This window comes from Lithobates pipiens, unplaced genomic scaffold, assembly GCF_037356315.1.
Source record: "Lithobates pipiens isolate NorthernLeopardFrog02 unplaced genomic scaffold, aLitPip1_a1.2 Scaffold_3, whole genome shotgun sequence".
NCBI lineage: Eukaryota > Metazoa > Chordata > Amphibia > Anura > Ranidae > Lithobates > Lithobates pipiens.
In genome coordinates, this window is record NW_027507790.1 from 73551204 (window position 1) to 73623292 (window position 72089).

Consider the following 72089-nt stretch of genomic DNA (forward strand, 5'->3'; position numbering starts at 1 on the left):
GCCACGAATGCGCGGCGGGTTCCCGCATCGCATGCCTCCCGGCGGCAGTTCACACTGCCCTATGCGAACTGCTGGGAGTGTCAGTGAAATGTTACTGACACCCCCAGATCAGTTCGCATATCGCAGTGCGATCTGCAAACTCGGATCGCATGGTGTGAACACCCATGCGATCCGATTCTGCTGCGGGCCAAAAAAAGGGTCCCGTGCGAATTTGCGGCGGGTGCGGCGGGTGCGGCGAATGGCTGAACTCGAATCGCACAGAGATCGGATGTGATTTGCACTGCAGTGCGGTGCGAATCACATCCGTTCTCATAAACCGCTGCAATGTGAACCCAGCCTTAGTGACACTGGCGACGGGGGGTGATCACGGGGTTAAACCTTTATTGGGGGGGTTAGGGGGGTACCTTAGAACTAAAGGGGGCTAACCCTAACTGCCCTAACAGTTATTAGTCACAAATGACACCCGCCGGGTGATCAGGGGGTTAAACCTTTATTAGGTAATAAATGGCGGGTGCCCTGAAACTATAAAAAAATAACTAACCAACCAGCGTCACCTGTAACAGTTATATGGTGATCACTGGTGAAAGGGTTAACTAGGGGGCAATCAGGGGGCTTTATGCGGTAGTATATGGGGGTCCCTGGCGCTATAAAAAGCTGCGGCGAACCTAAATACCTACCTGCCTAACTAGCGTCACCTGTGACACTAATACGGCGATCAGAAAAATGATCGCTTATTAGGCTGGGTTCACACTGGAGCGATGCGGAAACGCCGCGAATCCGCGGCGGGTTCCCGCATCGCATGCCTCCCGGCGGCAGTTCACACTGCCCTATGCGAACTGCTGGGAGTGTCAGTGAAATGTTACTGACACCCCCAGATCAGTTCGCATATCGCAGTGCGATCTGCAAACTCGGATCGCATGGTGTGAACACCCATGCGATCCGATTCTGCTGCGGGCCAAAAAAAGGATCCCGTGCGAATTTGCGGCGGGTGCGGCGGGTGCGGCGAATGGCTGAACTCGAATCGCACAGAGATCGGATGTGATTTGCACTGCAGTGCGGTGCGAATCACATTCGTTCTCATAAACCGCTGCAATGTGAACCCAGCCTTAGTGACACTGGCGACGGGGGGTGATCACGGGGTTAAACCTTTATTGGGGGGGTTAGGGGGGTACATTAGAACTAAAGGGGGCTAACTCTAACTGCCCTAACAGTTATTACAGTCACAAATGACACCAATGCAAAAAAAAAAAAAAAAAAAAAAAAAAAATGACATTGGTGTCACTGTGACTGGGGGGCAGGGGTAATTGGGGGGGTGATCGGGGGGTAAAGGGGGGGTGTGAGTGTGCCTGGCATGTTCTACTGTGTGTGTGAGTGTTGGTGCAACTTACTGATCCGCTCTCCTCCGTGTCGGAACGAAAAATACCGACACGGAGGAGAGAATACATCACTTCCTCTCCTGTGTTTACATTACAGGAGAGGAAGTGATGTCACCGGGGATTTCTATTCGTCGGGAGCGATCGCGAGGGGGTGGCCATGAATGAATGGCCGTCCCCTCGTCCGGGATCGCTCCCGAACGAATACCGACCGCCGCAGGCACCGGGCGGGGGCCCGATCGGGCCCCCGACCCGCGGGAGGCAAGGGACGTACATGTATGTCCTTATGCCTGCCCGTGCCATTGTACCGACGTACATCGGCGTGCGGCGGTCGGCAACTGGTTAAGCTACACAGTTTTGTTGCTCTTGTTTGAACTTGGAAGCTGGTAAGCAGACATTTCGTGCATTGCACTTTAGTGCTACGGATATTTATTTTGTGCTTTTAAAATGCTGCCATTGGTACCATTATTACGTCTGAGTTATTCAGTTAAACAGCTGAAGAATTATACCAGTTTTTTGGCTCCACCATGTATTGCGGTGATTAAAAAGCTGGGACTACTCCGCCGCCCACGTTATATCCATAGAAGCTCTCGGCGAAAGTTTGTCTGTTCACAGACTAATCATACCATCCCGACTCTTTGGTCAGCAATACGAACTGTTACTTCACGCATGCGTCAGCGGCGCGCTGGTGATCATCAGTTATGTGGTTTAAACATTTCTATGGCAACATCGCTTGCTGAGTTGAAGGAGAAACGTGGGGTGGATTTTAGTCTGTTGCGACCAGTGCGAAGATGTGTTGCGTTTTCAAGTAGCAAAATTGAACTTTTAAATGCACAATCTATTACAAACAAATCGTGTTTTATTCATGATCATATTCTGGATAAATGTTTGGATTTTATGTTCATTACAGAGACTTGGCATCAGCCAAATATTTTTTCTTCTTTAAACGAGAGCTGTCCTAAAGGGTATAGTTATCTTGAAATAGCCCGTAGCACAGGGCGAGGTGGGGGTCTGTTAGTTATCTACCGCAGCCATTTGGAGCTATCTTTGCAATTAGTACCAGATTTAGTGTCATTTGAATGTCTTGCTTTTAAATGTAAAATTCCTTTCCCTGTGTTGTTCATTCTTGTTTATAGGCCACCGAAAATTAGCTCATCATTTATTGCTGAGTTGTCAAATCTTTTAACAACCTTTTGTATATCAAATGTAAATGTTATTATTTTAGGAGATTTAAATATTCATGTTGATACCCCTTCGTGCCATCCCGCAGCGGAATTTCTTCAGCTGCTGGATTGTTTTAATTTAAAACAACTCGTTGATGTCCCCACACATACTAGGGGGCATACCTTGGATCTGGTCATTACGAATTTTGCTCCTTTGACTAATTTGCAGGTGTATGACCTAGGTGTGTCAGACCATATGGCTATTTCAATGGATTTGATATCATCATCCAGTTGTTATAAGCCCAAGCGGGACATTTGTTTTAGAAACTTAAAAAATATAAATCCTGAACTTTTGGCAATGGATTTTCAGCATCTATCTACACAATTTTGCTCTGTTGATGATGCGGTGGCTTATTATAATAGCCAGCTTAGCAGTCTGTTGGACTTTTATGCCCCACTTAAAACGAGAGCTGTTACTTTTACTCACTCAGCCCCGTGGTATACAGATGAGCTTCGTAAGATGAAGGCAGTGGGGCGGGTTCTTGAACGGCGTTTTCGAGCCTCTGGCCTCACTGTCCATAAACAAATTTACCGGGAGCATCAACATCTATATGCACAGTCCCTTAAGGAGGCTAGGTCGCAGTTCTATTCTAAAGTTATACGAAATAGTTCAGGAAATTCTAAGCAGCTCTTTTCAACTATAAATCAATTGCTTAAGCCAAATTCGCCATCGACTACTGCTATTTCGGAAGAGCGGTGTAATGAATTTATGGATTTTTTTAGATCCAAGATTGATCATATCCGTTCCTCTCTGTCTGGTCCTTTGGCTCAAACTGTCCATTTAAACTGTTTTGTGCCCCGACAAATGGATCATTTACCAGAGGTGTCGTTGGAAGAGGTACAGGGTATTGTTAAGCAAATGAAGCCCACAACCTGTTCCTTGGATCCTTTTCCAACTCCACTGGTAAAAACGTATGTTTCAGTTTTAAGTCCATTGATTACTGCTGTTGTTAATTACTCTTTTCGAACTGGCCATGTTCCTTCCATTTTAAAAAGTGCTGTTATTAGACCACTGCTTAAAAAATCCACTTTTGATCCGGAAGTCCTTTCTAATTATAGGCCTATTTCTAATCTTCCCTTTTTATCTAAGGTACTTGAGAAAGCAGTTGCAAGTCATCTTCAGGATCATCTCAAGCATAACAGCCTTTTTGAAAAATTTCAATCAGGCTTTCGTTTTGCTCATAGTACGGAGACCGCTCTTGTTCGGGTTACAAATGATCTTCTTATGTCATCTGATGCCGGTTCTCCGTCTTTACTTATTATGTTGGATTTGTCAGCTGCGTTCGACACTGTCGATCATGGCATTCTTTTAGATAGTCTTCGTTATAATGTTGGACTAAAAAATTTAGCCTTCAGTTGGTTCGAGTCATATCTTACAGATAGGATTGAACAAACTACATTGGGTCATTTTAAATCTAAACCGCATATGGTTACCTGCGGAGTTCCCCAAGGGTCAGTGCTTGGCCCGATTTTATTTATTCTATATCTTACTCCCTTGGGCCATATTATAAATCGTTATAATATTTCTTTCCATTGTTATGCTGATGATACACAGCTTTATGTAAAAGCTGCAGCTGAAACTCCTTCAGTGCAGTCACCCCTATCAGTCCTTACCGCCTGTCTGGAGGAGATAAAGGAGTGGATGGAACAACATTTCTTGCAACTAAATAGCTCCAAAACTGAGTTTATTATGATTGGAACATCTCACCAGATTAAATCATCGCTGATAACAAGTATTGCCTTTTCAGGCTCTAAAATTCCAGTTTCGTCTGTTGTCACTAATCTTGGTGTAAAAATGGATTCCCAACTCACTTTTGAAGCTCATATAAATCAAGTATGCAAGACTTCTTTCTACCACCTTCGTAATATCTCTAAACTTCGTCCTATCCTTTCTTTTTCCGATGCTGAAAGATTGATTCATGCCTTTGTCTCCTCCAGGCTGGATTATTGCAACGCACTTCTCATTGGGATTCCGAGAAAGAGCATGCAGAGGTTGCAATACGTTCAAAACTCTGCAGCGAGGATCCTAATGAGAGTGCGGAAGCATGAGCATATCACTCCAATTTTAAAATCTCTTCATTGGCTGCCGGTCTCTACAAGGATTGAGTATAAGGTCTCTCTTCTTGTGCATCAATGCATACATGGACAAGCTCCACCTTATCTTAAGGAACTTCTTAGATTGCAAAATCTACCGCGTTCTCTTCGCTCAACTAATTTGAATTGTTTAGAGGTTCCAAAAACGAGGTTGAAAACCATGGGAGATAGGGCCTTTTGTGCTGCTGCCCCACGTCTGTGGAATGCTTTGCCTGATAGTCTGAGGGTTTCTCAGTCTACTGAAAATTTTAAAAAGGGGTTGAAGACTTTTCTTTTTAGCAAATGTTTTGTAAATTAAGCGGTTTGTTTGTTTTTATTGTAATTATGTAGCACTTTGAGGTCTTTTGATGGAAAGTGCATTATAAATAAAATTTATTATTATTATTATTATTATTATTAATCGGCCCACCTTTTGGAAAGGACAGGTGGTGAATTAGCCTAAATTTATTCGGTTCTTTTTTCAGAACTACTCCCAACAAGGAAACCACCAGATCGGGAAATGGCACGGCCATGAAAGGGCCCCCCATGCATCCCAACTCTACTTCCTTACGCAGTTTCACTGAAACTACGTCCGAATGTAGCATGGCCAATTTCAAATTCCGTGATATAGGTGGAACAACCTCCAACTCTGGGTTCAACCTGGTATCTTGAAACCCTCCATAAATCCCATTTCTAACAATCGTGCCTCTTTTCTATCTGGATACCTACCGAGGAATGACCACATCCTTTCCACCCTCACCAGCGTCCTCCCTCTTGTGCGCAGAGTCTCCAGGATGACCAACATGTCCCCTTTTTCTTACTGGTAGATTGTCCGGGGGAAGAAGGTCCACCGCCTCCCCCTGAAGAAAAAGACTTGGGGCCCTCGCCGGTGTCATGAGCCACATCCCTTGTGGTCCCATCCCTTGTGGTCACCGATGTCATGAGCCATCATGTCCTTGTGGTGCCATCTCAGCAATGGACGTACCACCCTCATCTGGCGAAATGGCTCATCATATCCCAGCCATGCTGTGCCCCTGTATACTCGGTATGCTTCCCCTACTGAATCCATGTAACAAAAGAGAGCCAAACAATGTTCGGCATTCTCTTATCCAATCACACTTGCCATAATGACGAAAGCTTGCAGCCAATTGGCAAACGTCCTAGGAATCAACCTATACCTTCTCTTCTACTCGTCGTCCATTTTGGAACCGTCGGGCTTCACCCCATCGAGATTAAATTTCTCTAGTGGCAGTAGTGAACATTTTCCACATACTCACCCTTCTATATTTTTTCCCGCACTTCCGGTTTCAGGTGTGCCCCTAGCGGCCCCTCAAAACAAACATATACCTCACATTTAGTGGAATCTACCAAGCGGATAATATCTTGTTTGTTTGAGGACTCACCTGCACCCACAGCTTTAGTCACTGCCTGCTGTTCTGGCACCATAGTTCCCGCCACCAAGGGGCCAGCTGTTTCCATTGAGGTGCTCCCGGGGCCACCTCAGTCCTCCCGGATCTCTCCTGTTTTTCAAACCTGCCCACCAGTTCCTTGATGCCCGCCAGAAAACCCAATAGCCCTTTCTCAGACTGTGCTCTCTTCCTCCTCACCAGACAGCCCTCCAGGTGAAACGGCCCTGGATGCCGAGAGTAAAACAGCCATTCTCACCATTCGATGTGCTGCATACCCGCCCACCGATTTCCTTGCCGATTTTAATGGGCTGGTGCGGTCCACCTCAGCCCCGCTAGGAAAATCCTGCCTCGGCGTCCCTCTCCTCCTTTCCTCTTCCTCTGGCCTGGTGGCCCTGGCCGTAGGGGTAGGAGGACCAGCCATCGCCTCCTTGGTTCTACAACGCTAAGGCCCAGTCCCTGCAGGCAAACCGGAAGGGGTGTGGTCTGCATGTAACTGCTCCCGCCGTGTCCTGGGCCTAGCCGCCCTCCCAGAGCCTCCCCCTCGTCCGCTCCTCTGTCCCTGTCATAGGGGAGAATCGCTATCCTGCTGCCCTCCACTTCTCCTTGCATCTCTTTTTGCCGGGGGGCTCGACAGAGCCTGCCCTGGACTCCCTGAGTGCTATGCAGCCCTGGGGTTGTCCGGAGAGAAGTGCTCCGGAGGCCGGGACCTCTTGTGGGCCCGTGTGGCAGCCTCCGCTCATAGGTGCGCAAAAAGTTGTTCCTCTGCCGCCATGATGGCTCTCCCTAATCTTTACCTGGCATTCTGCTTCTGAGGGGGTGGGGTCTGCCCCCTACATTAACTTTAACCACTCCCCACTGCCTCCCTGGCCAATCCTACAGCTATCTAAAATCCACCAATGACTGCCACTGTTAACACAGTCATGGCAGCCCTCTGCTTACTTTCAACTCATTCAGTGCCGGGCTTTTCTGGAAGACATTGCTCAAAGTTGTTGCCTAAACAAGGCTCACCAGAAGTCTTTGCTCCCTCAAGAAGGCCACTACTGGACATAATATCCTGGGAAATGCCCAGAATTTGTGGAAAGGCCACAGTTTGCCAGATGAACTCGTAGTGAACTCAAACGGCCAAGCAAAGGTACTTGCAGAAACATGGGTGTCTAAGTGTGTATACAGTACACACACACACAAACACACACACTTGCTAGGCCTAAAGATCATCTACAATCTTAGCCTAGGTTTCCACTATTGCAGCCTAAAAAGTTGTTTGATTTTGATGCGACCTTTATGAGACTTGAAGCAATGCCTGTGTATTATTGAGGTCCATGGCCCCAAGTCACATCAAAGTGGGACAAAAGTAGTGCAGGGACTACTTTGAAGTCGCTGCAATTTGAAGTCTTACCACTATTAATGGTACTCCTTGGAAATAATGGGGAACGATTTGTGGAAGCCAAGCCTTACTGATGGCTGGAGAGATTGATTGCAATGATGTCATATGCGGTTTTGGATCCTAATCCTTCTGCTTGTTGACCAAGTCCTACTTTTGATTGAACATGCAGTCACAACCCTTGTGTTCTAATGCATCATGGAGGGAATGCAATGAGTTGGAGGAGAGGAATGAAAAATTCCAATGGCCTCCTTAATGCACAGGACCCACGGATCCTAAAGCTCAGATTTTATATAAAATTCTGTCAGCTGACCCTACTCGGCGACTTGGGTTTAGGTAGACAAATAAAGATGATTATTGATTCTTTGTTCTCCTCTATAGTTTTCCCAGGTTTAACCTGTCATCCAATCTTTGTTACATTGACTTTTGGCTATCTTCTGGTCATTGGTGATTAACACAAGGGATTACTCCCCCTTTTAGATATCACCGGATCCGACTTGAACAGTTAGTCACCACTCTGACTTAAAAGCGTTATGTGATACTTGTGGGATGAGCCAAAAGGATTAACTGACCACAACAGACTGCCAGAGAAACAACATACAGTCTTGTATCCACAGTGGCTGAACTGCATCACTGGCTACTTTATTTTCATGTTAGGATCCACCATCATATAGCGTTTATCACTGACCAGAGCCCTGCTTTCATCTCGTCCAGGGTCCTGACAGTCTGGTTACCGTGAGCTCCCCCGCAGGCCACCAAACACTACTTAATAGTAGTATGAACGCTCTTCATCTCCAAATACATTTTCTGTCCCAGGGACTCTGTAAAGGATATTGCTTTTCTTCTGGCAGAATGTCACCCCTGGCTAATCTTATAAAGCCTGTGTGACTGGCTGTTTCTGAGGCAGAGGTACATTTTAAACAACTTAGTTGATTAGCTTAGTACCTGAGCATTATTGCAATAGAGAGCCACACAGTCAGTTTGGACAGAGTTAAAACATCCACTTTTTGCTTTTGACATCTCAACTTGCCATAGCAATTTCCTAGAAACAAGCTAAGGCTGACCCATCTAGCCAGTCTGATAAAGACTCCCTGACCAAGTGCTTCTGAGGTAGAGTTTGCCTTTTAATAAACACAGCTGTTTGATTTGGGCTTGGCGTGGAATCAGTAGTGACTGTAGGCCTTCTTAGTCTCTGCCCATTTGCCACTGCCTCTGGCCTGCAACTTGGTTTTACATTTTGGCCGACATACCAGTTACCACCAGTCCACTATGATTTTTGTAAAGATTTCCTTGGTCTGCCTCTTATGGCAGTTAAATGTACTCTTTTATAATATAGAATATACCTACCTGCCCTCACCTTAATGAACGTTTTTGGTCTCTAGGAAGGCTGATTACTATTGGTCCATAGATGAGCTGAAAGACTGGAGCCAAGCCTGGGAGTATTTGTTTAAAAGTCTATCAGTAGTAACCACTACAAATGGCAAACCACATATCCCTCTGTGGTGTACCACGATTAACAGAAGCAATTACAAATTGCTAACAGGTAATGTAATTAAGCAGATCCTGATTTTCATTTCAGCATCAAGGTCAGCATGCAAATGCTTAGAGATAAACGCATAGCAGTCATAGTACTGTTGAGTCAATGTAATCACAGGCAAACAGTGCAGGTTAATAGTCATGAGACAATTAGCACTAGTAGGTTAAACTTGCCTTAGACACATGTACTGCAAAAAAAATGTCCCATACTACAATCAAGCATTAATAAACAGAAAACCCAGCCTGCAGGGCCAGGCCCTACATTGATAGGAAAGGCTCAGCACAACCTGAAATCAGCCTAAGCATTAGCAATACTGCAGACACAGATACAACCAGTGGAGCATTAGTAAACAGAATGGCACTATGAACAGCCAGTAAGATTCACATATATCATATACGCTTTCAGTGATGCTAGCTAACAGCATACCTGCAGACAATAAGTCAAGCCTGTAGGACCAGGCCTTGCTGAGTTAATAGGAAGGCTTCAGCACAGCACAGCACACCTGTTATCAGCATTAGCAGTATTGCAGACACAAACCACAACCTGTGAGGCAATAGTAAACCGACTGAAACTATGGACAGGTCAGAACATTGCATGTTTGACATATGCTTGCAACAGTAACTGAATACTATAGATTTGTGCACCATGTGATGCCTTACCACCTGCATGCTTCATGGTCCAACCGAAAGTCCAATGAGTGTCCATCCATTGAGTCATGATGAAGGAGCAATTTCTAGAGACCAGATACCATCGTCCCCCTTATCCTGGATCTTGAGGGGGGAGGTCTCCCCCATATAGGCATTTATGTCTGCCTGTGCAGCGGGGAGCTTCATCACAGGAGAGGCTTGAAACTATGCGGCTTGGCCAGATGAATCCAGCAAGGTGAGGGAAAAGAAAAACCCTGCTTTCAGCAGTAGCATAACCAGCTGTAGCAGTGAGGAAAAAAAAGAGAATGTGGCCTGCAGGGAGGAGACTTACTTTTATAGTATAACCGGTCATGGAATAGGGCAGGGGGCGGAGCCTACCCATACGTATGTGCTTGAGTGGAGTGGAACTTTAAAAGAAAAAGTGGATTGCATGTCTGAATTAAAACTGATTAACAATTTATTTCTACTCTTATTTTTTTATTTTTATATACAACTTGAATATTTAAAGAATGGAAACTATACATCTAAATGGTCTTTATTGCTATTTAGAAATAAAGGTTGTTAAAACACAATTTGTAGATCATATTCAAGAAGAATTGTCTTTTTTTCCCTTTATTACTAAATTTACATTTTACTAACTGAGAGCCAATTCAGTCAATATAACAATGACTAAGTATGGTCATTTTCGTTTTATAGTTACAGGATTCACTGGCTGCATATACTAAATGATGTGTGTCTTTCTCTAATAACATTGATTTAAGCTATTACTTGAATAGTAATAGTGGAAGCAACTTTAGCAGTCTGGATATGTTCAAGGTAAATGAATGCTGTGCTGATGAAAAATTAAACTATAGAGAGCCAAATTAATTAAAGGGGTTGTAAAGGTTCGTGTTTTTTCACCTTAAAGCGGAGTCCCACCCAAAAGACTCTTCTTCTCGCCCTAGGCGGCCCCTCCCTGCCAGCAATCTTCTGGGACATGACTCAGGTCCCAGAATATCGGCTGGCCAATAGGAGAGCGCAGTGCATCATGTGCAGTGCCCACCCAGCCGTGAAGCACCCACAGTTACCATGACGGAGCCGAGGAAAGGAGTGGGAGAGGAGCTAGTCTCTGGGCAGCCACATTGCTGGACCGTGGGGCAGATAAGTGTCTCTTTATTAAAAGTCAGCAGCTGTGCTTTTTGTAGCTGCTGACTTTTAATAAGCAAAAAAACAGGTGAAACTCCACTTTAGTGCATCCTATACATTAAGGTGAAAAAACACCTGGCAGTCATCGGCCCCCCAGCCCCCCGTTTTACTTACCTGAACCCCTTCATTCAGTCGGCAGGGACGCGCTGTCTCTCTCTCCACGGGCTCCTGCCTCTTGATTGGATAGATTGATAGCAGTGCAGTCATTGGCTCCAGCTGCTGTCAATCAAATCCAATGACGCGGGTGCCGGGGGGTGGGGCTGAGTTCTGCATTCAGCCTCTATAGACACCGAATGCTAGACTCAGGAGCACGCCCACATGATAATCCCCTGGGAGAAGTGATCTCCCAGGGGGTTATCTGATGCAGGGAGCAGCAGCAGAGAGCCACCGAGGGACCCCAGGAGAGCAGGCTCAGGGCCACTCTATATTTGTTATTTAAAAAAAAATACCCTTACAATCACTTTAAGATTTTTATTTTTTTTTATCTAATTCTGTTTGTAAAACACCTGGCAATTTCTTGATCCAAGACCACAATCATGCCCTAAATTTTGACTTTTTTGTTATGCCCATACCCTAAAAGAAGTAAGTGCATATCACATATGTTATGTTATGTTATGTTATATGATACCACAAGTAGAAAGAATAAAAAAAAATCTTCTTGTTTAAAAATACAACACAAATTGGCATGTTTCTCCTGTTTAATGGAAAATAAATGAAAATAAAAAATAAAAACCTTAAATAAATTGACTTGTCTATATCAGTGATTACAATCCTGTTGAAATTCACTAGGAAACATCTCAAAACAGACAAATATATCCGAGCAAAGGTTTAAAACATATGCCAGAGGACACGTTGGTGAAATGACAAATCACGGTAAATTATAACATATAGTCCAATTTACTCACCTTGGTTTAGAGAATTTGCATATGTGGATCTCGCCCCGAGAGTAATAAGAAGCATGACTCAAGAGGCTTCTTTCACTTAGGACTTGTTCATGAGTTTAGTATTGAGAATAACCTCTCTTTTCTTGGTCCCTGTCATTCTAGTTACTATGTTATTTATAAACTACCTGGGTTCGGTATCTGCCTCATCTGCTCACAAAGTGTGATGGATGAAGCTCAAAACACCTGCAAACATAGGCTGTCAGAGGTTCTCAACAGCATTCCCAGCTGTCATCCATCTTCTTTGTCCATGCCTGACCTTTAAGGCGCATCGTGCAATTTCAGCTTGCACAAAAAAAGGATAAATTAGCTAAATATCTATGTGTTGTGGTTTTATAACATTTACCTATTGAGACCAAGGTAAGCATGACATGTTTGATAAAAGTCTTTACCTTGTCAGGAGTGTATTTGTGCAGAAATATCCAGACATTATTAATAGTGAAATAATTCTTTTAAGTCTGATGTATGTCCGCACTGTGTATTTGTGACAGGGGGTGGAAGAGCTGCCATGATCTATTATGAGGATACTACTGGTTCTATCTATACACCTAATTAGTCTTGCAATAAAAGAGACTGTCTAGCGAAGACTATGTATTAGCACTCTGGATACAACATGTTATCAGACACACTTCTTAACGAAACATAATAAATTGTTTAATTATCCACTGGTCGTAGGAACCTTTTTAACTAATGGCTATACAGGAAGATCTATCTATACACCAGTGCTAAGCTTTATTTGTTTAATTTGCATTAGGTTACACAATTTATAAATTGGGGCTTCCAACATGTTGGTTTGGGTCTTTGTTTAGATTGTTTTTTTGTTTACAAACAATTTTTATTATTGTAAAAGGTCATCGTTTAGTACAATGTATAGCAGAAACATAGCTACATCCAATATATCAAGTATTTACCTAATATAAGGTGAATTCTACAGAACAATGATGGTGAGATTTAAGTATGAATTTTTCCTATCAAGTTAGGCTCCGTTCACACAGGGGGCGAGGCGAGGCGACGCGACTTGCCGTCCCGCGACCTGACAAGTCGCCCCCGTTCTGTACTACGGAACCGTTCTAAGAGGAGCGACTCGAGTCGCTCCGACTTAGAAAAAAGGTTCCTGTACTACTTTTGGGCGACCTCGGGGCGACTTGCATCGACTTCTATACAGAAGTCATTTGCAAGTCGCCGCTGAGGTCGCGGCGAGGCAAGTCGTGTCGCCTCGCATCGCCCCCTGTGTGAACCGAGCCTTATATAATTTATATCACAGTTTTGTTCTATCCTGTTTTTTTTATTTTTAGGGTACATTAGGTGATATTTAAGGAAGCAGTAAGTCCCACAAAGTACTTTCAAAGCAGAAAAGTTATATAGGTTGAACAGAGAAACATTAAAAACAAGACACATGCTAAAGGACCTTTTAAAGTAAGATGAACCCTCCCTAACATCCCCAACACCCATACTGAAAATTACACAAAAAGAGAAATAAGGCACACACCTTGAAGGGAATCTATATTGTGTGAGAAATGTCCAAACAAACTTAAGCTAGGTATACACTATAAGAAAATCGGGCGAACAACCGTCCAGTTTTCCTCAATGTTTCACAGCAAATCAAACCAGAGGATGGTACTAATTGTACAGAAATTATTGAAAGACAAAGGCTTTTTCTTTTTTACTTATTGTTGCTTATTGTTTCTGATCATGTACAGTCTTTCGTACCTGATTCTTCTCGTACAAAAACAGTACACATTAAACAAAAATCTTTAGTTCTGTTCTTGTACCAGAAACATTTTGGAGTTTGTCCCTTCGCAATTTTTTGTTTGGAAGGTCTGAATCAGATGTCAAAAGTTGTGTATACAACGCAACTTTTATGCTGATTCTCTCATAATGTATACCCTACTTTAAGCAGGGTATGAACGACTAATAACCAGTCTTATCTGTAGGCTTCATGTTGCTGATCTTTTTGCCTTTGTATGTTGTGCTGTATTTTCTTGTGGAGGAGGTTACTTTGGTAAAGGAGCAGAACTTTGCTCCTTCATGTAAAGCCTGCCCCCCTATGACCAGTGATCTGGTGAACTGATGATTAGAGGGTAATATAATCAAGAAGCAGCAGGAGAAGTGGCAAAAGCATTGATCTGAGGATGAAGGGACCACGAGTAAAGACATCCTTGCACTGATGGTCCTTTGGTAGAAACACTTCTCCTGCGACCCTCAAAAAACAATAAGCAGCAATGCAGTGACATCAATAGCTGTCAGTACAGTGCTTAGGAAGACAATCCAAGTCTGGTAATAAAAGCACACATTAGAGGCAGGAGTAGATGGGATATGCCTTGAATGTTGTCATGTCAGGAAGTGCACTACTTCTTTGCATGAGGAATAATTTAAGGTAAATAGTAGCAGGTAGCTATAGCTGCCGGCAGTTTTCATTGTATTCTGACAGCATGGAAACCTCCCACTGTCATTATATAATGGTACAACGGGAGGGATTCCCCCATCAACACTAACTATGTTGATGGGGGAATCAAGTAATTTTTTTCCTTCAACTTGTGGTTGAAAGAAAGAAAATTGCATAATGTATGGTCTGCCCTAGGTTGAAACAAGAAAAAATATTTTGTCATTCTTTATAAAAGGCCCTTATGCTTATATTTGATGTGAGCATATTAAAAGCATTTCTTATTTAGTATACAGAATTAGACATGCTTGTTCCAATTCTACACAAAAATATTTTAATGAAAAGCACAAAATAAAATGCATTGTGACATTGTACTCAGAAAAAAATGATGAATAGGAGAGAGATAAAAATATGCTACTTGGATAGAAAAGGAAATGTTAAGTGGCGTGAACAGGCTGACGAAACCAGACTGTTCTGCTTTATCTGAGCTCTGCCATAAGGTAACCAGGAGACCTTTGTGGAGCTGGCTTGTGTCCAAGTAGCAAATCACAGGTTGCAGCATATCATATGTCACAGAAGCTTCATTCTTGTGCCTAGGGAAAATATCCCGGCACATTTGGTATTCCATTGAAGAAAAAGTCATAAGTAGATGAATAATTGAGATATTAATTCATTGCAACAACACCTCACTTTTCCTTGATCAGTCAAGCAAAGACAGGGGAATTAAAAGCAGCTTATGGCCCAAAAGCAAATACTGAAGATAGTGGGTTTCCACATCAGCATCAAGAAAGAAGATGGTATTGTCGGGAAATGGGACTGAAGTGTATTTTATAGCAGGCTCTGCAAATCAGCAGCCATGTGTACAAGTGGCTGCTCTCAGTATATTTATTCTTCTCTATTATCTAACTGATGGATTGGATTGACATTAGTGACAATTCCAGTAGGATTTTCACTTACTGCTAGGTACTAAGTACCCAGGAAAAGCTTTATCAATTTTCAATGCTGTAGTACATAGCACATTTCTTTTTCTTTTTCCTTATGTAAAAAGTTATATGAACATACAGGGTAGACCAGTGGTTCTCAATTCTTGTCCTCGGGACCCACTAACAGGCCAGGTTTGCAAGATAAATCAAATACATCTCAGTGATTGCAGTATTCTATTCTGCATCTCCCCAAGGTAATACTTAAAATCTGGCCTGTTAGTGGGTCCTGAGGACAGGAGTTGAGAACCACTGGGTAGATCAAAAGCAATGGCTCTGTAATTGAAAATTGCTTGCAATTGTTGATATGTTTTTGAACCCTTTAGATCCATAATAAACACGTTTGGAAATCTCCCTCCAAGCAGTTTGGCAAGTATTGTGACACATCCTGATGCTCCCAAAGCTGTCATCTGAAATGTAAACAACTGATATCAGCCCCTATGCTTGCCCATGTGTTTAAATGGCTTGGGGATTCCTGGCAAGCAAATGAATATGGCCAGATGATATCACTGGTTGCTATAGATGTGACAGGCATCTGCGTCCACTGCTTCCTTTAAAACCATTGCCAAGGGAAGAAGGAAACTCTAAGCTCCTACTGAATGAGCTAAATGTTTGGTGATGGGGACCTTGGATTGTGGGCTCCTTGAGGGTAGGGACCAATGTGAGTGTGCAATGTACAGGCATAGGGAGAATTGTAGACACTCACTCAGGTTAAACTGGATGGACTGGTGTCTTTATTCAACCTTACTAACTATGTAACTATGTAACTACCTGGCGTACGTCTGAATAGGCAAGCTTATCCTTACTGCACTCCTAAGACTCAACAATAGGGATGAGCTTCGTGCTCAAGTCCAACCCATGTTAGACTGGAACATCGGCTGTTTCGTCCGTTCAGCGAATTACCAACATTATGGGCCGTTCGTGCCGAATTCGAGTGACTCGTCACGGCCCATAATTCACTGCGGCATCGCAGTGCATTGCTTACTAATGATTGGCCAAGCATGCACTATGACCCGCATGCTTTGGCCAATCACAGCACGGAAAAAACTGAGAGCCATAATTGGCCAAAGCCAGGGTGGCTTTGGCCAGTTATGACTCAGGGGGTTTAGTACACACCCTAAACTATATAAGGACGGCTGCGTGGCGGCCTTGTGTAGTGTGTTGCGGTGGCAAAGAGAGATAGACAGAGAGACAGTGTGATTTCATTTAATTTGAAGCTGTTGCAAATACAGTCGGTGTATTGTGCCATCTGCAAGGTGTATATAAAAGCTACCCCAATTACTGGTGTTCTGCTGATCCTATCCGCAGGCAGCTGTAGCAATTACAGTCGGTGTATTTTGCCATTTGCACAGTGTATGCCGGTAAATGGAAGTGCGGTGGTGCCTATTAGGGATAGGAATGCAGTGAAGGAGTGAGAGATTAAATTAAAAGACTGCATGTGATCTGGTGTATAAAAAGGCTCAAGTAACCATACCTCCTGGAGAGCCGCCCCCATGAGTACCACCACAAGTCGTCCCACCACCGTCACACCGCATGGCGGGGTGGGGGAGAAGGACTTCCGCCAGCCGGATAGTATGTATCTCTGGTCTGTCGGCTCCAAACTACCCCCATTATGCCAGAAGTGTGTAAAACTCAACTATGTGCCCTGCGTGGGTCACGTCCTTAACTTGGTTGTGCAGCGGTTTTTGGGCAGGTACCCGGGATACAGGCTGACTGACCTCCAAAAGGAATTTAACCTGCCCAAGAACTGCCTAATCTGTGACATGCCCACAAGGTGGAACTCAACGTTGGCCATGCTGCAGCAGCTGCACACGCAGCAGAGGGCCATCAATGAGTACATGTCTGACTATGGCACCAGGACAGGGTCAGGGGAGTTTTTTTCATGCATCAGTGACACTGTCCCTCTTTACCACCCGTTGGAGCACACGCTGCGTGGAATAATGGACAGGGCACTTGAGGCAGAACAGAGGCTGGAAGAGGAGGACTTCCTTACCTCTCAAGGCCCCCTTTATCCCGACAGTGGTCAGGCTGGCTCGCCGATCACTCAGGAAGAGGAGGAAGAGGAGGAGGATTGTGTCAGCATGGAGATGGAGCCTGTCACTCAGTATCAGCAGCAGTCTTTTAGGGAGGATTTACAGTCCCAAGAAACCCGTGGACTTGTACGTGGCTTGGAAACAGGTGGCTGTGGATCATGTCATCCTTAGTGATCCAGAGGACTCCGGACCGAATGCCTCAGTTAACCTATGCTGCATGGCCTCCCTGATCCTGCAAAGCCTGCAGAAGGATCCTCGTATTCGTTGTATCAAGGAGAGGGATCATTACTGGTTGGCAACTCTCCTTGATCCACGTTACAAGGGTAAGGTTGCGGACCTTATCTTGCCGTCGCAGAAGGAGCGGAGGACGAAACATCTTTGGGAGGCCTTGCAGAAAGGTCTGTGCAATGCATTCCCAGAGACTGTGAGGTTACAAATTCCTGGACCTGGACAACATGTTGCTGAGGCTTCGGTCAGTCACAGAAGGAGCGGTGGAGAAGGTGGCCGTCTGACCGTTGCGTTCAGACAATTTTTTAGTCCTCAGCCCCAAGCTATGATCGGTTCCAGCAACCATCGTGACCGTCTGATTTACATGGTGCCGGCATACTTAGGGGCACGATCAGACTTGAACACCTTTCCCACCGAAAATCCTGTGGGTTACTGGGTCTTGAGGATGGATCACTGGCCAGAGCTTGCACAGTATGCAACTGAGCTACTGGCCTGTCCTGCATCCAGCATTCTTTCAGAACGCACATTCAGTGCTGCTGGAGGCTTTGTAACCAATCACAGGGTGCGCCTGTCGACCGACTCGGTTGATCGACTGACCTTCATAAAAATGAATTGGTCTTGGATCACCACCAGCTACCAAGGACTTGATGCTGATGTAACCAAATATTTTTTTTGAAACGTCAGATCCCTTCAAGACTGCCTATGCTGATGCTGAGTGACTATCCTGTTATGCTAAGTGACTATCCTCTTCCTCCTCAATGATCATGCTGATAGCTTGTAAGAACATTTTTGGTTCTAGGCGCCACCACCAGTGGCTAAGGCCCAATTTTTCAGCCCCTGTTTAACAGGGGCATGTAATTACAATTTTTGATGCAATATTTTGCAGGTCCGTTGTTGCGCTCAACTACAATATTTGTGAGTGGCTGCAGTGTTGTGGCACCAGTACCTATGGCCCAATTTTTAAAATTTAAAAATGTTTACAATTTTTGATCCAATACTTTGCAGCAGGGCTCATTCCTGCTCTCCAACTAGAGTTTCTGTGAGGTGTTGCAGTGTTGTGGCACCACTTTTTGTGCCCCTGTTCAACAGGTGCATGTAATTACAATTCTTGATATAATATTTCACAGCGGGGTCCATTCCAGCGCCCACCAAGAGTACCTGTGAGGACTTACAGTGTTATGGCACCAGCACCACCACCGCCAAAGGCCCAATTTTTCTACCACTGTTCAACAATGGCATGTAATTACAATTCTTGATATAATAGTTCACAGCAGGGTGTTCCAGCACCCACCAAGAGTAACTTTGAGGGCTTACAGTGTTGTGGCAACACCAACACCTTAGGCCCAAATTTCTGCAGAGCATATAGGGCAGGCCCCTACTTTCAAACATCCAACTTAAAAATGTCTCCTACTTGCAAACGGAAGGAGACAACAGGAAGTGGGATGAAATCTACCCCTGGGAAGGGAAATTCTCTTCTGTGAGAGTTGATATGGGAAACACGTGTCTCCTCTCCACTGATGCTTTATCCCAATCCTTGTTTTACTAAAAACCCCAAATTTTCAAAAAACATTGGTCATTGAGACAGAAAGTGAGGTGAAATCTTCTGAAGAGGTGCACAGACAGCAATTTTTTTTTAAAGGGGTGATAACCCTTCCCATGTTTTCCAAAAAGCTTAAAAATAGATTTTTGGACTGGAGCTACACTTTAAAAATGTACCAGTTCAAAAGTACAAACAGATTCTACTTAACAACAAACCTACACAGTCCCTGTCTTGTTTGCTCTGCCTGTATACTGCTGTTCTGAGTATATAGGGCCTGGGGGCCCCACGCCTTTCCTTTTTTACGGGGGTACGGGGTTCCCCTTAATATCCATACAAGACCCAAAGGGGCTGGTAATGGGTGGGGGCTACCCATGCCATTTTTCTCACTGATTTTCATTCATATTGCCGTAACCAGACATTACATTAAAACCACAAGCAGTTTTAAATGACTTTTTTTTCCTTTACAAATGTCATTTTTTGCAGGGACTGTTCTAAACACGGGAAACACATGCCACTTCACAGGCATACTATAGACACCCCCCAGGCATGATATTTAAAGGAATATTTCGCTTTTTTTCACTTTTTTTTTAAAATAGATTTTATTAGAGTAAAGGTGGTACACGTAATCATTGAAGATGGTACATAAACAGATCCACTTGTTCGTCAGGGTGATGTACACATGCCAACAGTCAAGGCACTTAGAAAAATAACAATAAAACAATGTGTACATGAAACTAAGATACGTACAGAAGAAAGGTAGCTCAGAATATAACTGCCATGTCACCAAAACTGGATGGATCTAGAGTAAGGACCCTTGGAGGCTACAAGTGGTACCATAAAAAGAAAAGAAAACCACAGTAAAATAAAATAAAGTATAGGGGGGGGGGGTAAGTATTGTTCCAAAGTCTTTGAAGACACAAGTGTGAAGGGGTCAATGGTGAAACCGCTTTTCTTGCGTTCAGGTTAGGAGACCGCGATAGAGACAGGGACAGAGAAAGACTCGGGTAGCTTTGCCAAATGTACCAATGAAGCTGATGAGTTTGACAGAGGTGAGACAGGGTAAGTGAGATGAGGGAGGGCTTGGGCCTCACAGGCGACTAGATCCACAGTGGGAGGGTCGAGGATTGGGTCTTAAGCTTCCTCAGGAGGATGGGTAGTGGGAGCATAGTATGCGAAAGAGAAATTTTCGAAGTTGGAAGTTTCTGCACTGGGTAGGTTCAAACGCATGAAAGCCCACCATTTGGAATAGAAACGTTGTCTGGTTTTCGCATGTTTGAAGTCTGTGTTGAGTTTTTCCGTGTGGAGTAGATGCTTTTGAGATATGATACCAGTGGGCAGCAAGGGGATGTCCAGTGTTTTAAGATCAACCACCGGGCTAATAAAAGTGCAGTCAAGGCCCGGCTTTGTTACCGTGGGGAGATGAGGGGGACCACGGCAGCAGATGGTCATCCCAGTAGCCGAAGATGAGTAGAAGAGGGTCCTTGGGTAATGTCTGTAGAGTTACTTCGAAGATGAATTCAATGACCTGGTCCCAGAAGGCGGAGATAAAGGTGCAGCCCCAGAAACGGTGGGATAGAGAAGGCTTTGGCTGGTGACACATGGGGCAGGTAGAGGCTCCTGCAAGTTTTTTATCAGAGAGAAATGGTATGTAAGCTCGGTGCAGAATTTTTAATTGGGTTTCTCTCCATATCTCATTGGGGGTCAGCCGATGCGTTTTGTTGTAACCAGATAAAATTTTATCCACTAAGTCTGGGTCCGGGAAAGCTTTAGCCCAGTTTGCAGCTGATGATGAGGCAATAGAAGGGGTGGACTTCAGCAAGAGCGGTTTATAGACATCCGAAATTTTGTAGGTGGCATCTTGCAGTAGTTGATACAGAAAGGAGGACCGAAATCTTTTGCGTTCATCTCTGCAGGAGTCCCTTAAGAAACTGATACATTGGGCATGGTGGAATGCATGAGACGGAGGGAGGGAGAAGGTTTCTGCAACCGCTGAGAAAGAAAGGGGGTGACCTGATTCCAAGTTGCACAGAGAGGAGAAATTTTCGTAGGTCTTTTTGACGCCATTCAAAGAACTGTTTATGTTCCATCCCTGGCAGGAAGCTAGGGTGACCTTGTATTGGGAGATATTTGGATATGAAGGGAGACAAATTTGAGTCTTTTCCACGCTTCTCTCCAAGCAATGGCTGTGTCTCTGAGGAGCAGATTGTGTTGCAAGGGGGGGGGGAATAGATTTCCATTTGCAGTGGAGGAGGGCCACCATTGACGATTCCATAGAGTGATTTGAGTAGTGGGAGAGTTGTGAGATCCAGTCCAGGCTAATTCGCAATAGGCAAGAGAGGTTATAGGTTCTAATATTCGGTAGGCTAATCCCTCCCTCGCTCCGGGGAAGACATTTTGCAAGAGCAATGCGTGGTCTTTTGTTTTGCCAAAGAAATTTTGAGATGGCTTTATTTAAGAGTAAAGTATCTTTGTGTTTCAAAATCGAGGAATCGATTGGAGAGGGTACAGTAATCGAGCAAAACTGACCATCTTTACCAAGTGACATCTTCCCAGAAGCGAGACAGGTAGATCCATCCAGTTGCTTAATTCCTGTGTGATTTTTGTTATCAAAGGGGGGTAGTTTAAGTGATATCTAGACGAGGGCAGTTTCCCTATCTTAATGCCTAGGTAAGTTATATGGGAATTGGCCACTGAGAAAGGTGAGAGGTGAAGCCATGGAGGGGGAGATAAAGTGTCTATAGGGAGGATTTTGCTTTTGCTGTAGTTTATGCATAGGCCTGAACAGAGTCTGAATTAATCGAAGATAGTTTTAATGGTATGCATGTCAGATGTTGGGTCAGTTGTAAAGACAGAATGTCATCTGCGAAGAGGGATGTGCAAAGTTCCTGTGAGCCTAATTTTATTCCGTGGAGGGGGGCCTTTTGGATGAGGTAACGGGAGAGTGGTTCCAGCACAATGTTAAAGAGAAGGGGGGAAGGAGGGCAACCCTGTCTTGTACCTTTATAAAGACGGAATTCATCCGAGAGGAGGCCAGCCACCACCAATCTGGTCGCAGGGGACGCGTACATGGCTTTCACGAGGTGAGTGAAAGGGCCAGAGAAGCCCATTTTAGAAAGTGGCAAAGAGAGCTAGTCGAAGCTGACATTATGAAAAGCTTTTTCTGCATCCAAGGTGATGATGGCATGACCTCCCCCCAAATTTTTAGCATGTTCTAGGGCTGTCATAACCTTGCGTATGTTCATGGTGGCCATTCTGCCCTTAACAAAGCCGGATTGGGCTGGATGTATCAGGGAGGGGATGATGTCTGCTAGTCTGGAGGCTACGATTTTCGAGAGTAGTTTTACATCTAAGTTTAAGAGGGAGATGGGTCTGTAAGAGCCAGGTTCTTGGGGATCTTTGCCTTTTTTTAAAGTAATTTAATGATGGTCAGTTGGAAGATAAGGACCCCCAGCCCAGATACTATTGTAGACAGCATAAAAAGCCGGTTCAGTAATGGAGGATAGGGTCTTGTAGAATTCCCCCATGAAACCGTCCGGGCCCGGGCGGGACTTTAGAGGCAGCCAGACGTCTAATGGCTGTCGAAATTTTGGACAGGGAGATGGGAGCGTTGAGAGCTTCTAGTTGGGCGGGGGATATGTTAGGGATGGATAGTCCGTCCATAAAGGAGGCAGCTACGTTTCTGTCGATGGGGTCAGCAGCGTAGAGTGAGGAATAATAGTCGAGTATGACTTTGTTAATATACCGTTGGGAGGATTTTATGTTGCCCGACGAGTCTTTCAAGGAGGTGATATGCGTCGGACGAAAGGGGCCTTTGCACAGTCTGGCCAATAGTTTGCCGGATTTGTTCTCGAATTTATGGAGGGTGGCGTCCAAGCGAGACCTATATGCGCGCTCGAGAGCATCCGCCCAAGTGTCAAAGGACCGTTTCGCTACCTGCCATTTTTGTCTGTTCTCATGGGAGTCCATTTCGCAAAGGGAGCGCTGCGCAATGCGTAGGTCTTCACTAGCTGTCTTGTAATTTAACAAGGCATTCCTCTTAAGGGAGGCAGCGTAGGAGATAACTCGTCCTCTAAGGAAGGCCTTGCCTGTTTCCCAGAAAAGATTCGGGTTTTCCATATGGATAGAGTTAGCCGCGGAGTATTCCGACCAAGCTTCCTCCATATAGTTTTGATAGTCAGCATTGTTGTGAAGATAGGACGGGAAGCGGCAAATGTAGGGAGAGGAACACAGGTCAGGAGTGTCCAGTGAAGTGGTTATGGGCGCGTGGTCTGAGATAGCGATATCGTGAATATCAGCATCTGAGATCAGCGGTAAAAGGCTGTCGGTGAAAAAGAGGTAGTCAGTTCTAGTGAAGATGTTGTGAGGATTGGAGTAGAAGGTGTATTCTCGGTTAGTTGGGTGATGGATTCTCCAGACATCATGAAGGGAAAGAGAATCCATAGTGTGTGCAAAATGGGTATGCTCGGAGGGGGTAGGCGGTGACCGCTGTTGTTTGGGGTGGGATCTGTCTTCCAAGGGATGCATAGTTCTGTTAAAGTCTCCTCCCACTATATGCGGTAGGTGAGGGGTGCGGAGCAGCCAGGTAGACAGCTCATTAAGAAATTGTTTACCGGGGTTGTTTGGGGCATAGATATTGGACAATATCAATTCTCTAGTCCCTATTTTTAATTGGATGGAGATAAAACGGCCCTCGTGTCCATGTGAACCTTCAATACTTTGCAGGGAAGATTCTTGTGGATTAGAACGAGGACTCCAGCCCAGGACAGTGCCTACCCAAAGTTTTTTCATGCGATGGAAATCAGGGGGGGTGAGGTGGGTTTCCTGGAGTAATGCAATGTCAGTTTTAAGTCTCTTCAGGTGGCGGAGAATTTTTAGTCGCTTGACAGGGGACCTAAGCCCTTTGACATTCCAGGAGGTGACTTTCATAGTGGCAGTTTCGCACGAGTGAGATGTGGGGGTATGGGACACGCCTGTTGAGTGGACCCGAGGAGGAGTATGGAAATAGCTGCTTGAGGCAGGGTGAGCTGTCTGTCAAAGAGCGACGGGACCCGAGCGTCTGGTATTCGGAGTCTGTTGTGGTTGGGGGGGGGGATAGAGAAGGGGAGCAAAAGGGGGAAATGAGATCAAAAAAACACAACAAATACACAATAGCAAATTAACTTCACTTTTTTCCGCATAGAGTCTCTGCGCAAACCAGCTCACCCCAACTATCCAGACACAGGGGCAAGTGCGAGCCCTATTTAAACAGTGTCTTCAGCCATGACAGAGTGCCGCCATAGTTAGAGGATTGGGATGGAGTTGTGTACCCAGAGAAGCTATCGGTGAAATATCAACCCCTGGCGGGGAGGAAAATTGAGTAAAACAGGTACAAACATTATCGTAAACAAATGGTAAAGAACAAGAGGAGCGCCACCTAAGAGTGGGCCAAATACCTGAGATAGTGTCCGCAGTAGGCAAATGTGCTGCTAGCCTGCCATATCACTATGAATCGAGTGAGAGGCTCAGCGAGCCAGAATAGTCCGTGTCAGCGGTGCACAGAGCCAGATGATCTGAAACGCTTTGGGGAATCTTTCCTCGGGCTCCTTTGTTCCAGTTGGCGGTTGGTTGGAGAGGCTTTGTGAGGAGATTCCGTGTACTCGGCAGAGCGCATTGAGCGCAGGAAAGCTTCCGCTTCTGAGGCGTCTTGAAAGGCCAGCTGATCCCCATTGGGGGCTTTAAGACGGAGAGTCGCCGGAAAGGCCAGCGTAAATTTTATCTGACGCTGAAATAGTTCAGTACAGACTTGTTGGAAGGCTTTCCTCTTTTTTGAGACCTCCAGGGAATAGTCAGCGAATATCAGAATTTTGATACTGTCAATTTGACAAGATCTGGTATTCCTGAACTTTTGCAGGATGGTGGATTTGTGGTCGTAATTGAGGTACTTCACAATGATCCGGCGAGGTGATTTGCAGTCGGGGGCGGCGGCTCCCATGCGGTGAGCTCTTTCAACCTTGCAAGGTCCGGGAAGGCCCAGCGCTTCTGGAATGCGTCTGGCGCAGAAGTCCATTAGGTCGGGTGATTGTAAAGATTCTGGCACCCCCACAAATCTTAGATTGTTCCGTCTGGACCTATTTTCCAAGTGGTCCAGCTTTTGGAGTATATATTGGTTTGTTTTGTCTTGAGCCTGTTCGGTGGCTTGCGCCTGGTATATGTCTTCTTCCAGATTGGAGAGGTGATGTTCAACTTCATCTAATCTCGTGGAGTGCTCTCCTAGTTGGGCTGTGATCTGTCGCATTCCCGCATCCATGGCCTTTTCCACTGAGGCAGATATCATGGGTAACAAGAGGGCAGCCGCTGCCTGGGCTATACGCTCTGTATTGCTGTCTCCCATAGTTTGAGCGACAGGTGGGGGGAGAGAAGCCGGGAGCATGGAGGGGGACGGGATGTGGGAGCTTACCTCGATCTCCGGTAAGTCCGCTGTGGTGATGTGAGAGGCATTCCTGCACCATGGATTGCTACCTACTCAGGCCTGCATCCCCAGCCTCAAGTATTCAAGATGATGCGGCGAACCCATCAGAACACCACGCACCTGAGGCAAGTACCCTCTTTGATATACCCCGCATTTGAGCTCAGGGATCTCTCACCCCACTAACAGCAGAAGTGTTAGATGAAAAACTGCATTCTCTGCTCCAGAACCTCGCTCACAATATTGCACAAGAGGTGGGGAAACTTGCTAAGGAACTGACAGGGGAAATTGTACAATTGGGAGAATGTACTGACACCCTGGAGACAAAGTTTGATGAACTTATACACTATGTACAGGTCCTGGAAGATGAAAATGGTATATAGTATCCTATACGTGACATCCAGGAAAGTGATGCCTTCCTGCGCAACTTGGGCCTTCCATCCCTCCCCAAAGAAGATTCTGTACTGCTTCCTGCTATTCCTAAACCACCGTCAGTTCCAAGTAGCATTTGGATCCCAGTGTCACAGAAGCATCACAAATATACCTTCACACCTCAGAGTGTCCAGATTCCCAACCTGATAGACACCACTGCAAATTTGGGTTATGATCTCTGCTTTTTCCTGGCCCCCTGACATTTTTTTTATGTCGCCAGTGTCCCCATACCAGAGATATTTTCTCCCCATGGCCATGTGGTGCACCACTTGCTGTAACTATTCCATCCTGGTTATATGTTTAATCCTTTTTCTGTTTAATCACATCATTTTGTATTCCAGGCTCTCATATTCCAAAAGACAGTTAGGGATGCTCCCTCCCCATTTTTTTGGAGGTCCCCGTGTCCTTCTTCCTAGTCCAAGGATTTGGCCCTGGCTCCCTGGAGGCTCTCTACTCTCCAGATTTCTTGATGTGATTTTGATCCAAGAGACTCATTTACGCCCTCGGGGGGGTCCTTTAAATTTGCCAGGAAATGCTTCCCAACAGCTTTTATGGCCTCTGACCCTTCTGGGAAAGCAGTGATGGTGATTTTAATTAAATGTACGCTCATGCCCCCTGCAAATAAAATCTTCATATTTAGACCCCCATGGCAGATTTATTATCTTGGATTGCACATTCCTCACCAATTCTTATACTTTAGTTAATGTCTATGCTCCTAACTCTGGCCAAATTCAGTTCCTCTCTACCGTGTTTGACAACTTAGACAAATTCTCCCAACCCTTTCCGATCATAGGCGGAGATTTCAATATGACTATGTCCCCTTGCAAAGATAGACGTTTACGATTTCCCTCCACAGCGGCTTCTACAGTCAACCGCCTCTTGGCCACGTAATCTCCTAGATGTTTGGAGAATTAAGCACCCCACACATAAGCAGTATACATTCTACTCTCATCCCCATAAGCTTTACTCTAGACTGGACTACTTCTTTGTATCCTCCCCCTTTTTGGCGTCCTCAGAAATGAATCCCATAACCTGGTCTCATCACTCCATTGCCCTATCCTCCCCCTGCCATTGGCGTCTCAACAAATCCTTACTCTGTATTCCACAGACTAGAGAACACCTATCCAGCAGCCTGTCTGAGTTCTCCCAACTTAATGATAACACAGTCTCGGAGACCTGCACCTTGTAGGAATCACATAAGGCCATCTTCTGGGGTCAATGTATTTCTATGGGCTCCCGCTTAAAAAAAGATGCAGCGTTCCAACGCTCTTATATTCTGTTCAAACTACATAAAGCTGAGAGGCTGAGAGGCTCTTGGTGTCTTCCCCCACAGTGGTTAGGCTCCAAATTGTTATTTTTCTACAAAACCAGCTCTGATCCCTGGATATGAAGAGAATTGATAAATCTCTTTTGTGGTCCATACAGAAATTCTACAATTATTCTAACAAACCTCACAGAATGCTGGTGAATAAATTGAAACCTCGCCCCTTCCATTCATCCCCAGATTTTCTCATGTAAACTAATGATAACCCCGCTTACTGTCCTCTTACCATGTCCAAAGTATTTGGAGAATTTTATCACATTATAGAACTGTCTAAAAACAGACCCCAACTTTATGTTGCAGAGTGGTCATATCCCACTCTCAACAATCAAGAATACATAATCTCAAATATGCTACAGTAAAGCTATAATATTAGCAGCACTAAAACTTAAAACTAGAAAAATAGTGTCCAAATTTAAATTAATGAATCATAAGTCGATTGATATAGTTCATATGGAGTATGTGTCCAAATTGAATCCTGTCCCCACACCGCGTGTGAAAACTCCTCCCACTCTGCTATTCTTTCAAGGAGCAGTGTTCCCAGGTTGAGATGACAGCTGATCGAACAGCGTAGGTAGCTGTGTGGTCACACACTGACTCATTTCATCATCATTTCATCTGTAAAGTGGCACATTTTTCACGTGTTTAGAATAGTACCACAGCAAAATGACATTTCTAAAGGAAAAAAAATCATTTAAAACTGCTTACGGCTGTAAATTGATCATAGTTACATAGTTACATAATAGGTGAGGCCGAAAAAAGACACAAGTCCATCAAGTCCAACCTATGTGTGTATTTATATGTCAGTATTACATTGTATATCCCTGTATGTTGTGATCATTCAGGTGCTTATCTAATAGTTTCTTGAAACTACCAATGCCCCCCCACTGAGACCACCGCCTGTGGAAGGGAATTCCGCATCCTTGCCGTTCTTACAGTAAAGAACCCTCTACATAGTTTAAGGTTAAACCTCTTTTTCTTCTAATTTTAACGAGTGGCCATGAGTCTTGTTAAACTCCCTTCCATGAAAAAGTTTTATCCCTATTGTGGGGTCACCAGTAGGGATGAGCTTGGTGTTCGAGTCGAACATACATTCCACTTGAACATCTGCTGTTCGCACATTCGGTGAATAACGAACGTTATCGGCCATTTGCGCCAAATTCGTGTGGCGCTCACGGCCCACAATGCACTGCGCCATCGCAGTGCATTGCTGGCTCATGATTGGCCAAGCATGCACTGTGTCCCCGCATGCTTGGCCAATCACAGCGCCAGTAGCGAGGAGAGCCATGATTGCTCATTCCTGCACTACAAATAGAGTATATGGGAGAGGTTGCAGTGTCGTGGCACCAGCACCAGTGCCTAAGGCCCAATTTTCAGCCCCTGTTTAACAGGGGCGTTTAATTACAATTTTTGATGCAATGCTTTGCAGCAGGGCTCATTCCTGCACCACAACTAAAGTATATGGGAGAGGTTGCAGTGTCGTGGCACCAGCACCAGTGCCTAAAGCCCAATTTTTCTGCCCCTGTTTAACAGGGGCGTTTAATTACAATTTTTGATCCAATGCTTTGCAGCAGGGCTCATTCCTGCACTACAAATAGAATATATGGGAGAGGTTGCAGTGTCGTGGCACCAGCACCGGTGCCTAAGGCCCAATTTTTCAGCCCCTGTTTAACAGGGGCATGTAATTACAATTCTTGATATAATATTTCACAGCAAGAGTCACTTTGAGGGCTTACAATGTTGTTTCGCCATTACTGCAGAGCATATAGGGCAGGCCCCTACTTTCAAACATCCAACTTACAAACGTCTCCTACTTGCAAATGGAAGGAGACAACGGGAAGTGAGATGAAAAAAGACGGACGGCAAAACAAATTATACAGGGGTGATAACCCTTCCCTATGTTTTCCAAAAAGCTTAAAAATAGATTTTTTGACTGGAGCTACACTTTAAAAATGTACCAGTTGAAAATTACAAACAGATTCTACTTAACACAACAAACCTACAGAGTCCCTGTCTTGTTTGCACCACCTGTATACTGCTGTTCTGAGTATATAGGGCCTGGGGACCCCACGCCTTTCCTTTTTTTAATATGGATTGGGTACGGGGTTCCCCTTAATATCCGTACAAGACCCAAAGGGGCTAGTAATGGGCAGGGGGGCTACCCATGCCATTTTTCTCAATGATTTTCATTCATATTGCCGGAACCAGATATTACATTAAAACCGCAAGCAATTTTAAATTACTTTTTTTTCCGTTAAATGTCATTTTGTGCAGGGACTGTTCTAAACACGGGAAACACGTGGCACTTCACAGGCATACTATAGACACCCCCAGGCACGATATTTAAAGGAATATTTCACTTTTTTTTCACTTTAATCGTCATTAAAATCAGTGCTCCCGAAAAAACAGACGTTTTTTCAAAACATTTTAGGCATTGACCCATGTCCCCTGGGGCAGGAGCCAGGTCCCCAAACACTTTTTTTTTTTAATTTCAATAGTTTTTTATTAAATTTTCAAGAAAGTTTACATGAAACATACAAAGAACGAATGCTTTTCAGCAAATATTAGTACAGCCGACTGATAGACAGTAATCAGAACATATAAAACCTGAGGTTACACACAAAATCTTCTGTATGACAGTAACAGTAAAGGAGGAGAATCTTCGTAAGATAGTTCTGGGCTAAGCTCGAGGCGTCCGTGCACACCCCGAGCCATGCCTCTGTTAATCTCAGGCCTTATGGGTCCCCCGCCCCCGACCGCCCCAAAAGGGATCACACTGCAGCCGGAGGCCGAGGACCCGCCCTACAGCTCCTTACATAATTTCAAATAAGTGATGAAACATTTGACAGCAGCAGCAGATTTAACCTCTAACTTGCTTTAGCTAGACCCAAACTACCTCTTAGATAATACTTAAACACCCCAGTCGGATCTGTAATCATGAATGTGTATCAGTATCAATGTGCGAAATAACAAAGAAAAAGGAAAGGAAACAAGAAAAAATAGAGAGGGAGGAGAAAAAGAAGATAAAAGAGATCAAAGAGGTGTAGGTACCTAGGCCCCATTTGTTATTTCCAGTTACACGGTGTTGCGCCTATTACCATATTGTTTATGCCATTCCACCCAAGGCCTCCAGATTTGAATTCTAGAATGGAGTCTGTTCTGGGAAGCCAGAAACATAATTTCATACGTAACATGTAAGTTAATTGTCTCAATTACTTTCGCTACAATAGGAGGGTCTGGGTTCGCCCATTTCCTCGTTATCTCTAATCGTGCCCCTAGCAGGATCTGAGACAGGGCGTGTCTATGTGAGTGGGGGAATGAATCTATACCTAAAGATAAGAGTGCAAGACCCGGATCACCCCTCCTTTGCGTACTTAAGACGCCACTTATAATTTCAAAAACATCCTTCCAGAATTTTGTCAGTTTTGGGCAGGCCCATAGAATATGTAATAGGGATCCCCTTTGCCCGCACTGTCGCCAACAAAGTGGCGACCTGCCCGGGTCGAACCCAGCCAATCTTGTGGGCGTTAGATACCACCGCAACAAGATTTTCTGGTACAATTCCCATAGATTTACGCTTTTAGTGGCTTTATAAACAGACACTATAGCGGCCTGCCATTGCTCGATGGTCCAATGCTCTTGTAAGTCTAATTCCCAGGTTCTCATGGAGGGGGATTTAAGAAAGACCTTCTTCTGGTGTAGGGAACCATAGAATAGAGAGATACCTCAAATGGAAGTGTTTGAATTATGAAGGTAAGCATAAACTTGCTGAGGTATAGCAGTAGACATATCCCCAATGGTCTGCAATAAGTGCGCGATTTGGGTATATGCATAGTGATCCCTTGGCTGCAAAGCGTATTCAATCTGGAGAGTGCGAAAAGTTTTAAGGGCAGGCCCAATTTTCAAATCGTCCACTAAGGCGATTCCTCTGGACAGTGTGTAATGTGTAAATTCGGGATCAATACTTGTAGGCTCGTAATGGAGTGCTGTACGACCCTGACCGGGGCTGTGGTTAAGGAATCCTTAAGAAAGAGATTCCACGTCTGCAATGTTGCCTTCACAGTGGGTGGCAAGTGTGGCGGGAAGCGTTGCATGAATCTGCTAGACATAAGTAAGTCGCACAACCTTCCATTAGGAGATTGGTATGATTCCCCCAAACACTTTTTAGGACAATATCTTGCATATTAGCCATTAAAATTAGCACTTTTTATTTTGAACGTTCGAGCCCCATAGACTTCAATGGGGTTCTAAAGTTCGTACGAATTTTCGGTCCGTTCGAAAGTTCTGGTGTGAACCGAACTGGGGGGTGTTCGGCTCATCCCTAGTCACCAATATGGTATTTGCATATTGAAATCATATCCCCTCTCCAGCGTCTATTCTCCAGAGAGAATAAGTTCAGTGCTTGGAACCTTTCCTCAGAACTAATATCCTCCAGACCCTTTATTAGCTTTGTTGCCCTTCTTTGTCCTCACTCCATTTCCAGTACATCCTTCCTGAGGACTGGTGCCCAGAACTGGACAGCGTACTCCAGGTGCGGCCGGACCAGATTATTGTAGAGAGGGAGAATTATCATTTTATCTCTGGAATTAATCCCCTTTTTAATGCATGTCAATATTCTGTTTGCTTTGTTAGCAGCAGCTTGGCATTGCATGTCATTGCTGAACCTATCATCTACTAGGACCCTTAGGTCCTTTTTCATCCTAGATTCCCCCAGAGTTACTCCCTCCAGTGTATAGACTGCATTCATATTTTTGCCACCCAAATGCATTATTTTACATTTTTCTACATTGAACCTCATTTGCCATGTAGTTGCCCACCACATTAATTTGTTCAGGTCCTTTTGCAAGGTTTCCACATGCTGCAGATAATTATTGCACTGCCTGATGTACTAATGGCCTATCTCATTTCTTGAGGCCTAACATGCAAGGACAGCACAAATATCCTCAAAACGCCCATATAGACTAATTTATGTGTGGGTTATGGAGTCTAAGTCAAGGATAACCTAAGATAAGGTTTATAGCAGATGTTATCAAGTAGAAGCTGATTGTCTCCCTATGAAATTCCCCAGTGGTCAGAGTAATATGTACAGTGCAAAGGTGACCAGGCCCATGGATAAGGGAGAGTTATCAACAGCTAAGGCTGAAAAGGGTTTATGCACATTAGTCAAGGGAATCCTGCCACATTGTGCTAAGTCCCTATCAATGAAATTACTAACAGCACCCGAATTTTTGAATCCAGAGAGGTGATGAGAAAACTTGGCATCACTAAGCTGTGTAGGAACAACCAGTACTTAAATACTTGTGGCGGGAACTTGTCACTGCATAATCTGAAGAAGCAGCCCCCACCCGCACTAGACTCTTGGCATTATCTGGTTTATTAGGGCAGCTGGTGACAAAGTGGCTGTGGTTTCCACAATATAAGCAGAATCCCTGAGATCTTTTTCTAGCCTTTTCCCCAGAGGATAAATGGGTAGTGCCAATTTTCATGGGCTCCTTCTGGAGAGGTTGAGAGGGCTCAGGAAGGTCTGATGAAGAAGAAAAAGGCAGCGTAGTAGGGGCCAAGAAACAAACCTTTCAGCACACCTTTCCCGTATGCGCCTGTCTATACAGATGGTTACTTGCATGGCTTCATTCAATGACTTTGATTCAGGGTAGTACACTAAGTACCGTATATACTCGAGTATAGGCCGACCCGAATATAAGCCGAGGCCCCCAATTTACCCCCAAAAAAACTGGCAAACTTATTGACTCGTGTATAAGCCGAGGGTGAGACATGCCTGTCCATCCCTGTGTGTGTGTCCATCCCTGTGTGTGTGTCCATCCCTGTGTGTGTGTCCATCCCTGTGTGTCCGTCCATCCCTGTGTGTCCGTCCATCCCTGTGTGTGTGTGTGTCCATCCATCCATCCATCCCTGTGTGTGTGTGTCCATCCATCCATCCATCCATCCATCCCTGTGTGTGTGTGTGTCCATCCATCCATCCATCCCTGTGTGTGTGTGTGTGTCTCCATCCATCCATCCATCCCTGTGTGTGTGTGTGTGTGTCTCCATCCATCCATCCATCCCTGTGTGTGTGTGTGTGTCTCCATCCATCCATCCATCCCTGTGTGTGTGTGTCTCCATCCATCCATCCATCCCTGTGTGTGTGTGTGTGTCTCCATCCATCCATCCCTGTGTGTGTGTGTGTGTGTGTGTCCAGCCTACCTGTGTCCCGAGCCTGTGTCCCGAGCCTCCGTCCCGTGCCTTGCCTCCTTGCCTCCGTCCCGTGCCGTGCCTTGCCTCCTTGCCTCCGTCCCGTGCCGTGCCTTGCCTCCTTGCCTCCGTCCCGTGTCGTGCCTTGCCTCCGTCCCGTCCCGTGCCGTGCCTTGCCTTGCCTCCGTCCCGTGCCTTGCCAGGATCGCCGCTCTTCGTCGGCGCCTCGGCGGCCATTCTAAAATTCAAAAGCCCCGCCTCCGCCTCCGCCTGTGATAGGCGGAACACTGAATTTCCCAGCAGCCTGTGTTCCGCCTATCACGGACATCGTCTCATCCTCGTACTACGGACGAGGATGAGACGATGTCCGTGATAGGCGGAACACAGGCTGCTGGGAAATTCAGTGTTCCGCCTATCACAGGCGGAGGCGGAGGCGCGGCTTTCAAATTGTAGTATGTCCGCCGTCTGTCTGCTCGATACGCTGATCGAGCAGTCAGACGGCGATGACTCGAGTATAAGCCGAGGGGGGCACTTTCAGCCTCAAAAAAGAGGCTGAAAATCTCGGCTTATACTCGAGTATATACGGTAATCTTTGATAGAGTCTTATAAGCCTAAAGCCATAAGCCTATTGTTCCGCGTTGCGTTTACCCTGATGTAATGACCTAAGGATAAATTCTGCTGAGTGGATATGGTCAGGATCATCATAGAGTAAACATAGGGCCTTGAAAAAAGCTTCAACTGACCCTCTGGCTAGGTCATCTGTGAGGAGAATAAAAGCCCAAGACTGGGGGGTCTCCCTGCAACCATGTAATAATCAGGTTAGTCTTAAGCTTAAAATAAAGCATGAAATAATTTTTTAAGCTGCAAAATATATGAGGATATGGCTCAGCATTACTGCTGGAGGTACATTTTACATGCACAGACATTTCCTGGACTTGACTTGTCAGTTTTTTACATTCTCATCAGCAAATAATCTTGTGTAGAGTCCATCTTTACAGATTTTTCTTTGTTAAAGGGTTTTTACCCCAGCGTAGATAGTCAGACACTATAGCTGGTTACTGTGTTATTCACCTATAGCAGCCCCTTTCCCATAGTGCAAGCGAGTAATCAGTTGCACCCAGGACTTGCACACTGCTATAGTGCCTGGCTACTATGCCATAGCACAAGTGAACTGAGCAATGCAAACAGGTACTTGCGGTTGGGAGACAAGCAGAGTGGTTAAATGACAGTCCAGGTAAAAAGCAGGCAAAATTCAGAGAATAGTCATCATCCAATCCAAGGTTATATACAGGGAAATCCAATCTTGCAGAGCAGGGCAGACAGACAGGGAGCTTGATCAGGTTATACGCACATTATCACTCTCTAGCACAAGCATGAGACTGAAGGTTTGGCTGGCTTATGTCAGGTTTGGTTTCCACCCAGAGACTGACCACATTAATCAACTTGCAGGTGGACAGACAGACAAGGAGAAATCCATAGCCAAAATCAGGATGCTGGAATGAGGAGAAGGAGCACTAGTTGCTACTGACAGCGTAGAGTTGTTCCCTAAATACATAACAGACACTTTTAAGTTTGTATTAGGCCCATCCCCCTCATCCACCCCAGGTTTGTCCTGGGCGCTGGATGACTTTGTTCTGGCACTAGATGGACTGATGTCTCTTTTTAACTTTATCAACTATGTATCTATGTAGGATTAAGAACAAGAAAAGTTATTTGCAATAGGGACCGAGAGAAAACAGTTTTAGTACAGTGGAGATGGGTTAAAGCTCCTGAAAATGTTTTTACTGATGTTTGTGCCGTCCTTTTCTGGTGACATCCAATCCACCCAGGTCTTCTATGGATGTTCCAGAGACAGGAAATAAGTCAAAAACCTCCCCAGTGAAGCCACAGACAGAAATAGAAACCTGGCAGAGATGTTTACTTTTACACACTCTATACATAAAAAATAGCTTTAGCTAGGCTTCAACATTCCTTCAGATGCAAGTATAAGAACTATAAATGGGCCCCTATACAGGAGAAATAGTTTCTGCTCTATTGTGATGCACTGTAGCACTGCACTGCAATGCACCACAACACACCACAACATGTGCTATGGTAATGTATTTGTTCCCACAAAATAGTGATGTAAACAAGTTCTTAAAAACATTATTTTCCCATACAACTTTATTAAGTTCTGTAAGGTGCCAACATGGTCACTTTAAATTGCAAAATGGCTTCCAAAGCACCAATATATATATTTTTTTACTGTTTTTTAGAAAAAAATAGATTTCCCTTTTAACATTTAGATATTTCCTCTGCTATGAACCTAATCAGCCTTACAAACATAAATCAATAACCCTATATTAGTTACAAGGTTGCTGCAAATGCCAGTTAGCTTTGAAGCACTCTTTTTGTAGTATGTTTTTACTTTGGATATTTGTTATACAAAATTTTGTCTGAAAATAATCCTAGCTGAGAATCAAAAGCTCTGCAATCAAAGAGAAAAAATTAGAGAAATAAGAACCCAAAGCTAAACTTTAAGCCCTCGAAATCTTCCCTTCCGGCCTTTAAAACTTACAGCACATTCTCCATTGATTTTCCCACAAATATTCATATTCACTTCAGATTTTTTTTTAGTTCCAGCTAAGTCAGCAAATCCCCTAACTGCTACTCTCATCATCAACACCTCTATGTTCATTTTTTTTAATATGAAATAGGCTTTGTTGCATGGGAAAGCCCTTATAATGGTATAAAGTAAGATCTCTAGACACTAATAAATGCATTACTTTCACATTACTGTATGGAATACAGCTTCAATCTTCCATTTCTTCAGTGATACCTTTTAAATTGCCATATTGTCACGACATTTGTACTGATTCTGTATTGGATGTATTGTAATAATATTTTATTCACAGATGTACCCCAGTCATTCCAGCTAATTTTAGGTTTACTATTAAATACAAATTTTCCTAAAATTATGACAACCTACTTAGGAATTTAGTCTGAATTTAAAATGATCCAGGGTCAGCTTGGGTTGAAATTCAAGTATGTTTATATTACAGCCATTATACTGCCTACGTGCTTTAATTTAATATTATTATTCAAAAACTTTCTTTACAGGGATTTTACTTAGTTATTTTCCACAAAATCTGTCAAAGTTTCTATTAAAAACCAACTCCAGATTATGGGGATTATTTACTAAAGGCAAATCCACTTTGCACTACGAGTGCAAACTACAAGTGAAAAGTGCACTTGAAATTGCACTGAAAGTGCACTTGGAAGTGCAGTCGCTGTAAATATAAATACATTTAGTATTTAGCCTGAGCTGATTCTCCTAAGCTTAGCATGTTGCTTGCTTCTGCCTGTTACTGTTCAGGAGATTCTATTAATCAGTGTGGGGAGGACACTCTCTTATGAATATTTATGAATATTTGCATGACCCAACCAATTTCTAAAGTGTGTGTTCAGAGATATGTTTTCAGGAGATCATAAATATTTAGAGCACCTTTTCAGAGAGTTATCTTTACCTCCTAGCCTTCTCTCTGGAGAGGTGTGTCTGTCTATACTCTATATCTCTGCCTGGGCCTTGCCTCAGTCAGATACAATTCCTGGAGGCCAAGAACTTTAGCTGCTTGCTAGTGTGTATATATGGATTTATCCATCATTTATCAATCTAGATGTTCTTGACTGCTCTAAAAAGTCAAGGGCCAACTTTATTAGATTTATCACATTGTAACTCTGTAGCTGCTCTTACAGGATCATAAGTCTGCATGTGGCTGCTCCCACAGGGCTAGCAACTGTCGTGAGGTTGCTCTTGAACGGCTTACTACTATTTCAGATTACCTGAGCTATTTATGCTATTTATTTGTATCCTGCACCCATAAGGCCTCTCTCCTGTAATTGCATTTAGCAATAAAAGCTACAAGGTGACTGCAATCAACTTAGTAATACTTGGGGATCATCCTGCATCACCCCAAGAGTTGGTCAGGTGGTGGCACCAAACATAGGACTCATTGTCATTTTTGGCCTATAGTTACCCATAGAAACTGGCATAAAAGTGTGAATATTGTCCTGGTGCTGTGGGGAACACATTTCTGTGGACTGTCTTTTTGAGAAAATGCAAGAAAGATTGTTGCAAAGCTGTATTTTGTTGTGGGGAAGTATATTTTGCTGGATCAAAGGATTGCAAGCATATGTCACATTGAATGGTGATCTGAGGGTTAATTTCCCAGGAGGCTGTCCTAGATACTTCCTCACAGGAAGATTTCATGCCAGCATAGTAAGGAAAAAAGTTGGAGCTATTGGTCTCTCATCATACATGTGCATTCTGCAGAGAGAGACAACTCATGTGAAATTGTTCTGAAAAGATGGTGTTATACTGCTTTTATGGCTAATCCACTTTGCGCTACAAGTGCACTCCAAGTGAGCTTTCAGTGCAATTTCAAGTACACTTTGAACTTGTAATTTGCACTTGTAGTGGATATGCCTTTAGTAGATAACCCCCTAAGTCTCACTCCTCCTGATGCTGTATGTTGTATGTATTTATACTAAGTGATAGTTTTGTATGCTTATGTCCCTTCTCCATAGTTTTTTCTACATATCAACAGGACTCAACAGGACTCAAGTGTTATATTGCAGTTTCAGCCATTTTTCAGGTAGGTATTGTTTGTTTTCCTCACGGTTTTCAGGGGTGGTTATTTTCATTAGTCAATCCCTACTTGTTGGTACATATGCATTGTTTCTAAGTGGTAGTTTCGTGTCTTGTTTTCTTTCCATAGTGGTGTTACTACGGTTCAACATATTCAACATATTCTTTTGTTTTATTTTGTTTTGTTTTACCATTAGGCATGAAAAGAAAGGCAATGCTCTTCGTTGTGCAGTGAAAGAGCAATACAACTTTGACACTCTGTGAGCAGGGCCAGATTAAGAATATCATGGGCTTGGTGCTGAGGATTATGGTGGGGCTTTTTATTTAAAAAAATAAAAAAATAAAATTAAAAATACAATATTTTTTTGTTATAACTAATTAAATAGAGAGAGGGAGGATGAGAGAGAGAGAGAGAAAGGGGATGAGAGAAAGGTGAGGGGCAAGGGAGGGAGGATGAGAATAGAGGGGAGATTAGAGAGAGAGGATGCAAATGAGCATGTGTGGAAGTAACAACAACACAGCCTGGCCAAGGCAACTGACCGAAGGCAAAGAACCCAGAAGGATGACAGGGTGAAGATGGAACAAATGTGTGCCCATTCTAGAGCTGGTAACAATGAGAATATTCAATATCATTTTAAAGAACTGTTTTTGTGTGTAAGAGGCATAGGCGAGGAGTATGGATGGTATAAAAGTGGGAAGTATGTGCAGATGAGGAAGAAGAATGTGGAGGGTATGTCAGTGGGCAGTATGTATCGTAGAGGAGTACGGAAGGTATGATGGGGGCAGTATGTACAGGAGAGTAGCATGGAAGGTATTATGAGGGTGGTACATACAGGAGAGGAGTGTGGAGAGAAAGATAGTTGACAGTCTGTACAGGAGAGGAGTGTGGAGGGTAAGACAGTTGGCAGTATGGAGAGGATTGTGGAGGGTATCACAGTGGGTAGTATGTACAGGAGAGGAGTGTGGAAGGTATGATGGGGCAGTATGTACAGGAGAGTAGTGTGGAAGTTATTACGAGGGTGGTATATACAGGAGAGGAGTGTGGAGAGAAAGATAGTTGGCAGTATGTACTAGAGAGGAGTGTGGAGGGTATGACACCTGGCAGTATGGAGAGGAGTGTGGAGGGTATCACAGTGGTCAGTATGTACAGGAGAGGACTGTGGAGGGTATGACAGTGAGCAGTATGTACAGAAGAGGAGTGTGGAGGGTATGACAGTGGACACTATGTATAGGAGAGAAGTGTAGAGGGTATGAAAGTGGGCACTATGTACAGGTGAGGAGGATGTAGGAATTTGGGAAGGAAGAATGTAAAGGTTTGTGGAAGGATGTTTAGGGACTGCGTAGTGGTTAAGCAGGCCATGCATGAATTAAAATTAAGCCAATTAAGCAGACACCAGATATAGTCTATATATGGGCTAGCTGGTTGTACACAAGTCAATCTATTAATCAACTTGAGTACAGCCAGCCTGTCAGGTTTTTCCCAACAGTCAATGTTGCCAGCTATAGTTAGCAACACTGATCATTGTATTCTGTGGGTTGGAAAGGCTCTCCACTGGCAGAACATAATAACACTGCAGGATTGATTCCCCCATCCACAGGTCAGCAGGTGAGAGGGTGTGAGGTGACTGGCTGGGGTGAGAGGTATGTCAGCCGGAAGGGGATGTGAGGTGATCATGGAGGGATATCAATCAGCGGGTGGGGGTAGTAATTGGGAGTGATATCTTTTGGAGTAGGGTCTGTCATCTGCAGGTTGGGAAATGGTCACCTGTGAAATAAGTTGAAGGGAGGTGGCTAACATGGAAAGTGGCTGGGGAGTGACCTGGTTGGTGGTGAGTGTGAAATGAATGATGTGTTTCAAGTTTCTTTCACATTTGCAGTAATGCTTACTGCCCTCTGAAAAGTGATCTGTGGTGTATTGCTTTTCAACGAGTGGTATGGCAGCAGCTCACAGGCGTTCATGAGCTGCTACTGCCACCTCCTTTTTTTTTTTACATTACTGAATGCCAGTTTTACATTGTTGTACTATGCTGCTACTGCAAGCGAGTTTGACAGGTGGTGCTGCCTGTCAAACTCTGTAGGCTCAAGGCTGTCCATTGAGCTCAGTGCCTCCGACAAGAAGTGAGGAGAAGCACTGTGAGCTTATCCTCTCAGTCTGCTTCAGAGTGTGCTTGTATTTAAACTGGCCGTTCCGTATGTAGCTTCTGAGAGGCTGCACAAGGAGCCCCGTATCTCCAGGACCATAGGTGATAGGAGCCTCAAATTGTGACCAGTAGTTGGGTAAACCTTCAGCTACCTACCCCCTAAATGTGGGTTCTCTGTAACCCCTGGTCGCCGAGCCATGACCCTTAATGTCAATCTTTTTTTTTTTGTGAATTTTGTTTTTTTTTACACCTTAAGGTAAGGGGCCTGGAGCTGCAGCTCCAATAGCCGCTATGTTAATCCGGCCCTGTCTGTGGGCAGAATAGTTGTAGAAGAACATGTATGTTCCCAATCATGCAGCATTGCTAATAAAAAAATTATATTTTTTTACCTTTCATATGTTTCTAAGGAGAAGACAACTGATTCTATGAACTCCTGGGAGGCGAGTGTCTTTGTTCCCACACAAAGCGAGTTATGCCTCATTAACATAAAATTCACTTTTCTGACTTTTTACCCCTTTGTTCAGATCTAGTTTACAGCTGATAATGAGGAAGTAAGAGACAAACAAATGAAAGCCAAAATTCAGCTATCACCTTTTGCAGTTAAAGCAACCATTTTTTTTTTCTTTAAAAAAAAAAAAAAGTTAAACTATATGAATAAATATATGAATAAGCTGACAGTTATAAACAAGCCAGGCAGTGTTATACTCTTTGTTCTAATTCTTGAATCTGGGACTTTCTTTGGAGATTGGTCTGATAACCTCCCTGGCGGTATGATTATTTCAGATTTTAGGTGCTGAAAGCGGTACCATTATTTTGCATGGAAATTTGGCGTTTTATATTGTAGGCCTGCAATTCTTAGAAATAATTCACTTAAATCCGTCCAAACAAGAGTCTAATAGACATCCCGGGTATGATAAAATTTGAAATATGAAATCATAAATTATAATATAATATTATATATATATATATATATATATATATATATATATATATATATATTAAAATAAATAACTATAAATAATTATAACAAATAATAATATAATAATAATAAAAATTATTCAATAATGTAATGAAATCAAAAACACTGAAATATGCTGAGTTGCAGAATTGTCGCTGTCATTACTTTTAGTGTTTGATGACGAATTTCCCCACAAATTACTATCGCTCAATTCTGCAAGTGATTCTAATTTATTATCGTTGTTTTCTAGCTGGTCTATAACCACTTTTGATGTAAACGGACATTTTTTGGTTGCTATTGACAATCTCCAGTTTCCTGGCATAAAGAACAGTATTTATAATATAAAACTGCATGCAGGACACTGGACAGACCACTAGGGACAAAGGGGATGTGTAATTATTTGATACAGTACTGTAATCTGTAAGATTACAGTATACTGTATCTATACTGTGTATTTTACTTTTTGAATTAGGGAACGGAGACGGCACTGTCACAGATCAAGCGAGACATGGCGGCTCGCTGATCACAGCGGGGAGACATCGCTGGATCCAGGGGACAAGGTATGTAACCCCTACATGGATCCAGCGATGCGATCCCGAGTCTGGCTCGGGAATACCGCTTATGGTAATTAAATCTCACCCCGAGCCAGACTCGGGAATACCACCAGGGAGGTTAAAGGAAATTTAAAAATGATGGCTTTACTGGTAGGATCAACAGATTATAAAACGATGATACCGGGCATGCAGTAAAACAAAAACTGCTTATTTAACGTCATAGTAAAGGCTTTTTTTTTTTTTAATAACATGTCACAGGGCAGCCCCGAACCTCCTCTTCTCAGGTCCTCTGCTGGCAGTCTTGGTCCTTCCATCCTGCCGAGTGCCTCCAGAGCAAGCAGCTTGCAATTTTCACACAGAGCCGTGGCTTGGCCCCGCCCCTCTCTCTCCTCATTAGTTCACTGGCTGCGATTGTCAGCAGTGAGAGCCAATGACTCCCACTACTGTCTCAGACAATAAAGAGGGAGAACTGGGCTCAAGTAAGTATTAAGGGGGCTGGAGGGGCTGCTGCATAGAGGAGGTTTTTTACCTTCATGCATAGAATGCATGAAGGTAAAAAACCTTGAGCTTTTAGAACCACTTTAATGCTATTGACAGATTGCGTCATATATTTTTTATGTTTGCCTATATTTTTACTCCTTTTTGGACCTGTTCCCAGTTTGATTTTGGATCCTGTTCTCCAGCCAGGAAATGAAGAGGACAAAATGACACAGCTTATTTTAAAAATGATGTGGCACAGTTTTAGAAATTATAGTTGCCATGTTTCATTTTTACTAAATAAAGATATACAATAGTGATTTTACAAAGTAAGCTGATGCCAAGCAGGTGCTAACTAAGCAAATTGTATGAGTCATATAAAAATAAAAGTTGAGATATGCATAAATGCTCTTGTTTAGCCCTTGGAATGTTCCAACTCTTTTAGGGAATATCTTAGGCCGCGTACACACAGGCGGACTGTTCGCCCAACTTTGTCCGCTGAACAGTGTTTGGGCGGACAGTCCGCTCGTGTGTGGGCTTTCAGCGGACAGTTTCAGCGGACAGTTGGACGGACAAGGTTTTTCGGAATTTCCGAAAAACTGTCCGCTGAAACCTTGTTTGAGCGAACAGTCCGCCCGTGTGTAGGCTTGTTCGTCAAACAAAGTTGCGCGCATGCTCAGAAAGGATTTTCACGCCGAAAGCTATAATGCAGTGTATAGGACGTCGTATTTTTCGTCCCGTCGTACGTGCCGTTCACGTCATCGCGCACGGTTTCAGCAAACTGTTCGTCCGTCGTGTATGGCCATGTCCGTCCATGCTAAGTTTGAGCGGACTGTTTGCCGAAACTGTTTGACGGACAAAGTTGGGCGAACAGTCCGCGCGTGTGTACGCGGCCTAAGTGACTATCAGTAAAGGCCATGCACGTGCCAACCACACACTAGGTTTAAAATGAGCTTCCCTTAAAGGCATTTCAAGATCAAGGCCAGATGGTGCTAAACATGCAGTGTCTGGCAATGAAAAGATAGTAATTGATCAGTTTTGTTTTAATACCCCATTGTTCTCCACCATCATGGGGAATCCTGCCTGTAGAGTCTTTAAAGAATGAGAAAATCTGATTTACTTATCTGGAACACTTACCTTAATTTTTTTTTATCGTTTCAGAAAAAGAAGAATTCCCTAAAGGAGCACATCTGAACTGTTCCTTATGTCGTTTTTTTTTAACAAGATATGTATGTTTAATTGATGCCAACTACCACATGAGGAAGAGATAAAAAACAAAGCAATATATCACATGTTTCATGAAATATGGAGTGGCTCTGTTACATTAGTAATTGTCTCTTCCTTTTGTTTCTTGTCAGATCTTATTATACCCCATGAAGACTTTGATCAAATTATTTAATTAGATCAACCTTTCTCAGCGTGTAACACAAACTCTCAGGCACCTCCAGTCAGCAGATACCATAGTTAATTTAAGCAATCTTATTGATCTAAAAGTCTTCTTTTAAGTATTCATGATACATTAAAAATAGATGTTGTTGCATGGTGTTGTAATAAACAAAGGGCTATGGGGTTGATTTACGAAAGGCAAATCCACTGTGCACTACAAGTACACTTGGAAGTGCAGTTGCTGCAGATCTGAGAGGAAGATCTGAAATGAGTGGAAGCTCTGTTGATTTTATCATCCAATCATGTGCAAGCTAAAATGCTGTTTTTTATTTTCCTTGCATGTCCCCCTCAGATCTACAGCGACTGCACTTCCAAATGCAATTTTAGAGCACTTTTAAGTGCACTTGCAGTGCAAAGTGGATTTGCCTTTAGTAAGTAACCCTCTATTCCTTTTAATCAGAAAATTTAACCTGATTATACAAAGATTTTTACAGGGTAAAAGCCTTTTTGAACTGCTGTGTAATAAATATACTTGGGGTCATTTACTATAGCGCCAATAAATGATCCTGCAATCCTGGAAAATAGCACCCAATTAAGGCCAACTTCAACTTTCAGAAACTGGGTGCAAAAGCAAATGGAAAGCAGTGCTATTGCTGGCGAACGTGCCTGTCATATCACATATGCGGGAATAGCGGAAGTCAATGGAGCTCGAACCTGCAAAATTAAAAATTCTCATTGAAGGCTTATATGCAAGTTCTTTGCCATAAAAAGTGTATGGGGACCTGGGTCCTGCCCCTGGAGATATGTATCAATTGGAAGTTTTTCTTTTAAAACTGACGTTTTTTCAGGAGCGGTGATTGTAACTACTTGCCGATTACTGAACGCCGATATACGTGGGCACAATGGCAGCGGTGGGCAAATGGGCATACCTGTGCATCCCCTTTAATTGGGGCTAGCGGGTGCACTGCATACAGCACTACTGTGCCCGCAGGACCCCAGGACTCAACGTCCGCTGGTCTCTCAGCAATCGTGCCACGGAGCTGCATAACGGGTAAACAAGGCATTTCCCTGTTCTGCCTTGTGACATGACAGAGATCACTGCTCTCTGTCATAGGGAGTAGTGATCACTGTCATATGAGTGGAAGCCATTCCCCCCAGAGTAAGAATCACTCCCTAGGACACACTTAACCCCTTGATTGCCCCCTAGTGTTTAACCCCTTCCCTGCCAGTGCCATTTACACAGTAATCAGTGCATTTTTATAGCAATGACCGCCGTATAAATGACAATGGTCCCAAAATAGAGTCAAAAGTGTCCGATGTGTCCGCCATAATGTTGCGGTCACAATAAAAATCGCAGATTGCCACCATTATTAATGAAAAAAATTAACAATAAAAATGCCATAAAACTATCCCCTATATTGTAGACGCTATAACTTTTGCGCAAACCAATCAATTTATGCTTATTGCGATTTTTTTTTAACAAAAAATATGTAGAAAAATACATATCGGCCTAAACTGAGGAAAAAATTATATATATTTTGGGGGTTATTTATTAAAGTAAAAAAATATTACTTTTTTTTCAAAATTGCCACTTTTTTTGTTCATAGCGCAAAAAATAAAAACCACAGAGGTGATCAAATATCACCAAAAGAAAGCTCTATTTGTGTGAAAAAAAAGACGTCAATTTTGTTTGGGTGCAACAATTTTCAGTTAAACCGATGCTGTGCCGAATCGCAAAAAGTGTTCTGTCAGGAAGGGGGTAAAATCTTCCAGGGCTGAAGTGGTTAATAATGCTTAAAGTGAAACAATAAAAATGAAAAATTATTTATATATCGTGCCGGGGGTGTCCTTAGTATACCTGTAAAGTAACGCATCTTTCCCGTGTTTATTACTGTACCACAGCAAAATTATGTTTCTACAGGAAAAAAACTAAATTTAAAATTGCTCATAGCTGTAATGTATTGTCGATTCTCTGCAATATAGAGTAAAAATCTTTGAAAAAAACAGCATAGGTTCCCCCTACCAGGCCCTTTGAGTCTGGTATGGATATTAAGGGGAATTCCACTCCAAAATTAAAAAAAATGGCGTAGGAGTCCCCCCAAAATCCAATCCCGTTGTGTCTTTTCTTTGCAAAATCCATACCAGACTTTTATCCAAGCACACAACCTGGCAGGCCAGGAAGGGGGGCAAGCAAGCGCCCCCCCTCCTGAACCATACCAGACCACATGCCCTCAACATGGGAAGGGTACTTTGGGGTCCCCCCCCCAAAACACCTTGTCCCCATGTTGATAGAGACAAGGGCCTCATCCCCACAACCCTTGCAAGGGTCTGTGGGCAGAGGGCTTATCAGAATCGGAAAGCCCCCTTTAACAAGGGGACTCCCAGATACTGCACCCCCCCATCTGAATCGGTATCGAATACATTGTACCTCTACACATTCACCAAAAAAAGCAGTGAATTGTGACAAAAGACAATAGCCAGTTTTTGACAATTCCTTTATTAAAAATGTCTTCTTTTTCCCCCCCACGATCACCAAGTATGCCACCAGTGATGCTTATCAATGTCATCCATAAGTACCCATCAGTGAAGGAGAAAACTTATTGACAAAATTTTACAGACAAAAAGAAAAACTTTTTTAAAACATTTTTTAGGTCTTTTTTTATTTGTTTAGCAAAAAATAAAAACCACACAGGTGATCAAATACCACCAAAATAAAGCTATGTTTGTGGGAACAAAATGATAAAAATGTTGTTTGTGTACAGTGTAGCATGACTGCACAATTGTCATTTAAACAGTGACATCGCTGAAAATTGGCTTGGGCAGGAAGGGGGTGTAAGTGCCCTTTTTTGAAGTAGTTAATAGAAAGGAGCTCTCATTTATATTTGCATAGTCCTTAGTAATTTACATCAGCAGAACAAATGCAGCAAGTGATGTGTGCACATGGGCCAGAAGAAAATGTGTGGTGATGCCAAACAAATCAATGAACCACACCAACTCTAACTACCACATCTACCCCCACACTGAGTAAGCACAAGTACATATCCTACACTTAACCATCAAATAAGCAGCACCTCCGCTTTGCTAAAGAGACATTGCCACGTCCACCTAGCTGGAGATCCTGACCAGCACAGGAACTTCCAGGTGATTACAGTGACTCGTTTCCAGGTCAGAAGGTCAAACCATGCTCTTTTGATCGCAACCACAATTACAATCTTTTTATTTTCATTTATTTGCAGATATGCAAATCTGTATTTGTACATATAACGATATTTGCAGGTAAACTTAAGGGAGTTTGATAAGAAATGGAGTCCATGGGATAGCAGCAGGTGAATTACAAAGATAAAGGCCCAATTTGAGTCCTGGTTCACACGGACAGCGGGAGCAAATCATGCAGGTTAGGCTGAACTCACACGATTTAATTCCTGCATGTCAATCCCAACTGTGGGGAGAATTTCAGAGGCATATGTGCAGGTCTAGTCAAAGAAAAAAAAAAAATTGCACCTCAAAGTACAGAAACGACTTTTGGAAATTGCAGCACTGCACCGATTAGATTGCTGCCGACATGTCAAATCGCACCAATGTGAACCAGGGGTGACACATACAACACTGCCTATCCACCTGACTTCATTACCTGCAATTCTCCACAGCTGTTATATCTAAAGATTCCACTTTTATCATTTACTTGCAGGTGTGCTCAAGAGATTCGTTTTTTGGTGCACAAATACACATAGAAATAAGATATAACAAAGATATTGCACTTACCCAAAACCACTACCCCCAAAATTAATTAAAAAGATGAGAGAAAAGAGAACAAGCTCAAAAATGTACTTTTATTTTTCCGGCAGAAACAAAATTATGTACATTTACTAGCATTAAAAATATATTCTATACTTCAGCATATATGGTGCTACATTTAGCAAAACAGTTAACAATTGGGTTTTAAATGCTCTGCTCATAGGAGAGCGTACAATCTAAAATTTGCCTAAAGAGTACACATAGCTTTACTTTCAGTGTAGAACGGGTAGCATTTCATAGTACAACTACTCGCCCCCCATCCCACATCTTTATGTGCAAGATTATAGAAACCTACTTAACAGTCATTCTTACAAAGCATTCCAACATATTTAAAAAGGGACATATTCAAACTATAACACCCACCACCAGCCCACACATACATACATTGGTGCGCATGTTCTGCTGGAAGCCTTATTTGTGTACAAGATTAAGCAATGAGATCAAAGGGTAGAAGGTCAGCAGATGCTCCCAAACGATGAATGCATGGTTGGACTGGAACAATACACAAACAACATTGACAGCATGGCCACAAACCCACTTTTGATGGAAAAAAATTCACAAGAATTTCAGCAAACAGCCCTAGTTGGGTGTTTGGCAATATGCATAATATCATTCCTTCTCCCTCCCCGACAGATCACAGCAAAAAACTGGCCTCTGCACAGACCAAACGAACCCCCCTACTGCAGCCCTTTATATAAGATACATTGTATTAGCACACTGACACACACCCAATAGAAGTACACTCCCACCAGTATCTTTCAATCTGTCTCTTCCTGTATGTCTAAAGTGATTGCACCTGATGAGCAAGAACACATAATACTATTTGCAACTGTGTTAGCACTTGGCTATGTGCATCAAATCTCCAACTACAGGCCAAAGATCAAAGTCCATTTGCACACACAAAAACAAAGCAACAGTTTTCTAAGCATATTTACTTGTGCAGTGTAAACCCTATAGTTTTAACCTCCCTGGCAGTATGATTATGTCAGATTTTTGATGCTGACAGCGGTACAATTATTTTGCATGAAAATTTGTCGTTTTATATTGTAAGTCTGTAATTCTTAGGACTAACTCAATTAAATCTGTCCAAACCAGAGTCTAGTAGACATCCCGGGTATGATAAAGTTTGAAACACAAAATCACAAATTATAATATAATAAATAATTATAACAAATAATAATTTAATAATAATAAAAAATATTCAATAATGTAATCAAATCAAAAACACTGAAATTTGTTCAGTTGCAGAATTGTCACTGTCGTCACTTTCAGAGTTTGATGACGGATTTCCCCACAAATCACTATAACTGAATTCTGCAAGTGACTCTAATTTATCGTTGTTTTCTAGCTTTATAATATAAAACTGCATTCAGGGCACTGGACAAACCACTATGGACAAAAGGGAGGTAAAATAAATTGATACAGTAATGTAATCTGTAAGATTACAGGGTACTGTATGTGTATTGTGTTTTTTACTTTTTGAATTTGGTGCCATTCTCTGCCCCCCATGTGTCGCAACACTCTCAGGGAACGGAGCTCGGCACTGTAATAGATCCAGCGGAGGACAGCTCACACACAGAGCGGGGAGGACATCACAAGATCCTGGGGACAAGGTAAGTAACCTCTTCCTGGATACTGTGATGTGATCCCGAGTGTGGCACGGAGTTACCGCTTTTGGTACTGAAAATCCACCCCGAGCCACACTCTGGAATACCATCAGGGAGGTTAAATGTCCAAGTCCCTGGGCATGATTAGTGCTAACAAACATTAACATCAGTCCCTGGCTGCAATGAGCTTCCAATCTAAAGTCCTATTCCAACATGACTGCACACCAGTGCACAAAGCAAGGTCCATAAAGACAAGGATGAGTGAGTTTGGGGTGGAGAAATTTGACTCGCCTGCACAGAGTCCTGACCTCAACTCGATAGAACACCTTTTGGCTGAATTAGAGCAGAGACTGCGAGCCAGGCCTTCTCATCCAACATCAGTGCCTGGCCTCACAAATGCACTTTTGGAAGCATGGTCAAACATTTCCATAGACACACTAAACCTCATGGACAGCCTTCCTAGCCTTCCCAGAAGCTGTTCTAGCTGCAAAGGGTGGGCCAAATCATATTTTAGCCCTACGGATTAAGACTGGGCTGCCATTAAAGTTCATGTGTGTGTAAAGGCAGGTGTCCCAATATTTTTGGCTTGATAGTGAATCTGGCAAAATTTACAATGGTGGTGGAACCCTGCTACACATAAATATTACATTTAGACATAGCTTTAGGACCTGGGAGATTAGACAACTTTTCTGCAGCTGAAGAGGCATGTTTGGGATTGCAAACCCAGACACTCAGGGATTCTAAGTATAAGTCCTAACCTCTAAGCCACAAAGCCACCACATGTGAAAACCTCCTACACATAAATACTGTAATTCTTTAGACATACAGGTGGTGGAATTACATTAATCAAGAATAGTGATATTATTCTCAAATTTTTGGGAATTACATTTTGATTTCTGATGTTGGCATACATATCACATTTTTTGGGCTCAAATTATGATTATTTGGAAATAATAAAAAGCACAAAAAAATTGTGACTAATTTTAAATTTGCATCAGCAATGGTATTGTTTGTGGTTTGTAAAGACACCTGTGTGAGTTTGGGTAAAGATTACTGTGAGGTGGACACGAGACGCAGTTAAACGCGCGTTCAGATGCAGTTGGACAGTTTTTTCAACTGCCCCTGAACTCATTCAATGTTATCCTATGTGTCCATGCACACAGTCTCGTTTTTTTCCGTTTTTATGCAGTTGCGTTTAGTCTCGTTTTTCCAGAAGCAAAAAAATGCGTTCAGAAACAAAAATTTCCACGTTTCAGACGCAAAACGCGGCAAAACGCGGTAAAACGCGGCAAAACGCCGCTACCGCGTTTAGCCGCGTTTGCGTTTATATGCGTTTTTAAAGGTGACCTTTTTTTTTACATTAAAAATCTCAAAAATGATTGCAAATGATGAAAAACCATTAGAAAAATATTTTAAACAATTGCAATTGCAAGTGGACAATCCACAACTTGTGGCAAGTGACATGGCAGGTGGCAAGTGACGTGGCAAGTGGACAATCCACAACTTGTGGCAAGTGACATGGCAGGTGGCAAGTGATGTGGCAAGTGGACAATCCACAACTTGTGGCAAGTGATGTGGCAGGTGAAGTGGCAAGTGACGTGGAAAGTGGACAATCCACAACTTGTGGCAGGTGACGTGGCAAGTGACCTGGCAGGTGACGCGGCAAGTGACCTGGCAGGTGACGTGGCAAGTGGAAAATCAACAACTTGTGGCAGGTGACTGGCATGTGACGTGGCAAGTGGACAATCCATAACTTGTGGCAGGTGACGTGGCAAGTGACGTGGCAAGTGGACAATCCACTTGTGGCAGGGGACATGGCAAGTGACGTGGCAAGTGGACAATCCACTTGTGGCAGGGGATGTGGCAAGTGACGTGGCGAGTGGACAATCCCCAACTTGTGTCAGGTGACGTGGCAAGTGGACAATCCACAACTTGTGGCAGGTGATGTGGCAAGTGATGTGGCAAGTGGACAATCCACTTGTGGCAGGTGACGTGGCAGGGGACGTGGCAAGGGACGTGGCAAGTGGACAATCCACAACTTGTGGCAGGTGATGTGGCAAGTGATGTGGCAAGTGGACAATCCACTTGTGGCAGGTGACGTGGCAGGGGACATGGCAAGGGACGTGGCAAGTGGACAATCCACAACTTGTGGCAGGTGACGTGGCAGGTGATGTGGCAAGTGATGTGGCAGGTGATGTGACAAGTGGACAATCCACATCTTGTGGCAAGTGACGTGGCAGCTGACGTGGCAAGTGACGTGGCAAGTGGACAATCCAAAACTTGTGGCAGGTGACGTGGCAAGTGACGTGGCAGGTGACGTGGCAAGTGACGTGGCAAGTGGACAATCCACATCTCGTGGCAAGTGACGTGGCAGGTGATGTGGCAAGTGACGTGGCAAGTGGACAATCCACAACTTGTGGCAGGTGACGTGGCAGGTGATGTGGCAAGTGATGTGGCAGGTGATGTGACAAGTGGACAATTCACATCTTGTGGCAAGTGACGTGGCAGCTGACGTGGCAAGTGACGTGGCAAGTGGACAATCCAAAACTTGTGGCAAGTGACGTGACAGGTGACGTGGCAAGTGGACAATCCACAGCTTGTGGCAAGTGACATGGCAGGTGGCAAGTGATGTGGAAAGTGGACAATCCACAACTTGTGACAGGTGACGTGGCAGGTGATGTGGCAAGTGGACAATCCACAACTTGTGGCAGGTGACGTGGCAAGTGACGTGGCAGGTGATGTGGCAAGTCACGTGGCAAGTGGACAATCCACAACTTGTGGCAGGTGATGTGGCTGGTGACGTGGCAAGTGGACAATCCACAACTTGTGGCAGGTGGCATGGCAGGTGACATGGAAAGTGGACAATCCACATCTTGTGGCAAGTGACGTGGCAGGTGATGTGGCAAGTGACGTGGCAAGTGGACAATCCACAACTTGTGGCAGGTGATGTGGCAAGTGACGTGGCAGGTGATGTGGACAATCCCCAACTTGTGGCAGGTGACATGGCAAGTGACGTGGCAAGTGGACAATCCACAACTTGTGGCAGGTGACGTGGCAAGTGGACAATCCACAACTTGTGGCAGGTGACGTGGCAAGTGACGTGGCAGGTGATGTGGCAAGTGACGTGGCAAGTAGACAATCCACAACTTGTGGCAAGTGACGTGGCAGGGGATGTGGCAAGTCACGTGGCAAGTGGACAATCCACAACTTGTGGCAGGTGATGTGGCTGGTGACGTGGCAAGTGGACAATCCACAACTTGTGGCAGGTGGCATGGCAGGTGACATGGAAAGTGGACAATCCACATCTTGTGGCAAGTGACGTGGCAGGTGATGTGGCAAGTGACGTGGCAAGTGGACAATCCACAACTTGTGGCAGGTGATGTGGCAAGTGACGTGGCAGGTGATGTGGACAATCCCCAACTTGTGGCAGGTGACATGGCAAGTGACGTGGCAAGTGGACAATCCACAACTTGTGGCAGGTGACGTGGCAAGTGGGCAATCCACAACTTGTGGCAGGTGACGTGGCAAGTGACGTGGCAGGTGATGTGGCAAGTGACGTGGCAAGTAGACAATCCACAACTTGTGGCAGGTGATGTGGCAAGTGACGTGGCAGGTGATGTGGCAAGTCACGTGGCAAGTGGACAATCCACAACTTGTGGCAGGTGATGTGGCTGGTGACGTGGCAAGTGGACAATCCACAGCTTGTGGCAGGTGGCATGGCAGATGACGTGGAAAGTGGACAATCCACATCTCGTGGCAAGTGACGTGGCAGGTGATGTGGCAAGTGACGTGGCAAGTGGACAATCCACAACTTGTGGCAGGTGATGTGGCAAGTGGACAATCCCCAACTTGTGGCAAGTGACGTGGCAAGTGACGTGGCAAGTGGACAATCCAAAACTTGTGGCAGGTGACGTGGCAAGTGACGTGGCAGGTGATGTGGCAAGTCACGTGGCAAGTGGACAATCCACAACTTGTGGCAGGTGACGTGGCAAGTGACGTGGCAGGTGATGTGGCAAGTGACGTGGCAAGTAGACAATCCACAACTTGTGGCAGGGGATGTGGCAAGTGACGTGGCAGGTGATGTGGCAAGTCACGTGGCAAGTGGACAATCCACAACTTGTGGCAGGTGATGTGGCTGGTGACATGGCAAGTGGACAATCCACAGCTTGTGGCAGGTGGCATGGCAGATGACGTGGAAAGTGGACAATCCACATCTCGTGGCAAGTGACGTGGCAAGTGGACAATCCACAACTTGTGGCAGGTGATGTGGCAAGTGGACAATCCCCAACCTGTGGTAAGTGACGTGGCAAGTGACGTGGCAAGTGGACAGTCCAAAATTTGTGGCAGGTGACGTGGCAAGTGACGTGGCAGGTGATGTGGCAAGTCACGTGGCAAGTGGACAATCCACAACTTGTGGCAGGTGACGTGGCAGGTGATGTGGCAAGTGACGTGGCAAGTAGACAATCCACAACTTGTGGCAGGTGATGTGGCAAGTGACGTGGCAGGTGATGTGGCAAGTCACGTGGCAAGTGGACAATCCACAACTTGTGGCAGGTGATGTGGCTGGTGACATGGCAAGTGGACAATCCACAGCTTGTGGCAGGTGGCATGGCAGATGACGTGGAAAGTGGACAATCCACATATCGTGGCAAGTGACGTGGCAGGTGATGTGGCAAGTCACGTGGCAAGTGGACAATCCACAACTTGTGGCAGGTGATGTGGCAAGTGGACAATCCCCAACTTGTGGCAAGTGACGTGGCAAGTGACGTGGCAAGTGGACAATCCAAAACTTGTGGCAGGTGACGTGGCAAGTGACGTGGCAGGTGATGTGGCAAGTCACGTGGCAAGTGGACAATCCACAACTTGTGGCAGGTGACGTGGCAGTTGGACAATCCACAACTTGTGGCAGATGACATGGCAAGTGACGTGGCAGGTGATGTGGCAAGTCACGTGGCAAGTGGACAATCCACAACTTGTGGCAGGTGCCGTGGCAAGTGACACGCTAAATACAAGTACACTGCAGCTCTCACAGCTGCTGCTACTCACTCTGGTCTCACAAAATTGCTGAAATAGTTAATTTTTGAGCTGGGGAGGGTCTATGATGTTAGCTTAACTAAACGCTTCTAGACGCAAACGCGGTAAAACGCGGTAAAACGCCGCTAAATCGCGGTAAAAATCGCGGCAAAACGCGCGTTTCTAAACGCCGGTTTCAACATGTGTCCAGCAGCGTTTGCATCTGCGTCTCGTGTGCATGAAGCCTAACAAGTGAAAGTGACAGAGAAAAATATAATTTACCAAAACATTCCACATTCTAGCATTCTTAAAAACAAAAGTAGAAGCAACAATGTTGCAAAGGAAAATTTATTTCAGAGAAAGATACATTTCATCTCAAAATTAAAGTGGTTGTACACCCTGTACAACCACTTTTACCTGCAGGTACGCCTATATTAAGTCTTACCTGTAGGTGCTGGAAATATCTCCTAAACCTCAACGGTTTAGGAGGTATTTACAATAAAGCTGTGCGCCGATGTCTTGGTGCATGCACACTTTAGAAAGGGAAGATCGTGCCGTGCTTGGCGGCTCCCATGTGCATGCATCACGCGACTCCGGCCAGCCACAGAGCCCGAGTTCACAGCACCGGAAGGAAGAGGGGTGAAGATGGACGCTCGCTGCTAGTGGGGACATCAATGACATTGCAGGCTTCCTTTTCAGGTAAGTGACACAGCCACTTGGAAAAAAAAAAAAAAACTGACACCTGCAAGACAAAAGCATAATGAGCTAGTATACATAGCATACATACTTACGTTATATAATACTCACCTGAGATGGAAACCCTTGCTGTGGTGCCCATACACACCCCCGGCTGGCGACATCACTCCCGGGGGTTACTTGCAGGTATTGCAGCTCCGGCACTGTGATTGGCCGCAGCCACAATGAGGTCACTCCCGCACATGCACGCGGGAGCTTCCTGTAACGCACACTCACTGAAGCAAAGGGCACATACGTGCCTTGTGCATCAGTGTGCATGTACCAATGATTGATGTCAGCATATGCAAATACAGGGGATATCTCCTAAACTGTGCAGGTTTAGGAGATATCCTGGGTAGCTACAGGTAAGCCTTATTATAGGCTTACCTGTAGCAAAAGGTGGTCTGTAAGGGTTCACAACCACTTTAAAACGATTGATTTTGGGAAATTACAATTGCACCATTAGAATCAATGGCTTGCATTGGCAGGTTTTCACTCCCAAAAAACGCTCTTTAACACAGCACTCATTTTGGTATTTATTATAGCCCCCTGTAAAAAAGACATTGGAACTAAAATGAGAGCTATTTGCAGGTCTGGGCATGATCAGTTGTGTTTGACACCTAGTTTTAGCCGTTGTACACATGGTCGGACATTCCGACAAAATCCGAGGGATTTTTTCTGATGGATTTTGTCCAAAAACTGGTGTTGCATACACACGGTCGGACAAAGTTATCAGAAAATCCGATCGTTCGGAACATGATGACGTTTCTACGTTATGACGGGACTACGCTCAGGCTAGTAGCCAATAGCTTTGGTCTTTTGGCACTTTGTCTGATCAGAATTCTCTACAAACGATCGGACAAAGTCCTATCAGATCATGTTGTCGGAAAATTTTATATCCAGCTCTCAAACTTTGTTGGTCGGAAATTCAGACGGAAAATGTCCGATGGAGCCCAAACATTATCCGACAACACGGTCCGATCGGACATTTTCGGACGGAATTTCCGACCGTGTGTACAAGGGCTTAAAAAGACAGGGAATTTATCTCTTCTCAGACTTTTAAAGATATTTTAGTGTAAAAATCACTTTTTCACACAGTTTAAAAGCAGATTATCTTTAAAAAATGACAAAAGGAGGGTGTCCCCCAAGTGGACTTTAAAGGCACTAACGTATTTGATAGAAAAAGAATGATTAAACACGATAAACAAGATAAAAACACATTGGAATGATTACGATACAAGATCACCACGAAGATTGACTGTAAATTTCTTGTAATTCACCCGATGCATTTCAGAATAGCAAAGGCTGTTTCATCAGGGGTGTTATGAGGAGGTCAATTATATATCTACAATATAGTGGTTACAAAACGTAATTTTGCTGGGGACACTAGTATAGATCTGATCAGATCAAATATCGATCCGTTCAGACACTATACTACTAAGGGAGGTGTATGCTGCGTGCATGGGTGTTAGCGCTACTGGCACTAATCTGACCACTAATCTGACGCTGCTTGGGGTGACGCAGACCCTTACTGACGCTAAAAGCAAATTGATATCACCTGCCAGGTGATCAGGGGGCTAAATAAATAAGTGAACTCCGTGCCAAAAATCATAAAACAACAAATAAATCACAAATAGTTGAGCTGCTCCCAATTGCACAATGTGGTCAATATGACATAATAATAGATAGAGGGCACTTGTGTATAAAATAGTAATACTAGCAATGGTGGATAATGATAAATAAGTGTTAACAATTGCATATACCAAACAAATATATAAAAGATGCTGACCACGGAGGTGGTCTACGGCTTACATGTTCAGCACAATACTGACAAGCCTACCGGCACTAAGGAAAAATTTCAGGAGGTTGTGTTTTAGGGATTTGACAGTGCCAGGTAGTATGGAGAGGAGGGCAATGGAAAGGGAGGGAATAAGGGGTTTGTCATATATTTCAGAGTAGATTTGGAAGATCTGAGTCCAGAATGGTCAGATCTCGTCCCAATCCCACCAGATGTGTTTGTATGTACCCTTTGCAGAGCTACATCTCCAGCAGATGTCGGTGACCGAGGGAAACATGATCCTCAGATTGGTTGGCACTCGGTATGTTTACATATTTAACTACTTAAGCCCGGACCAATTTTCAGCCAAAGGACCAAGCCCCTTTTTGCGATTTGGCACTGCGTCGCTTTAACAGACAATTGCATGGTTGTGCGACATGGCTCCCAAACAAAATTGGCGTCCTTTTTTTCCCACAAATAGAGCTTTTTTTGGTGGTATTTGATCACCTCTGCGGTTTTTATTTTTTGCGCTATAAACAAAAATAGAGCGACAATTTTGAAAAAATGTCAATATTTTTCCTCAGTTTAGGCCTATACGTATTCTTCTACATATTTTTGGTAAAAAAAATCGCAATTAGCGATTACTGATTGGTTTGCACAAAAGTTATAGTGTTTACAAAATAGGAGATAGTTTTATAGCATTTTTATTAATATATTTTTTTTACTAGTAATGGCAGTGATCAGCGATTTTTATTGTGACTTGCGACATTATGGCGAACATATTGGACATTTTTGACACATTTTTGGGACCATTGTCATTTATACAGCAATCAGTGCTATTTAAATGCACTGATTCCTGTGTAAATGACACTGGCAGTGAAGGAGTTAACCACTAGGGGGCAGTGTAGGTTTTATGTATGACGTTATATGTTTTTTTTATTGTAGCAGGTGTGGCCTGGCATGTGACGTCACTGATCGTCTTTCCCTATATCAGGGAACAGGCGATCGGTGACAGCCACAGTAGCACGCACTGGGAGAGGTTTGTTTACACAGACCTCTCCTCATTCTTCAGCACTGTGACCCGATCACGGGACACCAGCAGCAATCGGGTCCGCTGGTCCCGCGGCCACGGTCACGGAGCTCAGGACCGGGTCGGGAGCGCACCGCCGGTGGCGTGCTCCCGACCCATGGCTGGGCAATTAAAGAGCAACGTACATGTACATGATTGTGCCCATGATTGTGCCCATGGCTGGGCACTTAAAGAGCAATGTACAGGTACATGATTGTGCCCAGCCGTGCCATTCTGCCGACGTACAACGGTGTGAGGCGGTCCTTAAATGGTTAATGTATATTCATTAAGGCATAATCTCAACTGTGTGAATTTTCAGTGGAGTGAAGAACAAAAACAAGGTCAATGCAAGTTTCATATAAAGGCCATTTCCACCTTCAGGAAGCAGCTCTTTGTAAGTCCCAATTAAGTTACTAAACTCTTGAAGGAAACATATATGAGCTTATAGCATTATAGTAAACCTTCCCCCTTGTTTGCTATGGGGATACATCTTGAATACAGGCTAGTATGTCTGTAAAATGAAAGGAAACAAAGCAAGCAGACTATATCCAGCAGATCAGCCATCAGATTGTTAATTTGTAAATTGTTTGGACTTTGATATCATTTGTTTATACACATGCTAACATGCACTATTTTAGCCTAAATTATTCTTATAGCCTTCAAAATATTTAATATTTTCTGAAAGCAGCCAGTCTGTGAAATAAATAGACGGTAGTTGCAAATTTTTATGTTTCACAATATTTGCACAAGAGATTATGTACCAAGGCAGCTTAATACCAAGATGCATGCAGTTTTATTTAATAAGGAGAGTAGAGCAGATAAGAATTGTGTATGCAAAATGTACTAGCCTCACTGGACCCACTGGCCCCCCTCACTACACACAGAATCAGGCCCGACCCATTCAACGTTGGCAAACAGATGATACTAGAAGTCTGGAATAACATAGTCGCGCTCATGAGCGCCTGCGGCATAAGACCAAATCTCAGAAAGACTTCAACCAATATAAATCTGCCCTCCAAAAATAAAATTCCAGCCTCCTCCCTGCCAAGCAGACCTATTTTATCACTCTCATTAACAACTTATCATCCAGCCCCATCAACTCTTCTCTACCTTTAACTCCCTACTTCATCCTCCACTGCACTTGACAATTACTACAAACAGAAGATTGATTCAATTTGCGAGGAGATCTCCACTGTTCAGATACCCTCCACGCTTTACACCTCATGCCCACAGGTGGATCGCACACTTTCATCCAAAAGAGGCTGTATAAATTTCTTTATTGTCATGAGCCAGACAAAATTGCAATGATGATCAGTTGACGCGTTTCACAGGAAAAGAACCGTGATTGTTCACAAGCACGGTTCTTTTCGTGTGAAATGCCTCAACTGCTCATCATTGCAATTTTGTCTGGCTCGTGATAATAATTCAACAGCATATTTTGGATTAAAGTGTGCGATCAATCTTTTCTTCTCTTCTTGATATTGCTTGACCCAGGATTAGCACCTTGGATAGGATGTGTCAATTTTTTGCCTGAAGCGGTGTGTGCTTCCTTGTTCTGTTTCATGCCCACAGGTACAATCATTACATCCCTCTTTCAACCCCAACACTATAGACGAGGTTGCTAAACTACTTGCTAATGTCCACCTTCTAACCTGCCCTCTGGATCCTGTTCCCTCGTAAATGCTACATTCACCCACTGGCTCTATTCTACACTCTCTAACCCACATCTTCAATCTCTCCCTCTCATCTGCCATCTTCTCCAAGTCCCTAAAACATGCACTTGTCAGCCCCATACTTAAAAAGTCCTCACTGGACCCATCCATTCTTAACAACCTATGACCCATCTCCTTGCCTCCCTTTTTATCCAAACTCCTTGAACGTCTGGTCTACAACCCTCTGAGCAACCACCATGCTGATAATAGCCTTCTCAATCCCCTTCAGTTTGGATTTCATCCCTCAACCCTCCACAGAAACTGCTCTCCTAAAATGAACAAACAATTTACTAACAGCCAAAACCAATGGACACTACTATGTACTGCCACTCTTGAACCTCTGTGCTGCTCTTGATATGGTTTTACCACCTCATCCTCCTCAAAAAACTCCATGGCTTTGGTCTTTGTGACTGCACTCTTCACTGGTTCTCATCCTACTTATCCAACCACAGCGTTACTTACAATTCTACTTCCTCCTCTTCTCTTCCCTTCTCTGTTGGGGTCCCCCAAGGTTCTGTTCTTGGACCTCTCCTATTTTCAATCTACACCTCCTACTTGGGTCAGCTCATAGCCTCCCATGGCCTCCAATACCACCTCTATGCTGATGGTACCCACATCTATTTCTCTACCCCTCAGTTCACTCCCTCCGTCTCCTCACGTATCACTAATTTACTAACAGATATATCAGTCTGAATGCCACACCACTTCCTCAAACTCAATCTATCCAAAACGGAACTTATAATTTTTCCTCCCCCATGTGCCCCTTCTCCTTCCTCTGATTTCTCTGTCAAAATTGATGAATGTCCTAGATGTAGTCCTGGACTCTGAACTCTACTTTAAGCCCCAGGTCCAATCACTGTCCGATCACAGCCCAAATCTTGCAGTCTCAACCTCCGCAACATCTCCAAAATACGCCCCTTTCTAACCAATGACACAACAAAGCTCTTAATTAAATCCCTGGTCATCTCCCACCTCGACTACTGTAACTCCATTCTCATTGGCTTACCTCTACGTAGGCAATCCCCCCTTGAGTCCATCATGAATGCTGCTGCCAGACTCATCCACCTTACCAATCACTGTGTCTGCTACTCCTCCCTGCCAATAGCTCCACTGGCTTCCGCTCACCCAACAAATTAAATTCAAAATATTAACAACTTCTTACAAAGCCATCCCCAGCTATATCACTAGCCCAGTCTCTAAATAACAACCTATTAGTTCCTCTCAAGACCTCCTGCTCCCTAGCTTCCTCGTCACCTCCTCCTATGCTCACCTCCAGGACTTCAACAGAGCCTCTCCAATCCTATGGAACGCCTTACCCCAATCTGTCCAATTATCTCCTACTCTATCTTTTAGACGATCCCTGAAAATACTTCTCTTCAGAGAAACCTACCCTACCCACACCTAACAACTGTATTTTCTCCTTCTCCATCACCTCATTCCCCATAGCTATTACCTTTTGTTCCACTTGACCCTCCCTTCTAGATTGTAAGTTCTAATGAGCAGGGCCCTCTGATTCATCCTGTATTGATTTGTATTGTAACTGTACTGTCTTGCCCCCATGTTGTAAAGCGCTGCATACACTGTTGGCGATATATAAATCCTGAATAATAATAATAATAATAATAATCCTTCAATCAAACAAACTTCCCTTTTATCACTTTAGAAACATTTGTGTAACAAAAACATTCATTATTTTTGTTGTGGAAGTGAATGGAAAGTTCCCTAAAAGGGACACAAATAGCAAAAATATATATTTACAAGGGTTTTAATTCTTCTATCCTATTCAAAGTCTATTAAACAAATGTTTTCATTACACATACACTTTAAAGATTGTAAAGGTTCAAGTTTTTTTTTTTAAATGACAAACATGTCACACTTATCTCCACTGCTTAGTTAGTTTTTCACAGAGTGGCCCCGAACAAAGACCACTGGAGTCCCTCAGTGGCTCTCACGGCTCCTCTCATCAGATAACCCCCTAGGAGAAGCACTCTCCCGGGGGGGGTTACCTTGCAGGTGCGCTCTTGGGTCCAGCATTTGAGTTCATAGACACAAATGTCAGACTCTGCCCCACCCCCCGGCGCCGCTTTATTAGATTTGATTGACAGCAGCAGGAGCCAATGGCTGTGCTGCTATCAATCTATCCAATCAAGAGCCAACAACCCAGGGCAAATGAAGAGAGCAGCTCTGCCAGGTGAAATTCCAGGGCTTGGATAAGTAAAACGGGGGGGCTGGGGGGCCGGTGATTGCCGGGTGTTTTTGCAATTTAATGCATAGGATGCATTAAGGTGAAAAAGCACAAGGGTTGTGAGAGCAATGAAATGTTTATTGGTCACTACTTTGGGAATTCAAAGTATTTTTATTTTAAATAGACCAAAAGTTTGGGAAGAATTTTTTTTCCAGATTGAATGAACTGGATCACTGCATGGATCAGTTTGCCATGACGTTACAAAAGTTCCTGAGTCCCACAGCTCATCTGGAATCTCCCACTGTGGCTGCCCCGGTACAACCTATGTTGCAGGCCAACCCTGTTGCTGCTCCATTCTCTGTGCAGGCACCCGCCTCAAGTGTTTCCTCTATAAGAGGTATGTTTGGTTCTGCTCTGCTTTCCCACGATTTGGGGGTGATTCAGTCCAATTCAGAGGGTTTCTCAACCAGGTTTAGATATACGTTGAGATGCTGCCCCAGGCGTTTACCACGGACAGCAGCAAAAGTAGGTTTTGTGATATCTTTGCTTTCTGAGAGAGCCTTGGCCTGGGCAAACCCTCTATGGGAGACTCAAAAACCTGTTGTCTTGAGCTACCCTGAGTTTGTGGCTTTGTTTAAAAAGGGAATTTGAAGTTCCCACATGCTCCGCTTCTGCTGCCAAGTGCCTCATGTCCATCGAACAGAGTATGAGAACTGTTGCCAACTACGCCATTGAATTCTGTACTTTGGCAGCAGAGGTGGAACAACATGGCTACTTTTTCTCACGGTCTCTCATGGTCTCTCGGATACCATCAAGGATGCGATAGCAGCCTGAGATATACCCACTAAGCTGGAGAAGTTGATAACGTTTGCTATCCTCATTGACTTCTTAAGACTCAGAGAAATACTCTCTTTTAAGGAGCCCTTGCGGAAGCCTCCTGTGCGTTTGTCTTCGAGCTTTGCAGTCCCACCCATGTCTCCCTCACCTCCCATACCTCCTGGTACCAAGTCGGTCTGTGAAGTTGAACCCATGCACTTGGATTTCATGTGTCTCTCTGCGGATGAGAGAACCTTTAGGAGGAGGGAGAGATTGTGCCTTTATTGTGTCCAGTCAGGTCAATTGAAGTCTTGTCATACCCATCCAGTGAATGTCCGAACCTTGAGGTCCTATCGCGGACAGACCTTAGGTGACGTTGTTTCATCCTCAGTTATCCAGAAGGATAAGCCCCTGGTTTTGGTTATCCTTTCTTGGGCTGAGTCGTCCATCAAAATACAGGCTCTAATCGACTCTGGAGCTGCAGGCCTGTTCATTGATGCTACCTTTGTATCAAAGCACTCGATTCCGCTCAAGCTGGGTGACACTCCACTTGAAATTGGGGCTCTTGTTGGGAGACCTCTACAGCCTGCCCATGTTACTCATGAGAGGGTTCCGTTGTCCATGGCCATAGGGGCTCCTCACCATGAGATAATCTGATTCCAAGTTATTTCCTCACCCAAGTTTACGCTGGTTATTGGTTATCCTTGGTCACAGAGGCACAACCACTCTTGAGAACTTTGCTGAGGTTCTCTCCTGGTCACCAGAGAACTTTCTGAGGTTCTCTCCTGGTCACCACAATGCAGTGAAACATGCTTCCAGAAGATAGCCAAGGTCCTGTGCACCTCTTCACTCTCCTCCCTGCCGGAGGAGTACCACCATTTTAGCAAATGTCTTTGACAAATGTCAAGCCGGTAGTTTGCCTCCACACTGGCCATATGATTGCGCAATTGACGTTCAACCTGGTGCCATTCCCCCTCATGGGTGGGTTTACCCTTTGTTGGTCTTGGAGGATAAGGTCATGGAGGAGTATGTTGCAGACACACTTTCTCAAGGTTTCATCCGCAAATCCTCATCTTCTGCTGGTGCTGGTTTCTTCTTTGTGGAGAAGAAGAGTGGTGAATTGAGACCTTGTATTGGTTATAGGGGTCTTAATCATTTCCCGATTAAGAATGCCTATCCCATTCCATTGATTACGGAGTTATTTGACCGCCTCAAAGGATGAAGCTTGATTTGAGAGGGGCATACAATCTCGTGAGGATTAAGGAGGGCGGCAAGTTGAAAACTACATTTAATACCAGAACAGGCCATTATGAGTACCTTTCAATGCCTTTTGGCCTTTGTAACTTCCTGGCAGTTTTCCAGGAATTTATTAATGATGTCATCCGAGATTTGTTGCAGTTATGTGTGGTGGTTTATCTCGATGATATCCTCATATTTTCCAAGTCCCTGGAGAGCGACCAGACAGATGTCTGTTGTTGGCTTAAGAAATTAAGAGAGAACAACCTCTATTGTAAACTGGAGAAGTGTGAGTTCCATCGTGAACAGGTTAATTCCTGTAATTTCCACTGCTGTTTTTTCCATGGACCCAGAGAAACTTTCGGCAGTCCTACAGTATCCTCGTCCATAGGTTTACGTTCTCTACAGTGTTTCATGGGCTTTGCCAGCTATTATTGAAAGTTTATTCGTATCTTCTCGTCTCTTGTCAAGCCCTTGACTGATATGACCAGAAAGGTCGGTAACCCACAGAATTGGTCTCCGGAGTCCATTAAGGCCTTTGAGAGTCTCAAGGCTGCTTTGGTTTCTGCTCCTGTGTTGACACATCCTGATCCTATATTACCGTTTATCCTTGAGGTTGATGCTTCTAAGACTGGTGTTGGCACCCTTCTGTCTCAACGTCCTACTTCTGAGAGCTCTATGCTTCCTTGTGGCTACTTTTCTAAGAAATTGTCACCTGTGGAGTGCAATTACGAGATTGGTGACAGAGAGCTGTTGGCGATCATTTTAGCCCTGAAAGAATGGAGACATCTCCTCGAAGGTACCACTGTACCAGTTCTCATTCTTACTGACCATAAGAATCTCACATTCTTGTCTGAGGCTAAACGCCTCTCTCCCAGAAGGGCGCGATGGGCTCTTTTCTTGTCAAGGTTCAATTATATCGCCTCATTCTTACCCAGTACTAAGAATGTAAGGGCTGATGCCTTGTCATAACAATTTTCTTCCACTTCCAAGTTGGAGTCAGTTCCGGTTCCTGTGATTCTTCCTGATCATGTTTTGGCTACGGCTCACATCAGTCTCACTTCTCCTTTGGGTGACAAAATTCTTGCTGTTCAGGTCCACGCTCCTCCTGAGAAACCTTGTGACTGCTGCTTTGTCCCAGAGAGTCCCTGTACTGCTGTGCAGACTTACCATTCTCCCAAGGCAGCTGGCCACCCTGGGAAGAATCAACTCGTTTGGGCCATTTCCCAACAATTCTGTTGCCCTAGTCTATGTGCTGTAACTGCTTTCATAGCTGCCCGTGTGTTCTCAGAGTAAGACTCCACAACACTTCCCAGTGGGCCTCCTACAACCCATACCCAATGAAGAGAGGCCCTGGACCCACCTGTCTATGGATTTCATTGTGGAGTTACCCAACTCCCAGGGCAACACAGTTATCCTTATGGTGGTTGACCGGTTCTCGAAGATGTGCCATTGTATTCCACTTAAGAAGTTGCCCACTTCTAAGGAACTGGCTTCCATTTTTGCTTGGAAGACCTTTTGCTTACATGGGCTACCCAAGGTGATTATCTTGGACAGGGGTAGTCAGTTTGTATCCCAGTTCTGGCGAGCCTTCTGTGCACAGTTGGGAATTCAGCTTGCTTTTTCTTCTGCGTATCACCCACAGTCTAAAGGGGCTGCAGACTGAGCCAATCAGTCCTTGAAGCAATTCCTATGTTGCTATATTTCTGACCATCATAACAACAGGTCAGACCTATTACCGTGGACAGAGTTTGCTTACAACAGTGCCTTCAATTCTACTTCCCGATTGTCCCGGTTTATGGCAAATTATGGTTTTCAACCTTCCATGTTGCCTGACTCATTTGTTCCACAGAGTATTCCTGCATTAGAGGAGCATCTCCGTGGTCTTCGTTCCACTTGGGCACAAGTCTAGAAGGCTTTGCGTCATGCTAATGATAGGTATAGACTCCATGCTGACCGCAGATGCCTGCCTGCGCCTTCCTACCAGGTTGAGGACAGGGTCTGGCTGTCATCTCAAAACCTCTGACTTCGTGTTCCCTCACTGAAGTTCGCACATTGGTTTAATGGGCCTTTCCGTATTGTTCACAGGATTAACCCAGTGGCTTACGCATTGGACCTTCCTTCTAATATACATATTTTGAATGTATTTCATGTCTCTTTATTAAAACCTTTGGTCTGCAACCGTTTTACCACCTCAGTGCCACGGCCTCACCTTGTACAGGTTGAGAATCATGAAGAGTATGAAGTACAGTCCATTGTTGACTAACGTAGGTTCCGTGAGTGCATACAGTACATGGTGCATTGTAAAGGGTACAGTCCGGAGGGTCTCATCTTCAGACGTACATGCCCCTGTCCTCCATGATTTCCATAAATGTTTTCCACTTAAGCCTGGTGTTCCTCGGAGGGGGAAGGGTCATTGAGGAGGGGGTACTGTCAGGGCTGGGCTCAGCCCTTCCTTCTCTGAGCTGGCCACTCAGCTGTCGGCTAATTGCCAGCTCCCAACTCTTTCCACAGTTACTCAGCTGTTGATGATATTTTGCTCATCAGTCCTGCCTACTTAAGCTATCCAGTCCAGAGGAGGTCTGTCTTCGTCTTGGTCAACATCACAGAAAGGATCTCCTGTGATCCTGTTCAAGACTTGCTTTTCTGACATCCCTTCTGGCTCCAGATCCTGCTTGCTGTTGCACTACATTGATTCCTGACTTGTGACTTGGCTGACTATCCATTATGGTTATTGAACTTTGGCTATGTTTTGACTACGTTTGTTCTTTTTACTTTTATTATTAAACAAGTGTGATTTACCTGTACTTCTGTCTCGGCCTGATTTCATGGTTTCTGACAGTTCATGACTCACACTCGATTAAACAATTTTTTTTGTACATACTTGTTTTTCTTTCAACCTACCCCCAACATGTGGGGCGGGTATTAGTATTACTGGTCTTACCAAGAAGGTATTTTAGGGGTAATTTAGTCAGTGTTATGGTAATGCTCTTAGTAAGTTGATTACAGACCTGAATCTCAGGTAATTTTAAGATTAGAAGGCGTGGGATCTAGTACTGTTTTAACCTGGAGACAGCTCACGGTCTTATACGTCCTGACAAGATTCCGGTAGGTGGAAAGAGACATATAGATGTAGGGATGGCCCCCTCCTCCCTTTGTTACCACACAAAGTGTTTTTGGAGTTTGATTCTTTTATTATTTTTTTCTCTTTTTTTTTTTTTTTTATGCACCTGGACCTACTTGGATTGACCGAGACCAACATTAGCACATAGTGAGAGCAGCTACCACCATCATTGTCATCGGCAATTTACTATTTCACTATATGGCTGTACAGTCTGCAAATGCAGCGGGAACCCACCCAAGAGGATGCTTACCCTCTCTAGAGCAGCAGAGATACATCACAGCAGAGCGAGCAGCCATTGGATGGACTAAGGATTGTGAGTACCATAGATATCACAGACCCTAGGTGTTTCTGTTTATGGTCATATTGGCTGTATGTTGACTGTATATTGACACAGAGGATAGGTTACCCACTACTTGGGACCACCCTAGGCTTACAGCCCGGACCTCAAACACCCTAGAGAGTCTACATTTATATCATAGTTCTATCCTGGTTCCCACAGCGCTGACTTTTACTGCTTTTGATACCAATAGTGGATCTTTATATCTCTAACAGATATAGCCTTTAAATACTATAAAATGGCTATCCAGTAGTCTATGGACGCATCTAATTTTCCCAGGGTATGAGTACGTTTATTTTTCTACATTTAACAGTCGATCATATGGCCAGCCAAGGCCTTCTATATATGACATTATTTTTTGTTTGTGAATCCATTTTTTGGCTCTATGGAACTGTTTTTGTTATCGATGGACTCTTTTTCTACAGGACAATTTCTGGGGTCATGTGTTATAGGTAGTAGACAGGCCTGGGATTCTAGCTTCTACCATGTAGAGTTTCAGTGCCCCATTCACTCATTGTGGTCCTAATGTGGGGTCCTGGCTCCTCAGGGTACAGGCAGGTCATTTTCATTTTTTGTTTTTTTTTTTGTATTTTTTTGTGTTTATTTTGTTTTGTGCAGGTAGATAGGCAGGGAGCAGGGGGCTCTGGGAGAGAGCTACACCAACTTCCACTGGAGTATCAGTATTTTTATTAGGTAGGGCACATTTAGGGGGGGGGGGGTTCTTTCTAGTTAGGGTTAATTTTGTGTAGTGGGGTTTATATGGGAGGTCATGTTATTGGGGGGAATTGCTAATATTTCTGCATTTTATATGCTAATGGTGCAGATTTTTTTTTTTTTCTTCCCCTTTCGTTGGAGTTGTTCCTGGATTTTTCTGTTCACATATACCTACCTACTTACATCTGGAGTGAATCCATTGGGGTTTTTTCTGGAGTCGGCTGCATGTGATCAAGGGATTCGGACTACTGCTCTATTTTCATGTGGAAATAAAGACTCCTGCACACCGAGAGTGTGAACACGCGCATTTGACCATCTGAAAATTCAGAGGTCCATCAGAGCTGGTAAGAGTTTATTCCTACTGGTGGAAGGAGTGTCACATACAAGCAATTAGCGGTCTTTCCACGTGGTGTTCCCACTCTACATGCTCTTCTGTTGTCATATATGACCAAAACGTGTGGACTTTTGTATTTTGCGCTGCACCATCTATATTAATTAATGGTGCAGATCTCCCAGGAGCACCTTTATTCTTATTCCCCTAGAATGACACCTTGCATCAGTTCCTCCAGAGTTCCGCCTTACATCAGAGCCCTCATAGTGCCCTCTTACATCAGAGCCCCCAGAGTTCCCCCTTACATCGGGTCCCCCAGAATGTCCCCTTATATCTGTGCCCCCAGAGTGCAACCTTACATCAGAACCACCAGAGTGTCACCTTATATAAATGCCCCTCAGAGTGCCCACTTACATTAGTGTGCTCAGAGTGCCAATTTACATCAGCACTCCCAGAGTGCCACCTTACATCAGAGCCACCTTACATCAACACCCCCAGAGTAGCACCTTTCATCAGTGTCACCCAAAGTGCCCCCAAAACATCAGAGAACCCTAGAGTATCACCTTTCATCAGTGTCACCCAGAGTGCCCCCTTACATCAGAGACCCTAGAGTGCCACCTTGCATCATTGTCCAACCAGAAAGGGCTCCTACTTCAGTGCCCCAAGAGTGCCACCTTGCATCAGTGTCCCCCAGGGTGTGCTCTTACCTCAGTGCCTCAAGAGTCCCCCCTTGTATCAGGGTGTCACCTTACATCAGTGCCCCATAATACCCCTTACATCAGTGCCCCCCAGGGTGCCCCTTTACAACAGAGCCCCCAGAGTTCCACCTTACATCAGTGCCCCCAGAGTGTCCTCCTACATTAGAGCCTCTAGTGTGCAACGTTACATTAGAGTCACCAGATTGGCACTTTACATCAGAGCCCCCAAATTGCCCCCTTTCATCAATGTCCTCAGAGTGCCAACTTACATCAGTGTCCCTAGAGGACCACCTTACATCAGAGCCTCCAGAGTGCCATCATACCTCAATACCACCAGAGTGCCCCCTTACATCAGAGCCCCTAGAGCTCCACCTTGTTTGGCAGCTGTCAGGAAAAAAAAGTTTTTAAAAATCCACTTGTCCCCGACTCTGAACTGCACATATGCAGTTTCGCAGGCAGCCAATTAGTGAACAGTGGGGCTTGGTCTCAACTTGTGTGGTGAGTCATGTGAATATATGCCATGCCCATTGAGCACCATGATGTCACCATACAGGCACAGCTCGGTCTGCCCAATGCCCAATCCAAGTTGAAGCCAGGCAGTACTCTAATCAGCAAGCTCGGGAACTGCACATGTGCAGTTCAGAGCTGGCAACACATTTTTACAGGCACTTTTCTCCTTTTATGGACATTTACAGACAGGAGAGGAGTGCCTGTTTTTTTACAAACTATCTGTAAATGTATGGATGATTGAAAACACTGCAGCTGTTTAGTCAGTGTTACAAAGTGCTGAATTATTATAATGTGAATGTAACACATTTTTATTAGTGTCTTGTTTTCAAGACACTAATGAGTTTATGTTTTCTGATTGTCAAAATATTTTTCACTGGTACATAAAGGGTTACACACTCACTGTGTCTTTTTTCTCTCCAAGGACAGTTATTTACCTTGTATCATATAGCATAGTGAGAAAAAAGAATGCAGACTGAAGTTAGCGAGCGGCCCCTTGGAAGCTCAGAGACCGAAGAAGTAAGGGAAATCAATATGTGTGATTGCTATCCTCTATCCAGTGGAAAAGTATTGGTGAGGGACATTATTCTTCTCTGCTGGTGAAAATTGGATTATAAGTGTTGTTGAAGCAGAAAGGGGATTTTGATTGCAAAGTAAGTCCCTGTGCTCACTGTTGAGCGGACTGCTGAGAGATTTTTAATTTTATACATGTGGCTTTAGGCAACACAGGGTACAGCCTTCTTGTGGAATATGGAACAAGGACTCATCACAAAACAACCTTTGTATTAGATTTAACACAGATCTGCAGGTCTTTTAATGATCTGCAGGAACCGTGAGATAGAAGGCTATGTTGTGTTTAATCGGATATAAATGGTTCATTGGATTTCTGGTTTACTTCTGTAAATAGAACAGCTGGAAAGATAGACATGTCATGTGGGAGTTGGAAGTCCCCTATGTTTAGATAACCATTGAGACTTTGTGATATCTTGGTCAGTATTTCTGTGGTGTTTCTTTGAGAAACAATAAAGGCACGACCTGAAAGACAGAAGTTTGTCTACTAGAATATTGAATGCAGTAAACAGTATTTAACACTCTTGCCTTGCAGCTCTGGGCACTGAGTTTAAATCCCAAATAGGATGACAGTTGCATGGAGTAAAGCTAATTTCACACTTGCGATCCTGGCACTGGAGGGAAAATGCCAGTGGATAGATCACGGTGTAGGACACAGGAAGGAGGTATAGCACTCTCTTGCATGTGTTGTCACTTTCTTGTATGAACTTATGTTATATTTGGCAGTAAGGGAGCAATGCCTCCCTGTTGAAGCTAGGGCACATTAATCATAAAGTGGCGTTCCACCCCAAAAAACAAAAATGTATTAATGTGCTTAAAAAAAAAAAAATGTGGAGATTTTTTTTTTTACTCACCTCTAAATGCCTAGGGGGTCCCTTGTAGTCTGCCTCCTTTGGTGCCTGGGCTCCTGACATCACTTCCCCCAGTGCAGGAAGGGAGATTGCCTCTCCCCCCTCCCTCTTGTCAATCATGTGGGACACGTGAGCGGTCCCAGATGATTACGTGGCCAGTGACGCCGAGCGGTGCGGCTCGCGTATGCACAGTGGGTACCCACAGCCAGGCACCCACAGTTAAAATGCCGGCATCGCAGAGCGGAGGGGGGACAAGCGGGACTTCAATCCTCCGCATCGCTGAACTCCAGGACAGGTAAGTGTCCGATTATTAAAAGTCAGCAGCTGCAGTATTTGTAGATGCTGACTTTTATTTTTATTTTTTTAAGTGGAAACCCCTCTTTAAGTGATTGTTCTCCCTTTATATTCTAGCTATCCTGTGACTGGCAATTTCTTGCCAATGACAATAGCCTTTGTAATTTCTCTCTATGTCAATCTTCAACAATATAGAAATATACTGGTAGGCTTATTGGCTCCCCCCAAATTTGTCCCTAATGTGGTTAGAACATTTTACTATGAGCTTCTTTGAGGTCCAGAGCCTTATAAGAACAGCTCTAGAAATCTGTAAAGTACTGTGTACTATTATGATACTATACTATATATTAAGACACTTTAAGTAAAATCCTAATCTATCCATACCTCCATTTTTTTAATGGTTAAAATAACTTTTAGTTTTTAACTTGATTTAGAACTTTTACCAACAGATAGCTGGGAGAAGTTCTGTTTTACTATCGAACATCCCAACAGCAGTGTCTGCTGATAGCTTACTTTACTAGCAAGTTATCCTTCAACACTGCCTCTCTGTCTATCCGGTTATTTGGAACCCTCTTTCCTCTGCTATAATGGAGTGGAACTTTTGGGTATCAGGGAGCATGTGACCTCCGAAAAGTGAGTGTTCAATTATGAGCTGCCATTCTCTTGGATAGGAATTTGTCAAAAACCCCCCTCAGTTCACCAGAACATGCGAACAGGCAAATGTGTGGGTGAACATGCGAACACCAATCAAGTTTATTGGACATGAACATGTTCATTTTAAATGCTTATATGCAAGTTATTGCAATAACTAGTGTTTGGGGACTTGGGACCTGCCCCAGGGGACATGTATCAATTCAAAAAAAGTTTTTAAAGCGGACGTTTTTTAGGAGCAGTGATTTTTATAATGCTTAAAGTGAAACAATAAAAATGAAATATTCCTTTAAATGTCTGCCTGAAAATTAGTGCATTTTTCCCAAGTTTATAACAGTACTGCAGCAAAATGACATTTCTAAAGGAAAAAAATGTAATTTAAAATTGCTCACAGCTGTAATGTATTCCCAGATCCGGCAATATACATAAAAAAAATCTTTGAAAAAAACTGCATGGGTTTCCCCCAGTCCACACCAGGCCCTTAGAGTCTGGTATGAATATTAAGGGGAACCCCATGCAAAAATTTAAAAAAATGGCGCGGGGGTCCCACCTAAAATCCATACTAGGCCCTTCAGGTCTGGTATGGATTTTAAGGGGAACTCCG